Raw genomic sequence first — 58,849 nt, forward strand, 5'->3', positions numbered from 1 at the left:
AATATGAAAAACAGAGCTTAATCACCTCCCCTGAACCCCCAAGTTTGACCCTCCTAGGAGGACCCTACCTTCAGTAGCGTCTCCCACACACCCTCCCCGCCCTGGCTCAAGTCCCCCGTCTCCGGCCTGGACGCTGCCCCAGCCTCATCGCTGTCTCCCACCCCTGTTACCACCTCCAGGAAGGCCCCCGGAGTCCCGGCCGCGTGCTGGGTAGACACACACCGGGCTAGAACCCTGTGGGCTTCCTCCTGGCGGGATGATCTCTGGTTCCAACAGCCTCCCCCAGCCTGAAGTCCAACACTGTACCTGCGCGTACGACATGCTCGCTGAACTGGAACGCGCACACAGCTCAGACTCACGGTCCGCACACCTGCGATTACCTCTCCGTCCTTTCTCCGCCCCTAGCCTCTCCCCCGCACACACACCCGGCCCCGCCCAGCTTCAGCCGGGTCCAGCCCACCCCCGCCAGCGACTGGCTCCTTAATTCCCAGGCCCAGATTAAGACTCCATCCCGCCCCAGCTCCTCGAGGTCCCGCTCGGTCCCGCCTTAGGCCCCGCCCCTTTTGGCCCTGTTAGGCAAGGCCTAGCTCGGCCCCGCCTCTGTCCCGCCCCGCCTTCTGTCTTGGCCCCACCCCTGGGGTCCCGCCCCGCCCCCTCTACCCCGGCCCCACCTTCCACCCTGGCCCCGCCCTCGGCCCCCTGCATTCTGCCCGGCCCCGCCCCTAGGCCCCAACCTTCCGCCCCGCGCCCGCGCCGCCCGTTTCAGGCCCGTTTCAGGCCTGTTGGCACCGGGCTAACAGCTCCACCACGTCCGTCGCCCTGGACGCCTGCGGACCGCCCCAGGAGGCCCGGCCCCGCCTGCCCCGGCCCGCGCAGGTGAGCGGCGGCGCTCCCGCAGCTGTGCGTCCCCGGGCGCCCGCGCACCCTCTCTGGACTCCGCCCGGCCTGAGGGCGGGAGGACGCAGCCGCGGCGGCGGGGGCGCCCCCTAGAGGTTCGCGTGGGCCAAGGTTCGGACGGGCGCCGGAGCGCCTGTGTCGTGTGGGCCCGGATATCCAGGTGCATTTCCCAGGGGCCTGGGCGTCGAACCCTGAGCCGCTTCGCTGCGGGAATGCTCAGGGCTTCCCGGGGCGGGGGGGGGGGGGTAGTGGGCGTTCCGGTGAGCTGAGAATGCGAGGGAGGAGGGCGTGTCCCTGCCCCCTGATACGCTTTGATTGGATTCTGGCCCACAGCATTCGTCTAACCCCGGCCGGGTTTCCCCCGGCTCTGGCTCCGGTGGGGCCAGAGCTCATCCCGGCTGTGGCCCCACGGGATGAGCCTCACTTTTCCTCATCTGGTGAATGGGCACTGGCCTTGCTCGGGCCCCCAGGAGCATCAGAGCTGGCCCTGAGCCAGGCCCTCCCTCCCCCTGGGGGCCCCGGCACCAGTGACCCAGACGCCAGCAGTCCCTGCCCCGGGAGGTTCCAGTTTCATCAGGCAGCCCAGACAGGGGAAGAAGCAGAGGAGAGAGGGTGATCAGAAATGGGATGGGGGATCCCGCAGGCAGAGGGGAAGCCCAGAGGAGGCGGCAGAACAAGGCTGGGCAGTAGGAGAAGTAGGGGCTGAGAGCCGAAGGGTGAGAAAGCTCCGGCCATGCGAGCAGGAATGGTGCTCCCGGCAGAGGGAACAGCGGGGCCAGGGCGTGGGGAGTAGGGAGCTGCTGAGTGCTGGGGGTGGGAGTCATTTGGGGAGCTGCCAAGGGCACGGAAGGACTAGGAGTGACCATGAACTAGCTGGTGGGAAGCCTCCGGGCTCTGTGGAGGGCTGGCGGTCCCTGCCCCAACACCACACTCAGACCTCTCGCCCCTTGGTCCTCAAACACACTTTGAGACATGATGGAGAGCCCTGGGGCCCCATTTAGTCTGTCAACAAACATTGACTGAGCACCTGACCAGGCTGGGCGTGGTGTGCCGTGTGGGGATTGGGGCAGGAGGGGCAGCAGGGGGGCCCGGGAGGATGTGGGTGCGATCGGCCCCGGAGAGGTGATGGGGGACGACCATGGGGGGCCATGGGGGGCCATAGGGGTGGGGAGCAGCGGCCAGGTGACCGGCTGTAACGGGGAAGGACTCACAGCTGGTGACTGGACCTCCAGAGCCTGGGGAGGGGACAGCAGATGGACGTGGGAGGTGACATTTCAAAGAAGGTGGAGTGGTGGGCACTGTCCGGCTGCCAGTATGACCTCAGACCCCTCTCCTCGACAGCCCCACCAGCACGGGCAGCCTCGCGTACCGAGAAGACCTTGAGGAGGAGAAGAACTTGGGTGCATGTCTGGCCAAGCGCGGGCGCAGGGCTGGGGGTAGAGTGAGGGGGTGCCAGGGGGAGCCTGACAAGGGGCGTTAGAGTGCAATGACTGAAGTGGGGAGATGGGAGGCCAAGCACGCGGTTCTCAGTGGGTTACAAAGAGTTCAAAATCCTATCACTGAAAGGTGGACTCAGGATTTGTGGGCCTGTGAGCCCAGAACTATCTGGGCAGGGAGTGGAGCCTCGGACACCTCGGCACCCGTCCCTGGGCCTCAGTTTACCCCTCTGTAGAAGGAATGTGCATGAGTGGGTCTCCCAGGGCCTAGGGATTGGCTCAAGGGGAGCCGGATGCTCAGATCCACCTGGGCTCCCCGAGTGCCTACTGTTGTGCAGGGGCCGCGTGGGCCCTCTCATCTGTTTACGGGCTGGATCCCCGGGGGGCCCCTTAGCCCTCCTCCGGGGTGTCATTAGCCCGTGTTTGTCTTCTCGGGCCTCAGAGTTCACCTGGGAGGTGCAAACCAACCACTGGTCCTACAACAACCAGTTCAAGGAGAAGGTCTTCCTGTGCTGGCAGAGGAAGAAGTACAAGGTGGGCAGGCCCAACCCCCGTGGGCCTCCGGGACCTGCCACCCAAGCTCTGCATGCTGGGTCAGTCCACTTAGTCCTGAGGACTGTAGCGCCGCCCTCGCCGAGTCGTGGGGTCCAGTGCTGGCGCTTCGCGTGTCTCCTCCGCCCTAAATAAGTTACTAGGCAACCTTCACGGTACAGCGTGTCCATTGGGCTCTACCTGAAACCCCCGGCCTGCGTCTCACGCGGGGAGTCCTGGGGTCACAGCTCGGCTCACTGGGTCTGCACCCGCGCTGGTCATGGCCGGAGGGAAGGGGGAGGCGGATGGGGCTGGGTAGGAACCCGGGCCCTCCTGGGCGGCGCCCCCATGCCGGCTGCCGGCTCTTGACCCAGAGGAACGTCATCCACAGGCCAAGTACAATGTCTTCTCCTTCCTGCCCTTGAACCTGTACGATCAGTTCCACCGCATGTCCAGCCTCTACTTCCTTCTCATCATCATCCTCCAGGTGGGGCGGGTGGGGCAGCCCCAGGGGTCAGTGCCTGTGCCCACTCCACTCCTTCTGCCTGCTCGAGCCACCTCCTCCAGGAAGCCCTCCCTTCCCACCTTCCCACGTGGCTCTGTAGACCCAGGGTGGTCCTACCCCGTGTTTGTCTGTGTGGCTGGTGAGTCAGTGTCCAGCCCCCCTCACACTGGGAGCACCCTCATGGCTGGGTCCCCACTGCCCAGCCCAGGGCCTGGCACACAGGAGGCGCTCAATATATGTTGGATGCTGAGGGTGCATGGGTGGCCCCTCCAGGTCTAAGGTGGCCTCCTGACCCCTTTGGCCCCAGCAGGCTGAGCTGATCCCAGAGGGCCAGGAGGAAGGATTAGGTTCTTGGGACCCGCCGGGTCACTTCCTGGCATCAGGCTGGTCATGGATGGAGATGGGTGAGGGATGGGCAGTTTCCAGTGCCTGCAGAAGAAAGGCCTGATGGAGTGGACCACGGAAGAGGCCTTGGCCGTGAGTCCCTGTGGGAAGGGAGGGTGGAGGGGCAGGTTCAAGGGCACAGGGACAGGAGGAGAAGGGCAGGAGAGGAGAGTGTGCAGAGAAATGGCCTCAGGTACCCAAGGCGGCCATGTACAGTTGATCAGGTTGTGCACTATTCTGCCCAGCACGCGCGCGCGCACACACACACACACACACACACAGACACACACGCTGGAGAGGGAGCCAAACTCCAAGCTGCACCTGCCCAAAGGGAATACCTTTTTCTCAGTCACGCAAGGACACCCTGTGGTTAGGCTTTTGTTCTGGTTGCTACCCCCCTATCCCAGCCAGGCCTAGTTTCCAGGACGTGCTTAGCCCTCTCTGCCCCAAAACTTTTGTCTCCGTGGGTGAAGCCCAAACGCCTTGGCCCAACTTTCCAGACTGTCTTTCTGTGTTCTGCTATCCTGTCTATCCTGGTCCCTCCTTGACCTCGCGGGGTTCCCCAGAACCCCAATTTCTGGCTTGCAGTTTCCTCCACGCTCAGGTGTTGCCTCAGGACCTTTGCACACGCTATTCCCTCTGCTAGGAATGCCTTCCTCCACTCTAGCGCTCAGTCACCATCCTTTGGTCCTCAAGGTTCAGCCATAGGTCCCCACCTCCAGGGAGCTGTTCCCGCCCCGACCCTGACATGGGGCTGTCCTGCCGTGCTGGCCCAGCCCTGACCCTACAGGTCCCCAGCCTCACCCAGCACAGGGGCCAGTGGGGCTGCTTGGGGAAAGAAATGTCCTGTGTCCCTCCACACGGGGGCCTCCCAGACTGCCCTGTTCTACCTCTGCCGGGAAGTGGGTGGGGGGTGGGGCGCAGGCAGCTGGTCTGTGACCCACAACCGAGGAAGTGCAGTCAGAACCATGACCCAGAGCCCAGGAGCTCGACAGGACGGCTTGGCTTAACCGCCTATGGAGTGGATGGGGAAACTGAGGCACGAGAGGAGCACAGGCCTGTCTGGAGCTCCTGACCTGTCCAAGCTCAGCCGCTCAAGCCCACCTCCAGTCAGGAACAGAAGCAAGACCCCAGGCAACAGGCGAAGAGCCTGGGGGAGGGTTGGGGCGTAGGAGGGAAGGAAGGAGCCACGATGGGCCCCCCTGGGGCGAGCGAGCTCTGGGTCTTTCCTGGGGTCTGGAGACAGAGTCCCCAGGATCCTTACAGTTCCACCCACCCCAGAGGCCTCAGCTCCTTGAAAAATGAGGCAGAGGGAGGGGTCTGGGGCTGGGGGAGCCCTGACGGCGGAGGGCTCTGGCAGGGCTGCACCGAGTGTCTTGCGGAATAGTTAGAATTTGCCTGTGAGGTCTGGGGGCAAAACAACTGGGCATCGGCGGGCGGAGGGTGGGGGGGGCAGGGGGCGGGCTGAGACAGAGCGGGTGTGGAGCAGGGCGGCACGTGGTCCTAGCTCCCCCTGCCCGGGAAGACAGACTGTGGGTGGTGGGTAGGTTGGGTGACCCCAGGCAGAGGGAGAGGTGCCCGGGTGAGGGGGCAGGGGCTGGCGGGGGTGCCAGCGCCGCCTGCCCGCCCGGGGCCCAGTCCTTGGCCGAGCAGACCCTGCGGACACTGTGCATGGCCTGCAAGGAGGTGGACGAAGACATGTACGAAGAGTGGTGCCAGCGGCACCAGGAAGCCAGCATCCTGCTGCAGAACCGTGCCCACGCCCTGCACCCGCTGTACGAGGAGATGGAGCAGAACCTCCAGGTGGGTGGAGCTCAGGGGGAGGGGCGCCCGCACCCCAGCTCCAGCCCCTCAGCCCCACCAGGGAGCTGGCTCCCTGCTCAGGCTGTCCCCACGCCCACCCCCGGCTGCTGGGAGCCACAGCCCTCGAGGACAGGCTCCAGGACGGTGTCCTCGACACCATCAAGTGTCTCAAGCAGGGGAACATCAAAGTGTGGGTTCCCACAGGGGACAAGCAAGGTGGGTCCCAGGGCGGCCACCCCCAACGTGGGGAGAAGGGAGGCGCGGGGAGAGCTCACCCCTGCCTGGGCACCACCGTCGGCCCATCTCTCTTTTTTTCCCAAAGATTTATTTTTGTTGTGGACCATTCTTAAAGTCTTTATTGAACTTGTTACAGTATTGCTTCTGTTTTATATGTTGGTTTTTTGGCCACAAGGCATGTGGGATCTTAGCTCCCAGACCAGGGATCGAACCTGCACTCCCTGCATTGGAAGGTGAAGTGTTAACCACTGGACCGCCAGGGAAGTCCTGGCCTATCCCTCTTGTCTGAGTTCAGCATTGCCCTCCACCTTGTCCCTGCGAAGGGAGGACCGGGAACAATGGACTGGGGTCCCCTGGGCGCCTCCCTCGGGCGGGCCGGTGCCATGCTCAGCGTCTCCTTGGGGTTTGGCCCCCTGGCAGCGCCATGCAGTGGGGCCCTCATTACCCCTGCCTCATAGATGACCCAGCGGGGCTCAGAGAGCATGGGCACCTGCCGCAGTTGCTCAGCCACCCAGGAGCCAAGCTGGAATGGAACCTCAGGTCCTGTGGCCGTGGAGCCATGACTCCACTCCAGTGAGGCTTCTCCGGGGCCCCACTGGGCATGGGTGCCTGCAGGGCTGCATTAGAACTTCTGCGGACAGGAGGCACGTACACACAAAATATTTAGGATGACGTTTAACAGCTGTGCTGGAGTAAAGACAAATATCCAGGCTGCATTTTTATATTCATTTTTTTCCCTCTTCTTTATTTTTTTTAAACAAATTAATTCATTTTTGTGGGTTCCTGGAAGTGCCTTGGGGCCCTAAGCACGATATGTCTAACGATCCCTTGGCCCTGGCCCCAGACCCACCTCTCACTGGCAGCCCAGCTCCAGCCAGGCGAGTGGAATGGAGCCCCCTCTGCTCAGAGCTGCAACCAAAGTCTCAGGGCTGACTCTCATTGGCTGGCCTGGTCACGTGCCCTCCTCCAAACCAATTGCTGTGGCCAGGGGGAGGGGCATGCTGCTGTGATGGGCAGAGTGGGCATGGCCGCCAGGCAGGGGGCTGTGGAGGGGCTGATCTGGGCTGGTTTGCAGAGACAGCGGTGAACATCGGCTTTGCCTGCCAGCTGCTCTTGGAAAACATGATAATTCTGGAGGAGAAGGAGATTGTGTAAGACGTGGGGGTTGGGTGGTTGGGTGCATGAGCCTGTGTTGGGGGGGTCAGGGTTGGGGCAGGGCACCACCCATGGCCCAGGCATGGCTCTGGGGTCTGCAGAATGCCCTCAGCCTCTGCCTGGTGGGGCTCCCAGAGGGGGAAACCAAGGCACAGCTGGGGAGTGGGTGCAAGGAAGCCCGTGCGGCTGGTGTGGCTGAGCCCCTGCTGGACCCCTGCAGGCAGATCCTGGAGGTCTACTGGGAGAGCAGCAATAGCCTGCAGGGTGGCAAGAAGGGCCACCTGAACAAACAGCTCCCCCTGCAGGTCAAAATGGCCTTGGTCATTAACGGGGAGTTCCTGGTCAGTGTCAGCTCAGGGTGGGCAGCGGGGCCCTGGTACCTGGGAGGGGGCTGGGGACGGCCTCCACCAAAAGGCCCCCAGATGTGGTGTTGGACCAGCCAAGGCGAAGGGCCTGAAGCGTCACACCGAGAGATGGTTCTCAGCAGGGCGAGAGCAAGGGAAGGACGCAGTCAGGTCCAGCCCGGAGGAGGGCCCAGTCGGGGCGTTCCTGGAGGGCAGCGGTGCAGCTGAGTGACGCGCCCCCTGTCCCCCGCGGGCCAGGACCAGCTGCTGCTGTCCCTGCGCACGGAGCCCCGGGCCCTGGTCCAGAACGTGAGCTTGGAAGAGGAGGAGCCCTGGCAGGAGCCCAGAGAGGAGAGGGCGGACTTATTGCAGGCCAGACGCCTGTCCCTGGTGTGACGGTTCGTGGGTGGTGGGCAGCAGCGCGCGGGGAGGCCGGTGGCTGGCAGCAGGCGGGGGTGGTAGCTGAGGGGCCCGGGGCCGACAGGCTGCGTGTGCCCCTGCAGCTGCGGACATCGGCATGGGGCTGGCGGGTCAGGAGGGCATGCAAGCGGTGCAGAACAGCGACTATGTGCTGGCCCAGTTCTGCTTCCTGCGGCGGCGGCTGCTGGTGCATGGCCGTTGGTCCTACACGCGCGTCTGCGAGTTCCTGCGCTACTTTGTCTACAAGACGCTGGCCAGCATGATGGTCCAGATCTGGTTCGCTTTCTACAGCGGCTTCACTGCCCAGGTGCGCTGGAGGGAACTCCCCTCTTGGGGCGGGGGGGCCGGGGGGGTGAGCTCTGGGATTGCCGTGTCCTTCCCATAGCCTCCAGGAAGGCAGCAGGCAGGCTCACACTCGGGTCATCACGGGGCAGAGTTGCCTGAAGTCACAGAGCAGCACAGACTTTTGTTTGGCCGCATTCATAGAGGTAGAGATTCCAGATGAAGGGAAGGGATGGTTCCACGCCCAGCTCAGTGCCAAGCCTTTTCAGGGATATTTGGCAAATTTGAGCTTTGGAGCAAGGGCAGGACAGGTGCTCCAAATATACATCCTTCAAGGGGAGACAATGAGAGCTTGAACTTGAGAGAAGATAAGACTATGGGGGCTGGTTCCCTAACTTCAAGACTCTTGACAGTATCATGGTGAATACTGGCTGTGCTCTCCAGAGCGTTAGAGGAGTTGTAGGGCAGTGATGTCCCCTGTGTGTAAGGAAATTGTCTGAAGATAGACTACAGTGAGAGGGAATGAGCTCCCCATCACTAATGCCAAGGTATTTGAGAGAGAGCTTTACAGCAGCAGCCCTCATAAATATATATATGTATATATATATATTTATAATTATTACTTTTTTTTTTTTTTTTTTTTTTGCGGTACGCAGGCCTCTCCCTGCTGTGGCCTCTCCCGTCGCGGAGCACAGGCGCCGGACGCGCAGGCTCAGCGGCCATGGCTCACGGGCCCAGCCGCTCCACGGCATGTGGGATCCTCCCGGACCGGGGCACGACCCCGTGTCCCCTGCATCGGCAGGCGGACTCTCAACCACTGCGCCACCAGGGAAGCCCATAAATATATATTTTTGCTTTACTTTTTATTTCTAGATATTTTCTTCTTTTAGATGCTGCTCTAAATGGAATTGTTTCTTTAATTCACTTTTGAGATTGCTTATTGCTGGTATATAGAAACAGTTTTGTGTGTGTGTTGATCTGTGTGCCCTTCAGCTTTGTTGAATTTGTTTATTGGCTCTAGTAGCTTTCCTGTGAATCCTTTGGGATTTTCTGCATATAGATCCTGTCCTCTGGAAATAGAAATAGTTTTACCTCTCCCTTTCCAATTTGGATACTTTGAATTTCTTTTTCCTGCCTAATTGCTCTGGCTAGGACTTCCAGTGCAATGTTGAATTGCCATGGTGAAAGCAGGCACCTTTGTCTTGTTCCTGATCTTAGAGGGGACAGTGTCCAGTCTTTCTGTATTTGTTAATTGGCATTCTTCCATGGGAAGAACTGTTCCTTCTCCCCTATTTATTTATTCAATTATTTATTTCTATCAGTGTGGACTCATGGGTGTTTATTTTATTCTATGCTTTGTTGCTCAAGTTGTCCCCGATTTGCCCCTTTGCCACGTGCCTGCTCTCCTCTGAGTACATCCTCACTTCCTGGTGCTACAAGAGGTTCCAGGCCCATTTTGTCTTTTCCGTGCCCCAACCCTGGAATGAGCCATTCCCATATGGAGCCCTGGTTCTCTTCACCAGAGAATGGTAGTTAGACACCAAGATCCAAGTGCTTAGTGTGGTCATTTTGCTACTGGGATGCCATTATCCTCTCGGTAGACAGAGCTAGGAAATGCACACATATTAACCCATGTTTAGATGCAAATCTATATCTCTATCGACACCTATCCATCTATCTATTTTTGTGTATGTGAGTTCACACTGATACCTCTGCTTCCTGACCCACAGAACAAGGCTCAGCTTAGCCTTTTCCGTTTACTGCTTTGTGACTCTTATCTCTGATGGTGAGAAACTTGATTCTGGTAAAAAAGTTCGATCGTTACTTATTTGCTCAATCCCACAATGCACATAAAGTGGTTTTTGGAACTGAAACTGATATTCTTTTAACTAGTCTGGATTCGTGCATTCGGGAAGGGAGCTGGGCTATTTGTCTCTGAGGTCTCTTCCAACTCTTCTACCCATCAGTGATTTCCTAAATCGAAAATGATCTAAAAACACACTCTCTAGCCGTTTTCCCTCCTGTAGCTTTTTATTGAAGTCATCCACTTAGAACAGGCTCAAAGGTGCTGCTTTAAAAGAATTAGACCAGGGCTTCCCTGGTGGCGCAGTGGTTGAGAGTCCGCCTGCCGATGCAGGGGACGTGGGCTCGTGCCCCGGTCCGGGAAGATCCCACGTGCCGTGGAGCGGCTGGGCCCGTGAGCCATGGCCGCTGAGCCTGCGCGTCCGGAGCCTGTGCTCCGCAACGGGAGAGGCCACAACAGCGAGAGGCCCGCGTACCGAAAAAAAAGGACAAATACTGTCTGATCCCACTCACAGGGTATCCCTGGGGGAGTCACATCCATAGAGACAGGAAGTAGATGGTGGCGGCCAGGGACTGGGGGAGGGGGTGGGGAGTCAGTGTTTCTTGGGGACAGAGCTTCAGTTTGGGAAGATGAGAAAGTTCTGGAGATGATGGCGGGGATGGTTGCACGACAGTGTGAATGTGCTTAATGCCACTGAGCTGTGCACTTACAAATGGTTGAAATGGTACATTTTATGTTATGTGTATTTTACCACAGTGAAAAAAGGTGGGGGAGAGGACTCACTGGCTCATAAAATCAGAATCTAGAAGGATGGGTCGCAGCTGGGCTGGGCCCCAGAATTGACTGGAATGGTGGACTAGGACATGGCCACAAACCTGCCACCTTCACCCACACAGGCTGGACATTGGGCTGCCCCAGACTCTGATTGGCTGATCCAAAGTCAGGTCCTAGGGAAGGAATCTGATTGGCTGGTCCAAAGTCACGTCCCATGGGACTTCCCTGGGGGTCCAGTGGTTAGAACTCTGCACTTCCATGGCAAGGGGCACAGGTTCGATCCCTAGTTGGGGAAGTAGGATCCCACATGCTGCGCGGTGTGGCCAAAGAAAAAGAGAAAAAAGTCAGGTCCCACGGAGGACTCCATGGGTCAACTTGGGTAGGAAAGAGCCTGGCCAATCCATGGTGGCAAAGGGCTCTGATTGGCCCCCACTGGAGGGGCAGGTGACCCGAAAGCAGTCAACATGGCTCAGGAGCCTGATGACTCCTGCTTTCCCCTTTGCTCTGTAGAAGGAGGAGGAGAGCATCACCGTGGAGCCCATACCCCATGTCCTCCGGGAGGCACAGACCCGGCACTCCAGCTATGCCTTCTCCCACCGGGAGGGCTATGCGGACCTCATCACACAGGGCACAATTCTGTGGAGGTCACCAGGGGTCAACAGCGACACGCTGGTTGGTCACACGAGGCCACCTGATGAGCTGCCCTCAAGCATGGAGGAGTCCTCCTGGTACCCCAGGAGGATGTCGTTCCTGGGGAGGAACAGGTGCCAGCACCAGGGGCAGGTGTCCTCTGAGGATGTTCAGCCTGCCTCTGAGGTGAGCTCATCCTTGCCTGTGGATGGGCAGTCCTCTCCTTATCAGGAGAGCCAGCACTCTCTCACCGAAAACCGGCTGTCCGGGTCTCTCCAGGAGAAGTTGCCGAAGAGGCAGGAGAGGTCACTGTCATAGGAACCGTGGCCATATACTCCCCAAAGTCTGCCACCAACCAAGGAGACACCACTATCAGCGGAGGAGAGCCAGATGACTTCTTCTGAGAGCCAGATGCTGCCTTCAAGCCAGCTGTCTTTGAAGAGCCAGTCAGCACACTTGCAGGAGAAGACATTCCTCTGGAAGATCCGGAAACTGTCCTGGAAGAACTGGCCATACACCTGGTAAAAGGAGTCCGGGCCCTCCCAAGGAGGGGACGGTGCCAGTTTCCAACTCGAACCTCACTGCTCTGATGGAAACTCCACCACCAACTGCGAGAGGATCATCCACCAGCGAGCAGCCGATGGCGGTGGAGCCCTCCCCTGTGCAGAAGCAGCCGTCGCCCATGGAGTGGCTGCCAGGGCCCAGCGAGGGTCAAACCCCACCTGATTCGGCAGGGCTGCCGCCCTCACCTGAGGAACAGCAGTGACTGCCCAGGCTTAGTAAGTGTCACCCAGCATCGTGAGGCCTTCCCCCAAAGACAGGGGCTCCACCTGCTCCTCTTTCTCTAATAAGCCACGGTCTGTCTGACCCCAGGTCTCCTTGAGGCTCTCTCTTCCTATACTTCTTTCTGTGATGTCCCATGAAATAGTTCTTTTCTGGTTTTAAAAATCAAAACACTGACCTCTAGTGGCCTGATGGGGGATTTGCAGGGAAAGCTGGGTTTCTTTGGGTTTCTTTACCCTGGGGCAATGTGGATAAAAGCTTTATTGCTCTCAGAAGGGAGAAAGGTGCTGAGCAGACTCTGCTTACCAGCCCTGGCTTCCTGCCTGCAGCCTGCTGGCCTATCTCAGGGCAGTTTATAAGGTCCAGTCCTGACACCACCCAGCCTTTTCCTCCACTGGGCTGCCCTGGTTTCTTCTCAAACAAACCACCTTACACTTTAGGCTCCAGAAGGCAGTGGTCCGTGACACCTCAGAAGCAGAGCCCAGCAAGATCCGAGGCTCAGGTGGCCCAAAGGCCCTGTGGAGGCAGGGGCTCAGGGAGGGCTGAGTTCAGAGCAGAGAGGGGTGGGCTGGGAGAGGCCCGCTTCCACTTTCCCTCGTCCCCTTCCTCCTTCATAGAGGGTGAGCCCCATGCCTCCCACTCCTGCACCAGCCCCTCCCCGCCCCTCACCATTCAGCAAAGGCACAAGCCCAGGTGAGTGACTAGAAAATAATTTATTGGAGGGAAACAAAACAACAAATCCAGCACAGCAATGGTTCACAACGATGATGATATATATTTTTTAAACTTTTAAGCCTGTCGCCTGAGGGTAGGGTGGAGGGGGCCTCTGTTCCCTCTAGCCCTGGGGGTTCGGGGGAGGACTTTGGATGACCCAAATCGTGTGTCCCCTGAAAGCAGCCCTAGTGTCCAGTTGTGATTACACACTCAGGGCCACGTGGCCTCCTGGCCGCTCTCACCCCTGGTGGAGACAATCCTCCCAAAGACCAGCCCTTGGGGGGCCTGCCAGGGATACAGGAGGAGACCAGGGAGCTGATGGGCTGGTGTGGCTGAAACTGCTTTGGGCCAAGAATGTGAGTGTCCCCAGTTCCAGCCGGTGCAGGGGCCCCGGAACATGCCCCACCCCCACCCCCCGCCCTCATTGCAGGTGGGTTGAACCTGCGCCCCCAGGCCCAGCCCTCCAAACTTGGGCCTTCTGTCCTTCAGGGTGTGAGAGACCCCCTTTGGCCACCCAAACCCACCTTACCTGGGGCCTGTCCTGGAAAGTGGGCTCTCCCCTGGTGGGAGCGTGGGCCCCGTGGCAGAAGAGTCACAGTCCGGGAGACTGTCCCAGAGCCCCCTTTCATGATTTTTTGGGGGCCCCTTTGTTCTCTGGGTACCAGTGGGGGCTGGGAGGGAGGGCTCCACAGGTGTGCACCCCCTACCTCCCAGGCCAGACAGAAAGGTGAAGGCCAGGCCTGAGGGAGCTGGGGCGTGTGGGTGGAGCCCGGGCAGGTGCCTGCCTTGGGGGGGTTGTCTCAGGAGGGCCCTTCAGATCTGAGGAAGTAGGGGTACACCCCGCCCCCCACCAACCTAGGCGACAAGACTCGAATTGGTTGATTGTCTGTCTCCTCTGAACAAGACACTTGGGAATTCATGCTAACGTGAGACCGACCGACCGAGCGGGGCGCCCGAGGTGGCAGTGACGCCCACTGGTGCCCCAGGACCAGGAGCCGGAGGGACTCTGGTGCCAGGAGCTGGAGGCCCCGCCACCGGCCGCCTTCCTTCTGCACCTGAGGCCCGTCCTCCCACCGCCGGCTAGACACAGATCCTTGGAAAGGGGGGAAAGTAACACAGAGCAGCGCCGAGGAGCACCGAACAGCACCGACTGGGGCATGAAACACAAGATGCGACACGGAATCCCGGGGCTCCGGCCCCGCGGCCCCGCCCCACCCCCACCCTTCCACCTAGTACATTATCTTCAAGAAAAAGTACATTAGTCATGCATCAAATCAAATTCCATTGCGTCTTTTTTTTTCATTTTTCTTCCTTTTTTTTTTCTTAAATTACATTTGAACACAGAACACATAGAATAATAAATACTCTTATAAGACATGACTTCAAAAAACAAGAAACAGAACACGCCAGAGAACAGAAAGGTATCCAACGCTCTCTCCTCTCTTTCCTAAAGGACTCATTGAAATAAGAAATCTGTAAACGCCGCAGGTCCTTCCTCGTGCGCTCCCAGACTCTCTCTCTCGCTCATGCTCCCCCGGCCCTTTGCCTCTGACCACCCAGCTTCCCCTGCCCTGACATTCAACGCGTCTCCCACGGAGCTCACCAAAAGAAATGACATACCATCGTCTGCAAAATTATAATTTAACGGTATAAAGCTTCAAGTCACGTATTCCAAAAACTAGCTAAGGATTTTTTTTTAATCACATAAACTATACATTAAATATCTTGAGGTATTTCAGAGAAAATTGTCAAAGGCTCGAAGGAGCTGTGCTGGAGGTGTCATTCCCTGTGTGGAGAATGGTCTTTGGTATGTGACAACCAGCTGGGTGTTGGGGCAAGCGGGGCTGGGCGGGGCGTCAGAAGGGAGATGGTGTGTGTGCACGTGTATGCGTGCGTGTGTGCATATGTAATAGGAGGGTGTTTGAAAGGGACGCAGGGGTCAGGGACGCTTCTGTGACCCATGTCACTGGGGCTTGAGGGGTCCCGTCACCAGAAAGGTCCCATGTCCATTCCTAAGTGTCCAACACGGGACAAACCCAGGAGGCCCTGGCCTCTGACGCTTGGGTCTTGAATGCAGGACCAGCAAGTGACTTAACCAGCAGAGAATCCCCGTCCCCCAAAAGCAGGTGCTCTCTCAAGTGGGGCCCACGTGTTCGTGGCAGGCTGAGGGAGGGGCCGTGTCCACCCAGACCCCAGCTCCCAGTGTGGTGGGACCAGTGTGTGCACAGGAGTGTGTACGTGTGTCTGGGGGGAGGGGTTGTTGCTGAGCGGGAACGGGGACCCTTAGGATTCTGCCCCAACACCCAAAGGTTCTAGAAGCATCACTCAGATCCGGTTGCTTGAAAAGCGGGGAGAATAGCGAGTCGATAAGGACAAGAGAGCATCTCACACACGTCTTTGGTTCAAGAAAAAGGCACTCATCGACCTCACCACCCTCTCCCTCCCTCCCACTCTCTCTCTCTGTCTCTCTCTCTCTGTCTCTCTTTCTCTCTCTGCTCTCTCTGGTGGTGGACAGGTGGCACCTGGGGGGCAGGGCCCAAAGCAGACCCTCGCCCACACCTGGTCCCCAGGTGAGGGAATCCTAGCATCCAGCACAAGTCCTTGGGGGAAATCTTTGGTATCAGGCGTGATTTTTCCAATCACAGACATGAACATTTGAGTGAGGTAGCCTTTACCTGGGGAGGAGGAGGGGCATTTCATTAGAAATGTCTCTTGCATTCTCAAAGGGGAGGGGTGTGGCCACCTCTCTGGGAGGCGGTGGTCAGGGGGTGGGAGGTGGTGGTCAGGGGGTGGGAGGCGGTTTTGTGGGGAGAGGTTCCTTCTAGCCTCCAGCTCTTGAGCCCTGGGCGGGGGAGCAGGCTCTTGGGATCCAGCTGCCGGCCAGTCCTGGAGGTCACCTGGAGAGGGTGAGCAGGGGAGGGGGGCGTGCTCATCTTCATTTCTGACCCTTCCTTCCCCTTTGTCATTTTTTGTTTTTCTTTTGGCAAAAATTAGAGCAAGCAGATTCCACCTTGTTCATCTTCTTTCTCTCTTTGGAGAAAAAGCAGCAGCAGGACCGGTTCACCCCTGCGCCCCTGCAGGCCCAGCGCCGCACCCCCGAGCGCTGGGAGGTGGGGGAAGTTCCGGGGGGTCCCGAGCAGAGGGCGACGCCGCGACCCCAGCGAGCAGAGGCTCAGGTGTGCCCTGCTCTTCCGGGGCCCGTTTCTCCGTGGAATCTGGGTGTTTTCTTCTGTTTCCTGGGGTCTGTCTCTCCCCGCGCGTCATTCATCAAGGTGCCTAGCGGTAAAGTGAACTGGCAGAGGGATGTGGGGAGGGAGGCGTCTGGAATTACCCGCTTGTTTGAGCTGCCGTCCCCTCCGGTCTGGGACAGGGTGGGGAAGGGTGCTCGCCGGTGGGTGCTGGGCGGTCGCCACTGCAGGGCACCCCCGCCCCCAGACGTTAAGGCAGGCAATTCTTGGCACAAGGAATCCCGGCTGCCGGGAGGGGCGGCTGGGTCTTGGCTGCGGAGGCAGTTCTGCCGGCGGACCCGGGGTGGTCTTGGTGGGGTGGGGGCAGTGTGAGGCTCCAGCTCGACGTGGGCTTTGGCGACTTTGGAGGGGTTGAGATCTCGGGGAAGGGTCCGTGCCGGGGGTTTGGGGGGGTACCATTGTAGAGGAAGCCTCCCTGCCTCCTTCCGTGGGGTCGGGGGGCCGGCGAAGGAGGGATTATTCTTTAAATTCCTTTTTTAAATACCCGGTTTGTTTCTAGTATGTGCTTCTTGACCCGCTTTCGGGACGACAGGTGAGCCCTGGTTTTCCTCGAAGCCCCCTGGGCGTCCTGCCTTGAAAGGGAGCCCGGGAGCCCCTTTCTGTCACCCCCTCCCCTCTGGCGGGGGGGTGGAGGGCTTCCTTTGGCCTGAAGGAGATTGGGACGGAGGGAGGAGGGGGGCCCTTTTTGTGCACTTGGGCTGGGGGTGTGCTGCGTCCCTTCCCGGGGTGTGGGAACCCGGACGGCAGCCCCTCCAGGTGCCCCCTGGCGCGGGTCTCCGGGCCGGCAGGGTTGGGGCTGGGGGACGTGGGAGGGCAGCGCCCGGGCCGTGGAGGCTGGGAGGGCGCGGTGGGGGAGGGGGGAGGGGAGGGCGCGGTTGGGGGGGAGGGGAGGGGGCGGGGCGCCTCAGGCCTTGGAGAAGGTGGCCGCGGCGCCGACGGGGCCCCCGGGGGCCGCGCCTGGCTCCTCGGCCCAGCGGTTCATGCAGCGGCGCCGCGCGTTCATGAAGAAATTGCTGACGGTGTTGAGCTCCAGGCCGAGCTGCTGCGAGATGGTGACCTGCATCTCCTTCGACGGCCGCTTGTTCTCCTTAAAGATGGCGATCAGCGTGCGCCGCTGCAGGTCGGTGAACACCAGGCGCTGCTTCTTGGGCTGCAGCGCGCGCTCCTTCTGCTGCTCCTGCTCCTTCCGCTTGCAGGCTGCGGGCGAGCGGGCGGGCGGGCGAGCGGGACGCAGCGCCACCGTGCGGCCGCACGGAAGAAGACAGGCCACGCGTCCCGGAGCGGAGAGACACGAGGAAACACAGAAATACGCGGGAAACGCGAGAGATGGAGGGAGAGACGACCCGGGGACAGGGCCAAAAGAGACAGGGAGACACAGAAAGAGGCCAGGAGGCAGCGAGTAGAGACCGCCAGTAATGGAAGGAAGGGGGGGGGCAGACAGTCGTGGGCAGGAGACAGAGACAGAGGAGGCAGATGTGGAGGTGGGGAGAAACAGAAGGGGACACAGTGTGAGCACACCTCCACAGGCACGGGTCGCCACCCCTCCCGTCCCTCTTCTGCATGCTTGGCCCCCTCCCCAGCCTCATATCCCCAAACCCCTCCCCACCCCCCCAAGAATCCTGACCTCAAGAGCACCACTGGTGTTGGTGGCTTTCCGCCCTCCCTTCTGCAGCCCACACCTGGGGGGTGCTGGGGGAAATGACATGGAAACTCTACATGTGAGTTATTTGGCTCAGTGTAGACCTGGGTGGAAGAAGTGGTTAATTCACAGGTCCTTGGAGGTGTGTCACAAAGCCCAGTAACCTCCCCCCGGAATGACGGGGCAGGGGGGTTCTCAGAAGGGGGGTGACAGCCCACGCTTCCTTCCCTGGTGTCCTCTGGCGCCTGGCCAGCTCAGGGACCCTGAACCAGGCTCACATGGGCAACCACTGCCTGATTCTGATATCTGAGCCCCCACTCTGGCCTCCCCCCACCAGCAGACTGAGACTGAGGTTTGGCTCCCCTCGAGTCCCCAGAGGAACTTCTGGAGCTGGGAGGATCTAAGGGGGGTTGAGAGACCAACCCTCCCTCTCCCAGGGTCACCTGCACGGAGGACCGGGAAGGCTGCAGGAGGCTGCCCTGTGGTCGGTGGATGCTTGCAAAGGGGAAATGGCAACATCTCAGGGTGGTGGAGCTGGGCTGGAGCCTGTGGTCCTCCTCCTCCCTGCCCCAGCTCCAAAGCGGACCCCTCCCCTCAATGCCATGGGGGCCAGTGGGTGGAAAAGATGAGCTTCACCAGCCAGAGCAGGCTACTTCCCCCCGGGGGCTGCTGACATAAGCACAAACTCTATCAGAGTCTCAATTCCTCATCCACGTAGCAGTCAGGGGCAGTGGGTGGTGGACACCTGCCCTATCCTGCCTCCCTGCCAACCGCTTGCCCCAGCGACTCTGTCACCCCCATAGTGGCCGGTGGCACAGGCTGTACTAGCAGATCCCTGCTGCCAGGCCCAGTGGCCTGCTGGGACCACAAGCCAAGCTGGAATTTTTGGTTCCAGGACAGCCTGAACCCGATGACATGCCAGATCAATGTCCACACACGTCAGCAAAAATAAATGAACGTCCCCTGCACTGTGGCTCGTTTCTCGGGGACGACAGGTTCCCCTGTGTGACCTGACGAACCACGTCCCTCCCTGGCCCCCTCTGACCTGGAACACACACGGGGCTTCTGATTGGCTGTTTCAGGTTTCATGATTAAAGAAGAGTGATGATCAGAGGTTACTGGACATTTCAGAAAAGCCTCTAATGAAGGAGAGAGAGAAAAAGTGAGAAAAATGGCAGGAGGATTGGGGGATGACGCTCTCAGAAAAAAAAAGACAGGTCAGGCACTGTTATAAGTCAGATTCTTGGAGAGGTAAGAGAAAAATACTGTATCCATGAAACAGGACCATGAAAGGGGAAGACAATGCTTTTAGAATTTAAGTATATAATAGCTGGAATAAAGTCAATGTAAGAATTGGAACGTAGGGAATTCCTGGTGGTCCAGTGGTTAGGACTCGGCGCTTTCACTGCCAAGGGCCCGGGTTCAATCCCTGGTCGGGGAACTAAGATCCTGCAGGCCATGTGACTGGGCCAAAAAATTAAAAAAAAAAAAAGGATTGGAACATAAAGCAAATATCCCTGGAAATACAGGTGGACACAGAGATGGAAAATGAGGGAAAGGTGATAACAAAGTTAGAGGATGAATGTGCAGGTTTGTCATCGGAGCAAGAGCCCATCCAAAACTAGAGGAAGGGAAGCCCAAATAAATTATATATATATATATATTTTTTAAATCCATGGCTGGAAGACATGAGAGTTCAGTTTAAAAGAGCCCATGAAATGCTCAGCTCAATGAATGAAAAATAATACACTCCCTGAGGTTCATCCTTGTGAAATGTCAGGGACCCAGGATGAAAAAGAAGATAAAATGTCCCAGAGAGGAAAGCCACACGCCATTTGGAGACCTAAGAATCAGAGTGGCTTTGGGCTTCTTGAAAACTGGGAGCCAGTGGAACAATGCCTTCAAAATTCTGAGGGAAAACTGTATTCAGCTAGAATTGTGTGACCGGCCAAACATAAGCATGAAGGTGGACTAAAGATATAGTCAGACATTCAAGGTCTCCAGAAGTTGACTTCTTTATACCCTTTTCTCAGAAAGCTACTAGAGGGTGTGTTCCATCAAAATGAGGAAGTAAATCAAAAAAGGAAGGTGCGAGAATCAGGAAATGTGATTCAACCTAGAGGAAAGGGAAAAGCGGTCCCCCAGATGAAGACGGGAGAGCCTGAAAGACAGCAGGACAAAGGCACCAAGGGCACGGAGGGCAGTCCCATTCAGGTCAGAGCAGAAGAACCAAGGGAAATGGAAATGTCCTAACATGCGTTGGTTTCGAACTTTGATGGAGGATGTGGGAAGAGTTCGTGATTGGCAACAATTAACTCCTGGAAAAACAAACAGCCGTGCAAGAAAGGAAAAGCAATCCTGGTACTGTATGAGGCAAAACCTAGGACATGAACAGTGTACCGGGCAGCCTTTTGTATACAAAACAGGGGAGTGAGAACATTTGTTCGTATTTTGTCTGCTTAAAGAAATGTTCGAAGGAAGCACAAGCAACTGCCTTGACCTCCCATCTCCTTGGAACCTGGCAAGCCTGTGAGACTCACGAGAGGAGGCCACATCCCCCACTCTTTCAAGGGAAAGCTGGGTCTCAGGCAGCAAGGCCAGGGAAGAGTCAAAACTCAACCAGGCCTTTACGTTCCAAAAGAGGCCTTTCTTGCCCTCCTGTTGCGATCATCAATTCATTCATTCACTCATGCATTCATTCATTCTCTTAGCAATTTTCTCATGAGTTCACTATGCATTTACACTAGGGACGGATATACAAATGCTCCTTTGTATCAATGCTCTAGCTTGCAAGAGCTTTGCATGTGCAGGGCCTTATAATTCCATAGGGCAGGAAGTTTCCTTCTTACTTACTCAGAGAAGGTAAGCCCCTCGCCCAAGTTCGCCCAGCAAGTCCTGGCAGGGGCAAGACAGCAGCCAGAGTTGACTGGCAGAGGGGAGGGAGGTAAGATGTGGGTCGCCTCTTTGCCCCCGGCCTCCCCCTTCTCCAACCCAGAGTCTAATGGGGGCCCCAGAGGCAGAGGCTGGGGGAGGGGCCGGGCGAAGCAGAGCGGTGAAAAAACTTCGCGTTTTGTCGATCGCAGCAAAAAGAGGCTCCGCTCGCCCCCCCTTCCCAGCGTTCAATCTAATTACAGCTCCTCACAGCCTGGATCGATCCGGGCTCCAGTCGGAGCTGTTTACCTCGAGCAGCTTTTGTCACCGCTTCCCTCCCCCACAGACCCCGGCGGCGCCGGCCTGGAGGCCCCTGCCCCTGGCGGGGGTGTGAGTGCCAGCACGGGAGGTGCCCCAAAGCCCCCCAGCAGCGGGTCCTATCGCTGCCCTGCCCCTCATCAGTATCCCTCCCAGCGCCCAGCATCACCCGGGTCAGTCCTAATAACCAATGCACCCCTGGAGGCAGCCCCAGAAGGAGGAGAGGCCTGGGTATGGGCCCCTTTCACAGAAGTGAAAACCAAGGCTGCCAGAGGACCGGCCAGGGAGCAGGGCTGGGAAAGAGGAGCCCGGGGAGCAGCCTGGGATGTACTCATGGCACCAGCCAGCAGCCTCACACTGCCATGCCACGGCTGCGGCCACCTCTTCCACGATGATCTCCAGTGGGGACCGCCACTGTGGTGTACCTGCATCGCCTCCTCCACCTGCATCACTTCTCCCTCCATCACCTCCTCCATCACCCCCACCTCCTCCACCTCCATCACCTCTTCTGCCATCACCTCGTCTCCACCACCATCGGTGTCCATCTACCACCATCCCTTCCATCATCTGCATCAGTTCCACCACCAGCCCCTCCTCCTCCACCATTACCACCACCTGTACCACCACCACCTCTCTCCGCAGCCGAACTCCATCATCAACACCACCTCTGCTCTCATCACCTCCTCCACTTGCACCTCCACCACCGTCTCCTCCAAAATCCTCACCGACACCATCAAACCCCCTCCTAGAGTCCACCTTGTATGTGCCCAGCACAGGGGGACTCAGCCCAGGTTCCCCCACCAGGGCCACCCAGCCTGTGGTGGGGAGACAGGGAGTGGCCTCAGACACAGGCCCTCACCACCAACCATGGCTGCCGTGACAGTCAGCAGAGGAGGAGCCAGCTGGGCTGGCCTGTGGGATTGGTGTGGTGGGATGGCCTTCATACATGCTCTGGGACCCTGGGTGGGTCAGTTCCCTTGCAGGGCCTGCCTCAGTCTCCTCAGTGGCAAAATGGGACGTTCTGCCTCCTTCAAACATTTTTCAGGGCGCATCAGCTGCCCCAGCCCTCCCCATCTCGCTCGGCCCCTGGTCCCCCACTGCCTCTCTGTTCTCACCTCCTCCTGCTGCCCCTCACTCAGCTCACTCCTCCGTGGCCACACTGGTCACATCCCCCGGGCACAGTGCAACCTCAGGGCCTTTGCACTGGCTGCCAGCTCTGCCTGCATCGCTCTTTTTATTTATAAATATTTATTTATTTATTTGGCTGTGACAGCTCTTAGCTGTGGCACGTGGGATCTAGTTCCCTGACCAGGGATCGAACCTGGGCCCCATGCATTGCGAGCACAGAGTCTTAGCCACTGCACCACCAGGGAAGTCACTGCCTGCGTTGCTCTTCCCACGTTTCTTCATTGTTCCCTTGCCTCCTTCCATTCTTCGCTCAAATCTCTTCTCTGTGAGGCCCACCCTGACCCCCCCCCCCAATTTAATACTGCAACTTTCTCCCTCCTCTGCTTTTTTCTTTCTTTTTTCCACACCATTCTCCCACTCTATCCAGGGGTGCCACAGAGTGAGGGTTTTGGACCCAACTTTCTCTCCTGTCCACCCTCCCTGACCCCAGGGACTGAGAATCTGATACTTGGAGCTGCTGATTCCAAGATGCTCTGATCTTAAAGATGGTGGGGAAGGTGATGGAGATAGAAATGATTCAGGTGGAGGAGGGGATGCAGGTGCACCACAGTGGCGGCTACACCCCATCCTGTTTCCCTCATTGCTATCAGTCTTTTTGGAGTCCAGGGATGAGGAGGGTCTGGGGCTGGCTCCTGGGGGGGTCCCAGAAGCCCTGGAGGAGATCAAAGGAGATACAGAAGAGACCTTATTCCCAAATCAGCTGCCTCACGGGGAGCCCAGCAGGCGCTAACGGCAGGCTTTTCGGCTGGTCTGGCCCGCGGGACTCCAGGTAGGAGGGTGGGCCCTGTTGGTCCACGTTTTGGGTGGCGGCAATGGGAGGTGAGTTGGGGGGACCCTCAAGTTCCCTTTCATTTCAGACCCCTGGAGACTTGCTCCCATGGCACCTCTGTCCCTCCTGCCTTTCTACAAAGCTGCTTGCGTCCAGGGGCCCAAGAGGGCAGTCAGACCCGTCCCCACCGTGGATTACTGCGTGGTGACGGCCTCTGAGTCTCAGGTTCCTCAAATGGAAAATTGTCTTAATCATCTCTGCCTTACCAGGCTCTGAGAAGGGGTTTAGCCAGAAAAGTCTTGAATACGATGGTGGGGCTGGGATGAGGCTCCCAGCTCCCATATGGGGGCCCCGGGGAGGAGCTAGGCTCTGGGCCCCACTTGCAGGGCAGCCGTGAAGTTTCTCCCCCTCTCAGGGCAGGCCTCAAGCCTCAGCATCTTCCCTAGAATCTTCCTGGAGGGGGGAGGGATGGAGAAAATGAGGTCTGGAGTAGGGAGCTGGGCTGCCTCAGCCAAAGAACTCCTAGACATCCCTCAAGGCCCAGCCCCAGTTGCCCTTGCCCCAGGAAACTCTTCCCCTCACCCTCAGCAGAACCCCAATTCTCTCCCCTAGGAGCCTTCTGGTGCCCAGCACAGAGTGGATCCACGGGAGGCTGCCGGCTGGCTGTGTTGTCCAATGCCTGACACCCCTGTGTGGGTGGTAGGGGACTCAGCCCAGACTGGAAGACCCTGCGCAGGGAGACCCGGCTGGTCACTGCCCTGGAGGGTCCGGTAAAGCAGAGGGACCCCAGGGAGGGCCCTCAGCAGGGAGCACCCTGTCCCCAGTCAGCCAGGGAGAAGCTGGGGCTGTGCAGCAGGAGGGGGAGGGGTGTGTCCCTGGATTCAGTCGCCCCTCAGTGGATGGAGAGGATCAGGTCCGCAGTGGAGGGAGCTAGAGTTGCACCTGTTCACCCCCATCATCACCTGACAGACACCCATCTCCTCCCCCCCCTCCGTCTCCCCCTCCCCTCTGGCATCCTGCACCATCCTCCTCTCCTCCTCCAGAGGCCCACTGTGGTCTGGGTGGGTGACATGGCGGGATGAGTGCCCCTGCTGTGCCTGTCCTGGGCCATCCCTGGCCCCAGCCGGCTGAGCACGCGGGCGTCTGCCTGTCCCCCATCAGTTGGGTGTGCCCGCGTGGGGCTGCACAGGGCCTGGCCGGGTGGAAGGCGGCGTGTGCAGTGCGGCTTTGCTGTGTTGGAAGGGGTAGCCACGCACCGCAGACCACACGCGTGTGAGGAACGGGTAAACTGGGAGGGTAGCCAGAGCCTTCGGTGCGATAGGCAGACAGGTGGGCAGCGGGTGGGGACCTGGGGGGCGGTGGGGGCAGAGGCTCAGAGGATGTGGCCGGTCCGTGGGCAGCGGCGGAAGACCCGGGGGCCAGCAGGCCTCAGCGTGACGTTTGCTTGCAGCTGGCCTCGGGGGTTGGGGACACAGCGTGGATGTCAGACAGAGGATGCAGTGTGAAGAATCAAGGGCGGAACGTGACTTGCTGGGTGTGACAGCCAGGGTGCGTGGCGCTGAGCCCACTGGGTCTGAGTCTACAGGACGTAGGATGGGCCGTGGAGACCCCCGGGGTGGCTCCTGTCTGTCTTCCGGCCTTGGGCCTGCTAGCTGCCCCACTGCCCTGCCCTTCCCCATCAGCGGGGACGCTGGGCCTGGGCTCCGGGGGCCGAGTGGCCCTGAGCACACAGTCTGTGGACACAGTTTTCCTGGTTTATAAAGCGGGCCCAGCGACCCCTGGTCCTGATGTCCCCATCTGTCCGTGGGGTTGGGGGTCCCAAGCAAAGCTGGCTCCACATGCGGGCCAGGGCGGACCCTGCAGCTGCTCACTCCTTCCCCCTCCCGCTTCACTCACACAGTTACCAAGCACCTCCTGTGTGCACTGTGTGCAAAGTCCCACGGAGCCTCGATGTGGTGTGAAAACACCGTCACCCGAATAATCGCACAGATACAGGGAAACCGATGACTGACTGTTCCCAGACGGGGCTGCCAGCTGCCCCCGCTGTGCAGCTCGGGATGGAGGTGGGCATGGTTGGGCTATGGGTGGGGTAAGACATGAGCCCGGCTAGGGGGGAACAGATCTGGAAGAAGCCAGGTGGCATCAGGAGGGTGGCTCCCCCCACTGTGAAAGCCTGGGTCTGACAGGGGAGGACAGCAGCCAGACGGTGGCCCGAGAAGTGCTCATCCCTCTGTGTCACCCTCCGTGCAGTGTCAGAGCCACCGCGGAGCCACTCTCGCCTGCCCGCAGGGCCCCGGCCCCGTGTGCCGGTACCACCCCCTTCCCAGGATCTGTCTACCTGGGCACCGGGTGGTGGTGTGGGAGCGGGAGCCAGAGCCACTGTCCCGTTCCCTCCCCTCCGGCCACCTCCCGCGCTCAGCTCAGCTTCTCGGGGCAGACAATTCAATACGGAGCCAGGTCCCTGGCTGGGATGATGACCGGTTTCCTTGGCGATACGTCCCACCCCGGCCACCAGCTGCTCAGCCCCAGGTGTGGGCCACATTGATGCCACCACCCTAGTGGCTTGTCCCCACTGGGCTGAGCTGCCCTGAGCAGCCCCCGCTGGCCTCCCCTGGCCAGGGACAGTTTGAGTGACTTGCCCAAGGTCACACAGTGAGTCACTCGGAGGGGAGCCTGGAGCATATACAGCCTCCGACCTGCTTTATCCACACCCCGCACTCCTCAGGGCACCGGGAAGACGTTCCCATGGGTGGGGGGGAGGGGAGTCATCTCCAGGGAGACGGTGCTGAGCCAGGCCCCTGCCCTCAGATGTGGACCCCCTGGAAGCCTCAGCAGCCCCTCCTCTGTCTCCGATGCCTCACCACTCTCTGCCCCTCCACTCCTCCCCTGCCCGCCAGGTCCACCCCTCCCCCTCCCCCAGCCTCTGAACGCACCTTGGCTGTCACCCAGCCTCCCTCCCCACCCCCCTGCTTCCCCTGATGGGATTTTAATGGCCGCATTTTCAAATTAGTTCTGAGCCTTTCAAAGACTTATCAGGGAAATGAGCGTTTCCACCGGGTTCTGGGCTGCCCCTCCCAGGGGGTGGGGGGGGGGCGCTCCATCTGGTGGTTGCAACGCCTGGGGATGGGGGGACGGGGGTGTCCAGGGTCAGCTCTCACGCCTTGAGACCCGCCCCCCCATTCAGGCACTGGGGGCAAACCTCATCAGCGGGTGCACACAGAGCTTTTATTTTTAAAAAAAATGTTAAGAGTCGCAGCGGCTGACAGCTGTAAATGGATTTGAAAAAGATGACAGGAAAGGAACCTTCGGTGATAAGAAAAAGCATAGAGAAGCCAAAGCAGAAAAGGCCAGCGTGGGGTGGGGGGAGGACCCAGCATTTCAGTGACTGGGAAACTAAGCCACAGATAAACTCACAGGCAAAACTGTCGTGCTGCGCGTGCTCACTGCAGCCCTGGGGGCGACGACAAACCACCTGGAACTGTCCTAAATGTCCATTGGGCAGGGACGTGGTTGAAGACAGAAGGAAAGGGCCAAACAGAATACTATGCAGCAGGCAAAAATGCCTTCGAGGCTCTCTCTTTCCTGATGTGGATGTGCCGGCTGTCGGTGAAGCAAAAGCACAGCAGAACCGGTGTTTTTTAAAAAGAGGAAAAGGAAAAGGAAAAGGACGTGCATTATGGCTGCCGGATGAAGTGTAACCTCTCTTTCGGAGGAGCAATACGAACTGCGGTTTACAGAAAGGGGACTTGCTCCACTTAAATTTGGAACTTGGCGAATGTGTCCGCTGTGTGAAAAAAAATAATACAGCATTTTTTAAAGAACAGGGTGGGTAGACAGGAGGGAGGCGGAGGAAGCAAGCAGGGACTTTGCCGTTGCTCCGACGCGCGCAGGAGGCTTTTCTTTACGTGCTTCGTTCTCAGCCGGGCTGAGGATTCTAGTCTCCATTTGGGGAAACGGAGGTGCGCAGGGGAAGCGCCTTGTCCACAGTCCCGGGCCTGACCGCCGCCGCACGCATCCCTCCCCAAGCGCCCCGGCCCCCGCGCTGTGCTGTCTGCATTCCAGGAGCTGTGAGCTGTGACCCGACGTTCCGAGCGCACAGCCAAGCGCGCCAAGTCCGCCGCCGCCCTGGGTTGGGCCAGAGGGAGGCGAACCCAGAGGCGGCTCCCCACGGGTGGGATATGACTTCCCCCGGGGTAGGATGCGGGCACTTGTTGAGGGCGCGCCGGTGACCCTGAGGCTCGGAGGCCGCGGGTGTGCAGTGCAAGGGGCCGGGTCCTTACACTGGGCTGCGTGCGCCCATGTCCCTCCAGGCTGTGGAGGGCGGATGCACGCTAGATCCTTTTGGGTTTGTGAGATCCCACGTCCGCTGAGGACAGACGTGCGGAACGTGGCGGCCCCGGCTGCACTCCGCGGCTTTGCCGGCACTGCGGGGCGGCGTTGACCTGGTGGTGGAAACTGAAGCACCGACATCTTCCCTAGTGGACGCGGATGCGCTAGGGTGCGTAGAAAAGCATGAACCCTGCTGTGCCCGCACCAGGTCCCCCATCACCTACCACCGTCACCGCGGGCGGACGTGACCCTCTCCCAACCCCCCCAGCTCTAGGGAGTGGGGTCCGGACCGCTGCTACCCGGAAGTGGATGGGTAGGAGAGGTGGCCCAGCGGCTCAGCTGGGGGCCCGTGAAAAATTCCCAGGCGCCACCGAAGGTGTGGGGGGGGGGGGGGGGACGGAAGTGGGTTCTTCGCTGCTCCCCCAGCACCGGGATGTGCCAGACCCCGACCGGAGGGCGGTGGGGGTCCTGGGCCGGAGTCTGCGCGCGCTTGCCGTAGTGTGGATGTGGGCGTCTACACTTGTGTCCCGTCAGGATCTACACTTATATCCCCCGTTCCTTTGCATCTCCGCTTGCGTTCCCCGCGTGCAACTACACTGTGTAGACATGCTGGCACTGGCATGTCTACACTCCCGTCCCCTCTCTCCAGAGGCCCGCGCCGGCCATGGGCGCCTCTCCTTGTCCGTTTCCACCTGCTGCCAATTTGTGGCTTTACGCGTGTGACTCTAGGTCTAAGCCCCCGGCCTACCCCACATCTGTCCATAGGGCAAGACACCAGCAGCAGGAGAGTCCCCCCTTTTCCTAGCCCCACCACGTCCACACCTACTTGGCAGAGGGGAAACCGAGGCTGCAGGTGTCCCTGGACTGCCCAAGGTCAGGTGGGTCACCCAGGCTGCCCCTGGCTCCCGGCCAGCCTCTTCCCTCCCCCACGAGCACAGCCTTCCTTATTGATCAAGGGCCATATTTAATTAAACACTTGATTCAAACCAGCCTGAGCTCCCCTGGTTCAGCTGAGCTCGCTGCTACGTACAAAGACTCCAGCCGCAGGGGTCCAGCCTCCATCCTTACAGCAACTCTGGCTTCCCACCTCCCAGCCTTTGTCCTTGGTGGTTCCACCTGCATTGACGCAGGACAGAAGGTTAGGGCCGTGGAAGGAAGTTTCCTCTACTTCTGGGCTCTTGGGAGCCACGAGGCACGGTACTAAGCAGAAGAACGATGAGCTCTGACTTACTGTAAGAAGCCCCCTCCAGCTTTGGAGTGAGGACATCGGGGGAGGGAGTGGAGCCTGGAGACCAGCAAAGAGGAGGCAGCGGCCAGAGGTGGGTTGCTCAGACTAGAGTGGTGATGGTTGATAGGGAGGGAGTTTAGGGAGAATGGCTGGGTCTTGGTTAGTCCTAGGATTTTCAGGTAAGGGGACTGCAGAATAAAGGAGCCAAAGCCCAGCTCCAGCCCCTCACCCGGGAGATTCCTCTGTGTGCTTCTCTGTGACGTGGGAACGACCATCCTTGTCTTTCAGGCAGGAAGGTACTATCGGGACTGGGGTCCAAGGAGGGCTGGACCTCCAGTTCAGGGCCCAGGTTCCCCCTGAGGGCTGGCAGCCAGGAGGGGGCAGTTCACCAGGAAAAGCAGAAGCGGGTGGCTCTGAGTGCAGCAGGAGGACCCATCCCCAGGGTCTCTGGTGGTCCCTGAGGGGACTCTCATGGGTCCGTGATCCTGTCCAACTCTGAGTCGGAAGGACAAGTGCAGGCCTGCCCTCCCGGCCCAAGGGTCACCCAAGCGGTTTGTAAAGTGGACCTTGACACGACCTTGAGAGCCTCCCTCCTGTCCCTGGCCTCAGTCCACTGAGCTCCCCTCCCAGCCTTTGTCTCTGCCGGGCCACCTGCCCGGAATGGCCCCCCGTCTCTGAGGGAGGTGGGAGCCTGAGCATCTCAGGCCCCATTTACTAAAGGCTCTGAGTCACCCTGAGTGCGCAGCACTGGCAAGCACCCTTCTTTCAGCCTTGGCTTGCTGGTCTGTAAAGTGGGCTCAACACCCAAACTGTCTTAAAAGGTCCCTCCTTTGTGGTGGGTGAACCGAGGGGGAGGGGGAGGGATTCCGGGCATCCCAGCCCGCCCCCTCCCCATCTGACAACCTACCCCTCTCCTCTCCCTCCCCCTCTGCGTGGAAATGAAAGCCAGAATCAGTGAACCTGGGCAGGGTGCTGGTGCCGCCCCACTTGGGTCTTGTGGTCTAGAAGGAGGGACTGGTTTGGGGGACCCAAGACATCATGCACAGCCCCTCATGGCCCTGGCACACACAGCCCCGGACAGTATCCCCCCACTCCCTGCTTCCCTGAGGAGGCCTGCAGTGTCCCCTCCAGGTCCCAGACCCCTTCTGGCTCCCCTTCCCCACTCTCTGTGGGTCCCACAAAGCACAGGCTGCCAGGGATGACCCAGGTCCTCCCTACAGACAAGGAGATGTGGGTGTGAGTGGGTGATTAAGCAATGGGGCCTCAGGGTACAGGGTCTGTGAATACATCCTGAGGGGCTCTGGGGGGGGGGCGGGGTTGATAAGAAAAACCTCAACAAATACCTTGGAGGTGGTATCCGATTCTGTCCATTTCTCAGATGAGGAAACTGAGACTCAGACCCTCACCCAAGATCAGTCAGTGACTGAGCCCGGGTGAGGCCAGGTCTCCGAATTCTCTACTGGGGTGGCTTTCTGGAGGGGTTTGCAAGAGGTGTGGACCCTTGTGGGTGGATCAAGGTCAGGTTTTACTGAAGGTACATTGGTCTTTGCAGGGGTGGGGGGATGGGGGGAGGGGAGAGGGGGTGGAGAGTGCTTGCGGGGGGGGGGGGGGGGGGGATGGATAGTGTCCCTCCAAGTGGGACTCTGGAATTGGACCTTGTGGGCTGAGTCTCTTCTTCTCTTCCCATTCAACACCTGTCCGGGATGGTGGCTGCAGAATGGGGGGAGGGGTGGGGGAAAAACCTGTCCTAGCCTGGAGGGGGGCAGCTGGTGTGCCTTTCCCCTTTCCATCACCATCCCTTCCAGACTCCAGGCCCCTGGCCACCGCACTGCAAAGCCACCGCCAACCCTGACATCTGCCCTCACCGTGCCCACCCCCTGTCACCTCCGGAAATGGCTCCCTCTCTGCCTCAGTTTCCCCCACGGCCGGTCTCCCACAGCCTTCAGGGATTCTGGGTCTGGGGCTCATCGGCAGGCGAGAAGGAGGAGGAGAAGGCCCTTCTTTCAATCGCCACCATCTGATATTTTATATATATTTTCTGATCAGTTACAAAAAATACTTTTCCTCCGGAGTTGCAATTTAAACAATATTTGAAGACGGCCGAAGTTATCGACCCGGCGACGGTGATGAATTAGAGACGGTAATTCGAATTCATCGACCGCCCCGCCCCCGCGGAGTCCGCCAGCCCCTCCCCCAGCCCCTCTCCCGTAATTACTGTTTGAGACAGAGTCGGGGAGGGCTTCGAAGAGGCGGCGGCTCCGAAGCTGTGGGAATCTGAGGATCCTGGGGTGGAGTAGGGCTAGTCACCCCCCCCCCCACCATGGCAGTGGGGTTGGGGGGGATGCAGGATGGGCCATCCCCAGAACGTCAGAGCCAGAGCCTGGCTCCCCCAATGCACACACATTGTACAGGGGGGTAAACTGAGTCACAAAGAACAGGCAGGCCTGGCGGCAACGGAGTGGGGGACCCTCAGGTCTACCTGGCCAGATTTCTTGGGTGCTTCAGAGAAACAAAGAAACTGCTCTTCCCTCCTAAGCCCCAGAGTCGGGAAGGAGAGAGGCGGGGGAGCTGGGAGGTGACAGGGTCCAGGCTAGTGGAACCCAGCAGCCGGGCAGCCGCTGGGACCTCTCCACTCCCCTTTCCAGTCTCTCCTTTTCTGTCTCTTTGACTTTCTCGCTTCTTTTTTTTTTTTTTTTTGCCACTCTCTGTCCTTCCTTACCTATCTCTCTTTCTCTCTGTCTCTCCGTGTGTCTTTCTCCCTCCTGGTCCAGCGCAAGGACGGGACTACCTGACGGGAGGTCCGGAGCAGCTCGGCCAAGAGGCGAGGCCGGAGGCGGGCCAGCGCGAGGGGGTGGGACTGGGGCGCGGAGCTGCAGGGTCCCGGGATGGGGCGGGGAGGAGGGAGGGCGGCGGTGAGTACTCCCTGCCGGGGTTGGACTGTGCGGGTCTGGGCGCCGGGAGGTGCTTTTGGCTGTCGCTTGCGGGTCGGCGCGTTGCGGAGGGATGTGCCCCGCCTCCCCCACCAGCCGCTGCGATTTGCCGCCACTTAACCGCTTTTCATTCGCGCAGCGACCGGAACTAAAGGCCTCTCGGCCGGTCGGTGCTTAATTACCCCGGCCCGGCCACCGCTGACATCCTAAGGCCAGCCCCGCGCTGTGGACGGGGTCCTGAACGCGCTAGAGGTGTGGCGGGGGCCCAGGGCCGGGCGCGCGGACCAGGCGGACGGGGGTGGGGTGGGGTGGGGTGGGTGGGTCACGCGTAGGCAGCGGCCTGGAGGAGCCGGGGACAGGCCGGGTGTCGCGGCTCAATGTCGCCTGGACCTGAGCATGTGCCAGGTCCTGTGCTCATCCTCTCCATTCACCCCACGTACCCCTGAGACGGCCACTATTCTGACTCCCACTTCGAAAGGGGAAACCGAGGCTCAGAGAGGTGAGGCGTCTGACTGCCGCCGCAGAAGCCAGGGAGGCCCGGCTGGGATGCAAACGCAGCCTCAGTTTCCCCTGCCCTCCCCGCACTGACACCGACTCTGGGAGCTGGTGCCCTGCTGGCTGGCACTGATCCCTCACAGCAGGCACCCGCCACAGGGACTTCTCACCTGAGGCTTGTCGTTCTAAGACGCCCTGGCCAATCTGTTGGGTGGCCCCGAAGTGTGCCACTCACATACCACAAAGGGGTCCAGTTAGTTAAATGACAGTGACGGTGGAAAAAAATGGAAAGTGGTGTGTCCTCTGGGTACACACATGTCAGACACGATGTCCCCAAAATACACGCGCCGGGGAGGAGGCCGAAGGTGGCCAGTGTACAGTAAGTCAAACCTCACAAGTGACCCCATTCGCTGGGGGCTGCTTAGTACCTACAGCGTCAGAGCCATGCCCTTGACCTGCTCCCTGATCACCTGCTTCACACACGGCACGCTGTGGCTGTGTGTTGGTGTGACTGAGTGTCCCCCGTGAGCACACCTGTGTCACTGCATGTGTCATGAGCAGTGGGTACTGCCCTTACACACAAGACCCTCCAGGTTCCTGATGCCATTTCTAACATTTCACGGCCACCTTCCCACGCACTTGGTTACCTGCCACATCAAAGGAGGATTTAGTCCCCAATGTGGAGAATCTAGGAAGCCTATCCGGGGCTCAGGCAGTCACCTTGTTCTGCAGAAGGGGCAACTGAGGCCCGCGTGTGGGTGCAAGTCCCCCAGGTTGTCCAGGACGCCTAGGGGGAGGGGAGCAACGAACACCGACCCCTCTCCATCCCCCAATGGCACCCCCTCTTCCCCAGCCCCCCTGCCTGGCCCTTCACAGCCAAGTGCCTCCCTGCCTCCCCGCTTACGGGGTGCCTGGTTTGAGCCCCAGTCCACTCCATCCAGCCCCACTCGCCCCTGTGCGCAGAGAAGCGATCGATCAGGCGCCCGGGGCCGCTATTGTCCCCGCTGCTGGGGCAGCTGCAGCCCCTCCCCAGAGTGGCCAGGAAAAGACTCCCCCCCACCCAATCCAGGCCACCGTGGTGAGAGTGGGGGCTCTCTCCTGCACCCCACCACGCACACCCAGGAGAAGTGGTCCTGGCCGCCGGCTCTCTGGGGGCAGGTGTGGACCCAGCTGTTGTCAGCTGGGAGGGAGGAGGGAGCGAGGGGAGGACGAGCATCAGTGTGAGTGAGACACGGAGACAGAGGCAGAGAGAGGTAGAGAGGGAGCGGGACAGAGAGAAGGAGAAAGAATGAGACCAGGAGGAAAACGGAGACAGAGCAAAAAAAATAGATCCCAGTTCGCCCGACAGAGAGAGAAGTGGAAGCGAGAGAAACACAAAACGGAAAAGAGAGGCCAGTGGGGTGCGCGCACCCTAGCCAGGAGCAAACGCGTGGGGCGGGCGGCCGGCTGGGGTGTAAAGGCCTCCGCGCCGCGCGGGCCGAGGGTCCCCCGGGCTGCCCCTCCCCCGCCCGTTCTCGGGTGACCTTTGCTAGCGGCCGGAGAGGGGGAGGGGGCTATCGATCGCAGAGGCCCAGCTACAAAGAAGCGCGCGCTGGGGCCGGGGGCTGAGCGCGGGCCCGGCCCTGGCTGCTAAGGTTCTGGCACCCGGTGCACGGTCCCGGCGCTCTGCCCCGGGGCTGGAGGCGCAGCGAGGGATCGTTTGGGAGGAGGGGAGTGGCACCCCGAGCTGAAAGCGGCGGCGCGTCTTGGGCACCCACCCCCTAAAACACACACGCACACATCACACACACAATGAGCGACCCTGCTGGCAGCTTGGGGATCCTCCAGCAGTCTAAAAAGGGTCCAGGAACCCCCTCCCAGTTCCCGGAGGGGCTGGGCGGGAGTCTACGGGAGGGACGGCGGCACAATCCTTTTCCCCCTTTTGCTGACGGAACTGACGGGCAGGGGCGCAGATCACGCTCTAGCCTCCTGCAGGGGGGTCCAGAGTGGGGGGGCGGGGCGCAAGGCCGCCGACTGGGGAGGGAGCCGGGGCTCTCCGCTGCCGCACTGCTTGGTGCTGGGGAGCCCCGAGCCGGACCCCTAGGGTCGGGCGGTACGCGCCGCGCTCCTACCTGCGAGGCGCAGCGCCGACATGCGCTGGAACTCGGGCTCCTGCAGCCACTTCCACATCCTGCGGAAGGTCTCGCGGCCCGACTTGAGCTTGCTCCAGGGCTTGGGGTTGCGCAGCAGGTCGGAGAGCGTGCCCTGCGAGCGGCACAGGATGCGCTGCGCGAAGATGGCCTGCGGGATGCTGTAGCGCTTCAGCTCCGCCGTGATGCGCTGCGCCACCTCCTTGGTGTTGATCTCCTCGGCCGCCGCGCCCGCCCCGGGGCCGCCGCCTCCCGCGGCCGGGCCGCTGCCGCCGGAGTGAGGCCCGTGCGCTCCGGCCGCCGCCAGCCCGCCCAGCGGCGCCAGCAGCCCCCCGGTGCTCCCGGCGCCCGAACTGCTGCCGCCGCCGCCTCCGGGCAGCCCGCGGGCCAGCGCGTCCTCCGCGCGACCCAGCAGCGCGGCGTGAGGCTCGAAGGCGGCGGGCGGCAGCAGCTTGTCCCCCGCCAGGTGGCCCGGCGCGCCATAGGCTGCCAGCGGCGGCGGCGGCGGCGGCGGCGGCGGGGGCTGAGGGGCGCCGTGCAGCGCGGGCGGCAGTGCGTTGGGCAGCGGCGAGAGCGGCGACCCCATGGCGGGCAGCTCCTTGCCATAGGGCCCGTAGAGGTGGCCCACGGAGGCGAGCGCCGCGCGCTCGTCGCGCATGAGGGTGAAGCTGCCGCTCACGCTGGCCGCCAGGCGCTGCGGCGGGGGCGGCGGGGGCGGCGCGGCCGCCGGGTGCGGGTGCGAGTGGGGGTGGCCGCCGTGCGCCCCGGCTACGGCCGCGGCCGCCGCGTGCTGGTGGAACTTGTCAGCCACGGCCGCGAGCGGGGGCAGGTGCTGCAGGGGCGTGAGCGTCGTGTAGGTGCCGCCCAGGCCGGGGGCCTCGCAGGCCATGCCCATGGCCGGGTGCAGCGGGCCCGCCAGCTCCCCGCGGAAGTCGGCGCCGCCGCCCGCGCCGCTCGCGCCGCCCGCGCCCCCGGCGCCCCCGGCGGCGCTGCCGCCGCCGCCGTCCAGCAGGCTCGCCATGCCGGCCACCAGGCCGGGGCGCCCGGGCGCCACCAGGCCGCGGTGCGGCGCCGCCGCCGAGCGCGCGTGGCTCGGGCTCAGCAGCTCTCCCGCCTGCGCATGGGCCACGCCGTGCAGGCCCCCCAGGCTCTCCAGGCTCAGCTCCATGCTCGGCCGCCGCGCGCGGGCCCCTCGCCGGCTCGGCCGCCCGCCCGCCGCGCGCGCTCCTTGGCGCCGGCCCGGCGCGCTCAAGGCCGACGCATGGCCCCCGCCCGCTCCCCGGTGGCTGCGCGCGAGGCTGCCCGGCTGAGCGGCGCACGGCCCGGCCCGGCTGCGAGCGCGGCCACCAGGATGTGGCGGGGGAGCGGCCGCCGGCGCCCGGGCCCGGGTCTGACGTCAGTGCCCCCGCCCACCGGCTCCCCTCGCCGCCACCTCCCGCCGCCTTGCTCTCCGCCCGCCCCGGCCCCTTTCAGCGCCAGGCAGGCCGGAGTGGGCCAGACTCCGGGCTTCTGGGGTCCCCTGCCTCTGTCTCCGCCGTGCCCCCTGGGGACTGGTCGTACCCGGGGACAGTGGGCGCGGGTCGAGGACAGACTGCCGAGGTGAGACTGGGGACCTTGTCTCTGGGTCTCTGATTCCCTGTCTCTCCCGAGGGTCGTGAAGGTTACTTTCCTACCTGGCACCCATGAGTCCATCTTTAGGGAGTGCGCAGGAGCGTGGCTGAGTGGAGGTCTGTGATCGTGCGCCCCCCGACCCACACAGACCCCCCCAGGAGGTGGTCCCTCTGCTCGCTCACCTCCCTCTATCTCAGCACAGGTAGGGAGTCACAGCCCCCCACAAAGGTCTCTCTGGAGCGAGTGTGCTGAAAGGGGGTCCTCAGGCTGGGTCACGGCCTGTGCCTCCCAAGTGTCTGGATCTGCCCCCATGTGTGGGCACCTGGGCCTCAGTTTCCCCAGCTGTATAATGGAGCGCCTGGCCTCAGGGGTGCCCAAGGCACCTCCCACTTCCAGGTCCTTCTAGTTTCCTTCATCTCCAGCGTGGGAGCGGCTTGGGGGTGACTCTTGAAGAACCCCTCTCCCCCTCCAGATCAGGCAGGCTGAAGGCACATCCTCCCAGCTTCCCACAAAGCCCCGGTCCAGCTCCACGCTCTCCCTGGGGTTTCTCCTATTTTTTTTTTTTTTTTTGCAGTACACGGGCCTCTCACTGTTGTGGCCTCTCCCGTTGCGGAGCACAGGCTCCAGACGCGCAGGCTCAGCGGCCATGGCTCATGGGCCCAGCCGCTCTGTGGCATGTGGGATCTTCCCGGACCGGGTCACGAACCCGCGCCCCCTGCATCGGCAGGCGGACTCTCAACCACTGCGCCACCAGGGAAGCCCCGCTTTTAGGGGGGAGCGAGGGTGATCCTTTTCCTCACCACGTGGAGACAGGTGAGGCCCAGGGATCTCTGGGAACTGGGATAAATGAGGGGGCCTCCCACACTCAGAGACACCCCCCCAAGGTGATCCCTCTATTGGAATAAGATGCAGATCAGGGAGGGGAGTCTGGAGTGGCCAAGCCAGGCCCCAAGGGGTGTCCCCATCTGAAGGCCAGAGTGTGGGCTGAGGAGGGACTCGCCAAACCGGCCCCACCCCTTCTTCCTTCCCCGTACATCTGCCCCAGGGGGAAACCTTTGCCTTTTCCAGAATGGGGAGGGGAAGGGTAGAGCTAGTAAGCCCTCTGCTAGGGTACCCCGGGAACCCCCACCTCGAGGGGAGGACTAGGGCTCTAATCTGCGGGCGGAGGGAGGGGAAGACCCCATCAGCGAGCTAGCCCCCCCCCCCCCGCCGCAGACCATTGGGGCAGCCCCTCCCTCACCACCTTCAACAGGATTCCCGCCCCTGTAGACGCGGCTACGCACTGGAGGTTTGATTCTCTGAACTGCCACTGGGCTTGGACCCTGTGCCAGGGCCCTTTCTGTGTCTGTTTCCCCTTCTCTGACGGGGAGGAGGGTGCCTTCCTGCCTGCCCCAGCTGAGAGCCCGGGGCACATCTGTGTTTTCCATCATAGCGGGAGAGGGAGGTGGGGGTCTCTGAGTGTGAGGGAGCTGGGGAACCAGGATGAGCTGACCCCCAGCTTTGGAGAATCGGACAGTAGAATGGCCTGGGGTGGGATAGGGCTACAAGGGACCCCTCTTCGTGCCTTGTGCTCAGGACTTAGCATTTAGCGGCTGCCTACGCTGTACCAGGCACACACACTCTTCCCCGAGCCCCAAGGGGAAGTTGCACAGCTGCTTTGCTTCTGCCTCCGGTCCAAGGTAGACTGTGGCACTGATTGTTCCGGCATTCTTCCCAAGGGCCAACACTGCCCGCAGGTCCAGGTCCATGACGTTTTCAATTCAGGACTTATATACAATTTCAGGTTATAGATCAGTACACCCATATTCCAGGTAGGAAAACAGAGGTGGCAGAGATGGGCAGGTCTGGACAAGTGAATATCCCCCTCCCCATGGAGATTCCAAGTCTGGGAGGTTGGGTTCTGGCTGTGCAGGGCTCCAGCCCCCCGCCCCCCCATCTCACTCGCCAACAATCACAGATAATTAAAAATAATCGTGGGATCTAAAAATCAATCAGCCTTCATAAAATGATCGCATCCCAGGCCCAACAAGCGCAGATCAGGCGGGTGCGGGGGGGGGGGGTCTCTATGGGTGGGAAAGCTAAGGTGGAAGGAAGTGCTCCCAAAGTCAACCAAGGGGTGCTCTGTGGGGGTCAGGGCCATGCAGCCTTTTACCTCCATCTTTATATAAATATTTCCTCCAGCTTCTCACTTTCACTTTTATAACAAGCATGTGTGCCTTTTCTAACGGGGAAAGCGTCCATTTTGAAAGAGGGAGACCAGCAGCTTTGAGATGAAGGAGCCCCCTCCCCTCTGCTGCCTCAGGACACCCTGAGCACCTCCACTAGGCAGGGGATGCCAGGCGGGGGAACCAGGCTCATCCAGGTGTGCGCAGTCCTGCACCCCTTTTAGGCTGGACATTCAGACACCCACAGGGACAGGGATCCCGCTCCCGCAGAGGCTATGGTCCCCCTGGGAGATTGAGCAAAAATTTGCCACCCTCCAGAGAGTGAGCGGAGAGCCCCCCTGGAGCTCCGGAACCGGCTTCCCCCACCAGTGGCCTTTTAGTAATTAGTAAAATAGAATTGAGCTGACCACGGACGGGCCGGTGGCTCAGGCCCTGATCGATCTTGGGTCATTAGGCAAATTGCGGCAGGGGGAAGGGTGGGCTGGGTGGGGGCAGGGCGACACGCATCCTCGCCCCTGCCCCGACCTTGGCCACGTGGCGGAAGCTCTCTGGCCTCAGTATCCCGTCCAGGAAAATTGGAGTTTGACGCTTGGAGCCCGCGTCTGTGCCTGGAGGTGCCTCGGCCCACGCTGGGCTGCCTCTGTCAATGCCCACCCTCTCTGTGCACAGCCGGGCCTGGGAGAAGCCGGGAAGTGCAACACCGCATCCCCCTTACCCGGGGGCTTGCAGCGTCCAGCAAGCGGCAGGGAGGCTTGGCTGGAGCTCGGGCCTCCTCCCCGCTCCGGGGGGCCCAGCCGTCTCCTCCGGTTCAACACCCCCAATCCGCCCCAACTCGAATCAGTACCGTCCACCTCCTCTCTTCTTGGACAGGCAACATTCCTTGTTGTTTTGACTCCAGATCGCAGCCAAAAATATGGGTGGGGGGGTGTTATACTCAAAGTTTTCCCTTTCCGGGCCTCTGCTAGGCCCCTGCACGGTTCTCTGCTGATTCTGTGATTCGATTTGTCGCCCACGGAAATGAAACTCACCAGCCGCTGCGCACCTTCCTTTTTGTTTAGAGCGAGGTTTTAATAAATAGTGACGATTAATGTCCCCCTTCCAGTCCCGCCCAGCCCGAGATCCGTGTCAGCCCCAGGTACAGTCCCCCAAACCTGCAGACGCCCCAACTTCTGGCCGGCTCGCACTTGGCTGGGCCCACGTGCTCCGCCAGACTCCTGCGCCTTCGTTCGGGCGGGGTCGGAGGACTTTATTTAGATTGGGGGTGTGGGGGGAGGGCGCTAGACTTTTCCTGCCCGGCCGGGGGTCCCGGCCCGGCTGCCCTCGCGGCGCCCGAAGGTTCCAGTCTCGGACGTTGGGTGTGCGGACATCCCAGCGCCGAACCTGGGGCGCCACGACGTTGGGGTTTCGCAGCTGGCGGGCAGAACGTCCGAGCTTCCTGCCCGCGGTCGCGGGGCGCCGGGTCGCGCTGGCCCGCGGGGTGGATGCTCCCGCGGGCGTGTCGGCGACAGCTGCGCCCGATCGATCCCCGCGCCCGCCCTGGCTCCGTTGCCCGCGCCACGCCGCGCGGCTCCATCGAATCCTCATCGCTCCTGGGCCGAGCCTCCCGCCGCGCTCTCCGCAAACACCAAGCTTGTTTGCGCCGGGGCACCCGAACCGGGAGCCCGCGGCCGGCGGGGGGTTCCCTGGGGCCCCGCGTCCTCGTCCCTCTCCCCCAGCAGCTCGGCCTCCGCGGGCCCGGGAGTTCCAGGCACAGATAGCGGAGAGAATTCCACCCCCACCACTACGACTCCGGGTGGGTGGTCGCGGCCAAGCCCGGGCTGGAGCGCGGGGCGCCCGGATTGCGGAGCTTGGGCCCGCACCTCCTGCCAGGTCTGGAAAGTGACCCGCAGGGGCGAGGGGACCCCAGGGCTCTGGAGATCTGCTCGCTCACCTCCCGCCCGCTCCGCCTGCTTTCGCTCCCTCTGCGCGCCGGAGATCGCGTGCAGGTCCCGGAGCTGGGCTGGGGGCCTGGAGCCTAGGACGCCGACCTTGTAAATACGGAAAGGCCGAGTTGGAGGCGCAGCCAGAAGGGGCTGGGGACACGAAGACGCCCCCCTCAGGCCCGAACCCCTGGTCTCTCGGCTCCTTCGTGATCACAACCCGTCATCCCCACCCCCCCCCACCCCCCGCCGCCTGCTAAGTGAGGAAACTTCGACCTTGTTCCGCGGTGTGCAGTCGGGGAAATTGAGGCCAGGCCAGGCAGGGCGCGGGCTGCGGCCTCCCGGAGGATGGGAGAGGGGGGCGCCCCACTACCCAGCTCCGCTGACCGCGCGGCCCGGGCATCACAGGCCGCTGACTTCCCCGGCGCAACGAAACCCGCTTCTGGCGCCCGCTCCGGAGAGGCCGGGCCATCCCCGCGGCCAAGCTCCGGCCCCGACAGTGAAGCGAGTCCCCCCACCCTGGGCGGTCCTGAGCGTCCTCTGCCCTTCCCGGAAGGGACGCTCCTTTGACAAGTAAAGATGTAAATATATATATTTAATCCACTACGCTTTCGTCCTTGCAGAAAGGCGGCCCGCGGATCTGGAGCTGGGGGTGGGACGGGGCGCGGTGGATGGGTTCGGGGAGGCGCCAGGCCGGGTGATCCCGGCCGGACTGCAGCGGGGCTGACCCTGGGGTACCTCCAGGAGCTACCTTGGCCCGGGTCGCAGCGCGGGCTCTACTGAGCCCGAGCACGCCAGCTTCGACCCCCGGGAGGGTCCTACCCTGGATCCCCAGAGCCCCGGACGAGACGACAGAGGCGGAGGTGGGCAGCACAGGCCTGGGAGAGCGCCCACTTTTCCGATACGGAGACGGAGGCCCAGCGGGGACGGAGGACTCTGCCCCCCCCACTCGGGGAGGGTCCGACGCCCCGCCCCCGTGGGTTACCCTCCGCAGCATCCGGCAGGGGAGCCTCGCCCTGGCCTGGCGCCCCATTAATGCGCCATTTATCTGAACACACCCGTGCCCTTTCCGCTGGGCCAGGAAGGGGGAGGGGAGGCAGAGGAGGCTTCCCGGCCCCATCCCCAAGGCTGCCCGCCCCCTACCTCCTAGCTGCCCTCTAGGTCTGTCTCTTTTGCTTGCACCCCTGGGGGCTGAGGGGATCTAGGAGACTTGTCTGAGGGACACTGAGAAGTTGAGAATGGGACCGGGGTGCGCGCCCCGCCAGGCAGAATCTACACGTCAAGGACGGAGGAACGGAGCTGGGCTGTTCACCTGATTTAACAAACCCCTCTGCGCAGTCCCCACCCCGGAGCTGAGGCTGCAGCCCCCGCCCTCCAGGTGTAGCTCCTCTACTTGGGGAGGAGGAGACAAAGATTACAGACACTCTTGCCCCTGAGGGCAGGACTGGGGGGAGGGAGCAAACTTCCTGGAGGGGAGGACCTCGAGGCTGGGTTTTGTACGACGTGCAGGAGTCTGAGTCAGGTAGGCGAGTCCACGGATGAAAAGACCCCTTCTAACTTGGGGCAGAAGGGAATGGAGCAGGGGCAGGAGGCTGGCGTTAGCTCACAGGCCTTCGTCAAGGAAATATTTGTTAAATGAGTCAATGAGATAAAACTGGGACCTGACGGGAGGGGGTGGGTGTCAAAGCCAGGCCTTGAACGCCAGGCTAAGTGGGGCTGGGCTTTCTCTCCTGGGCTGGGATGCCAGCAGGAGGGGGTCCCAGTGGCCTCTAGAACAACTCCTTCCAGCCCCAGTCTGTACAAAGAAACATCCTCATGGATGTAGTGGGGGCTGAATGCCTCCCCCTCCCCCCAGGGCGGTGACAGTGGGGGAGGGAGAGGTGTTTGTTCCTGAGCCCAGCAGGTGAGTCACCGAGGTGTGCGGGAAGGAAACAGTTTTCTCCTTCCTTCTATCAGCTGCCGCCTTCTTCCTCCCTCCCCAGGTGTGTACATGAGGGGGTTCCCCGAACCCTGGCGGGTCACGCGCCCAGCAGAACCCGGTTCTACCTGCCTGCCCTCCCCCCACCCCAGCAATGCTTGCTGTGCGCTTGGGGAGGTGAGACTCTGGGGGAGCAACGCTAATCATCCCCATTTTTCAGATGAGGAAACTGAGGCCCTGGGAGGTTCAGGGATTTGCCCCAGACCCCCAACCGGTGAGCCGACCGACCCCAGGCCTGAGTCCCAGTGTGCGCCCAGTTTGCATGTGTTGTGGACACACCGGTGTGTCCAGCTGGGGATAGAGTTGGTCTTGGCGGCAACGCTGAAGTCCCAGCCGAATCTGTGGGGCACGGGGTCCAGCTACACAGAATATCCCTGCCTGCGGTCCCTCCCTTCAACCCAGCGCTTTGGACAGTCCCAGGGACTCGGGGGAGGGGTGATGACGAGGAGACTGAGAGGGACACTCCAGCCTGCACTTTCAGGGCGTCCCCTATTCAGGGCCTGTGAACCAGCAGCCGAGCCATGGGGGCTAAAGTTTGGAGGGGCTCCTGCCTCCTCCCCCATGACTCCCACCCAGCCAGATAATCATTAAAGGAACTGGGGAAAGGTAGGGTCAACTGGGCTCCTCCAGAAAAGGCCGCTGCAGTCCCGCTCGAACTCTCTCCAGCTTGACTTCTGGGGAGCCCCGGGAGTGGGGAGAGCAGAGCCTGGCCCAGACACCCCAACACGGAGGGACTGAGAGGGTCTGCCAGGAAGGAGAGGGGGGTCTTGATGCCTCCCTCTTCCCTCCCCATCCCTCCCCTTCCCCCCACCTTCTCCAGCTATTCCTCCCCCTCCTTCCCTCCCCCACTTCTCTCCTCCCCTTCCCCCTCCTTCCCTCTCTCCACTCCCCTCCCCTCCGCTGCTAACAGCTGTAACTGCTGGTTAACCCACTTCCTTAACAAGCACCCTAGCCCCCAGCAGTCCCTGCCGGCTCCCTGTGTAATTGCCTCTGTAATAAATCCCTTACTTTGGCTGGGTAGGGACCCAGCTTCCTCCTCTTTACTTAAGATACACACACACACACACACACACACACACACACACACACACACGCACACACGCACATGCACGCATGCACAACATAACATTTCTATTATTATCGACCTCGAACTCCCTGTGCATCGGGAGGGAAGAAGCCAGGCTCCCACTGGCTGTGTCTCCCAGGGGAACTTGGAGGGAGAGACCCTCCAGCCCCCTCCTCGCCTGCCCTCCACATAGAGGGAAGGTAGGCGGGAGGGCAAGGGCCCTGGTGGAGCGAGAAATCAGGGATGTGCTCCCATCAGGAGGGTCCCCGTGTGGGCTGCTAGACCTGGGGGGCGGGGGGTCCCCAGGACCATAGCAGTGGCAGGAGGGGGAGGGGTTGGGGAGGGCCGAGGGTCATCTGGTCGACCCCTCGCTTGTTTTCTGGGTGAGGAAACTGAGGCGGAACCCAGGCTCCTGCCTCCCAGAGTGCTGAGCAGCTCTCGGCTGCCCGGGAAAAGCCCTCTGAAGGTCCCAGAAGCATAGTGGGGGACAGGGTGCAGGGGGACGACCCATGTCAAGCCAGCTAAGTGCCGCCATGGCTGATTCGACTCCTCTGAGGGGCGGCCCATTTCACAGATAGGAAGATTGAGGCTTGTGCTGGCTGCTCCGGGGAGCCACTGACCCCCAGGGGCGCCAATCCCCTGTGGGTGCCTCTTTGGCTCAGGGTCCTTGGTACCAGGGCTTCACCCCCCCAAAGTCAAGGGTGAGTTCTGCATGTGAACCCCAGTTCTCCCTTACCCACCTCACGGACCCTCTCAGCGCCCCGACGTACTCATCTGTGGAACGGACACAACACATACACGGCGCAAACCCGAGGGCACCTGGGTGATGCCCAGGAAATGCTTGTGCGGGTGCGGCCACCGAGCTGTGTCTGAGGGAGAGCGAACCGGGTGGGGGTCAGAGGGCCCCCGAGGCAGGGCCAAGAGGACAGAGCCTGGCATTGATCTGCACATTGATCCCGGGAAGCGGCAGGAGAGAAGGGCGAGGGGCGGGCAGAGGCGAGGGAGGCTCCTCCTTTCCCCTGCAGGCCCCACAGGACCCCGGCCACACTTCACAGGAGGTTCCAGGGCGGCGGCGCCAGGCACCTGGTGGTGGATTCAGGCGCCTCTGGTTAGCCAGCCCTCGTTTTGTGTGTTGGTTCTGGAATTCCCAGTCTGCCTCTGTACGAAGCCCCTGATTTTCTGTTTCTTGTACCTTCCCAGGGCTATTTTTTCCCCCAGTTTCTCTGAATGGGGCAGAAATGACTGGGCAGGGGCAGGGCTAGGGCCCTGGTTTCAGCATCCTTGAGCACCATTGAGCTGTGGGCCTCAGCTCACCTCCTGCCCCCGATCCCAGCAGGTGGGCAAGGCCAGGGTGGTCACCCCCCTTTTATGAGTGAGGAGACTGAGGCCCCAGCTCCCCCGCTACCTTGACAATCACAGACTTGGGGTGTGAGCTCAGGCCCCCGCTGGTGGACTCTGGGTAACACACCCAATTCGTTGTGCCTTGGTTTCCCCATCTGTAAAATGGGGATCACGTTGAGTTACTGTGAATTGATTCAAGGGAAGTGCAGGGCCTTTGTTCTAATGAAGGTGGCTGGATGCATACTCAGGCCTGTGTTTGGAACCCGGGGCTGCACAAAGCTGCACGGAGGCAGCTCTGGAAGAGGGGACTGGAGGGTCTGAGGACCACACCCTGAGAGGCCCCACTGTGATCCCGTCGTGTCTCGCTCCATCTGCTCTCCACCCAGAGTGTGCGCTGCCCTGCCTCTTCCCTGCTGTCTCTCTCCCAGGCCTGGGCATCCCCTGAAGGCACAAACAGGATTTGGGGTGCCCTGGTGTCCCCATCGCCCCGCTCAGGCCAGGACCGCTCAGTAGGGACGGACACCTGCCCGGAAGGTCCGTTCAAGCGTGCTTCAGCAGTAGGCTGGGGCCTGTGCAGTCCCTGAGGACAGCTAAACACATGGTGTGAGCAAGCATCCTGCCTCAGCCCTGGGCCCCTCATCTTCCCTTTGGGGGGGCTCTGGGAGGGGCATGGGGCCGGGCCTTTCTCCGGGGGTTGGAGGGGGGTCCCCAGCAGGCTGGTGCAGGGGCTTCACGTTGCTCGCTGGATCAACTGTTTCCCTGAAGCAGCGCTTTCCGTCCTGCCCACAGATCGATGTGTGGGTGGAGGTGCGTTTGCAGAAGATTATTGATGCTGGGGCAGCCCCACCGTCCAGCTGTGGGTTCAGGAGCGGGGAGGAGGTGACGGCTGGGCAGCCTTCCTGCTGGTTCAACCCTCTCCGAGGTTGCTTTGCAGATCAGTCTCTGTACGTGTTTTCACTGAAGGTCCGTGATGGGTGCCTATAGCCCAAGATCTCAAACCCAATCTCCTGGAATTGAGCCCAGCTTCTCATCCAGATTCTCTATTCCACTTCTTAGCTGGTGTCCCTGGGCTGGTTCTCACACCCGCTCTGTGCAACATTTCCCTCATCTGCAAGAGGGGGTTTTACTGAGGATGAAATGAGAGAATTCATGTCAAGCCCTTAGAACAGTGCTCATCTGCTGAGCAGATGGGAACTGCTATCCTTATCAGCCTGTTTTGGGTCCAGAAAGTTGGGACGGAGGAGGTTGCAGAGGGATAAGGCAGCCAGAGAAAATAAATTAGAAATGAGGTCAAGAGAAGCTGTAGCTGGAAGAGAAGTTAGTCCATAAAACCCACAGCAGGTGGTTCTAAACCCAGCAGGTGGGCCACAGTATTGGCTCTGAGCTCCCCAGCAGGCAATGCGAAAAGAGAAGCACTTGCCGGTATGTTCATACTTATGGCCATGCATACTTTTGTGGCCATTGCTAAGCCTGGTCCTGGACGTGTGCATGTGAGTGTGTGCCCGAGCAGGGTGTGCTCAGCAGAATTTTAATGGCCACGGAACCTGCACCCACAGGTGTTGCATCCTGTGTAACCCCCTCCCCGTGAGTGTGGGCTTGCGTCCCACCAGTGGAATATGGCAAAGGTGATGGGTGTCCACCCATAATTACACTGTGTTATATAAGACCCTATCCCAGCAGAGATTCTCCTGCTGGCCTTGAAGAGGTGCGCTACCGTATTGTGAGGGGTCCCTGGAGGGGAGCATGTGTTGGGAAACAGCTGGCACACTCATTACTGAAAGCCAGAAAAAATAAAGCAACCCAGACTTCAGTCCTACAACCACAAGGATTGAATTCTGTCAACATCCACGTGAGCTTGGAAAAGGAACTTGAACTCTAGAAAAGAACTCAGCCTGGCTGATACCTTGACTGTGGCCTGTGGGACCAGAGCAGAGGACCCAGTGCCCTGACTCCTGACCCACAGAGCCTGACAGATCGTAGATGTGTGCTGTTCCAAGCTGGTAAATTTGCGATGCTTTGTTATGCAGCAGTAGCTAACTAATACATGGTGTGACGTGCTCTTGCTTTCTGCATTTTGATCGGGCATCAGCTCAGGGGAGGGTTCCTGTTCCTTAATCAGTCATGCACCTGATCATCATTGGCACTCACATTTATTGAGCACCTACCGTGTGCCAGGCTCTGCACTAAGTATTTGATCTGGGTCATCTTGGTTCGTCCCTTCTCCTGTCACAGGAAATTGGGATGCTCACCATGCTTGTTTTCCCTACAGGGAAGCTGACACCTGAAGGTTGAAGTGAGCCCGCCCCAGAGCATGCAGACGGTAAGCCGGGCCTTGAGGGTGTCTGGCCCCAGGGCCCCCCCTTTGCCTGTACCTGGAGGTATGGCCCTTGTCTGGATCTCACCAATCACTGGTGCTTCCCCTGGTGCGGTGGCCTTCAGAGAGAGGATCCCCTGTTGAATCAGTGCCCCAGAGGTGGGGGGCTGGCTGGCTGGGCATCAGGGAGCCTTCCATGGGACTGTGAAACCTGCTTATGTTTCAGAACCACTGAGAGTCGGTTCTGGTGCCTTGGGGTCCCACACAGGCTGCTCCCTTCGGAGGAGGTCTGAGCACCTCACTGCCCCTCTTCCCAGAGGCCGCTCCTCCTGGCTCATCGGGGCTCAGCTGGTGTCACGGCCCTAAGGAAGTCCCCGACCCCTCCCTGTTTCACAGTCTCACACACCTATGTGTCTCTCACAGCGGTCATGTCACAAGTTGTAATGATATCTTTTTTCCTGGAATTTTTGGGTTAGTACCCTTCTCTGCTACCAGACGGTGAACTCTAAAAGGGCAGGGGTCAGGGGCCGCCTGGTGGTGGCTGTGGCTCCAGTGCCCTGCGTGGTGCATGGTACGTGCCTAGTAACCGGCTGCCGTACAAGTGAGTGAGTGAACGAGGGATGGGTAGATGGATGGATGGATGAACAAATGAATGGGCCTCCCTACCTTCCTGCTTCTTGATCGTCATGAAAATAAGGCAGGCATATTGCAAACAACCCGAAGATGTATCTCAGCCTGGAGCTGCTGGAAACACCAGCTCCCCTGGCAGGGCGCATCGACCCACCTTGGGGCGGGTGGGCATCTGGCTTTGTGCAGGCAGAGGTGGGGGGCTTGAGGCGGGTAGGGAGCTGCGATCAAAACCCACCCGGCAGCAATCAAAACACCCCCACCCCACTCCCAGCCATCTCTGCAGACACCCAGGCCTCCACAGCCAAGCGCGGGTCTGCTGATGGGGGGCTGCAGCGGTGTGTGTGTATGTGTGTGTAGGGGGGATAGCAGCCTCTGCGGCAACCAGGATGGAAAAGTCCTCTCAACACACAAAAGCAGGAAAGGCACATTAAAACCATTATCAATATTTTGCCTGGAAAAAATACAAAAAGCATTTTCTTCTCTGAAAAATTAATAACCTGAAAGACGGGGAGGCTGGGTTTGATGTCTGGCTAGTGGGGATAAGGTGAGGCTTTGGTCCCCGCAGTGGGTGCCTGGGCCCCTCTGAGCAGGCCTCCTCAGCCCCCACCTTCTCCTAGTCCCGGCCGAGGCCCCAGGGGCTCCCTCAATTCACCCCCATTCTCCCCTCTGGGGCGGGGGGCGTCCTCCTCATCTGAATTCCTCCCAACCCTCCCCAAATGAGCCATGATCTCTCACCTGTGTTTCTGCTTGTCCCTCTGCTCACTCTAGGAAACTCCTATTCTACCTGCAGAGCCCAGTCCCAATGCCCCCACTCTATACAACTTCCCCACCCCTCCCAGATAGAACCTTCGCTGCCCTTCCCCAGCTGCCCGACTCCAGCACCCTCACTTCCCTGCTCCAGGGACTCCTGAACACTGGGGCTCGCACTCTGGCCCACCCAGTGCCCCCCGCCCATCTCCCCATCAGCCTGGGGGCTTCCTGAGATCCAGACCAGAGCTGGCCCTTGGGACTTTGGCATCTCCCAGCGCAGTGGATCAGTGTCTGGACAATGAACAGGGCTCGTTTTGGGAGGTGGCAGTTCCCTCAACCCTCTTCCCTCCCTGCCTCCCCCTTCCCATTCACCCTTAGGCCCGGAGAGAAGATTCTGGAATATGGCTGTGGAGGAGGGGCAGAGCCACACTCTCTTCAGGTCTCAGTTTCCCTGTTTTTGAACAAGGGGTTTGAGTCAGATTTGAAATTTTGGAATCATTTATTTACTCATTCACTCTGGCGTTGACTCTGCTGCCTCCCATCCCCCCCACCACAAGGGCGAGGCATTTTTCTCATCTTACTGGGGACACTGAGACCCAAGGAGGTCCTGGGAGGTGTCTCTCAGAGGTCCTGCGTTCTGACGAATGAGGTCCCCTCCCATCGAGAGAGGACTGGGGAGCTGTTCTTGGTGCTGAAGCTAGAACCGGAGGTCTTCAGTCTGGGGAGAGGGCTTCCCCACCCCCAACCTGGCCAGCTGAGCTCCCTCCCCTGCCACAGCGTTCAGAGGCCATGTCCCCCCTCCCCAGGCAGGCTGGACAAGCCCAGTCCAGTCACATCGGGTTGTCCGCCCTCCAGTTTGCTGCCATCGCATCCTGAGGGGGCTCCCTCTAGCCCTGCACCCTGTCTGGTCCCTCCCTGCTCTGTAGCTCCGGCGCCCCACCCCATCTTACCCAGCCCCTCATGTTAGCCCCACAGGGCTGGGAGTACCAGAGCCCAGCTCTGCCTCCCTCTCTGTTGAGCAAATGGACAATTGAAAGTGGTGGCATCTGGACACTGCTGGGTGACCCCACTCAGTCCCCGGTCCCTCTATGTACCCCAGCCTCCCACCTCCCAAAGCAAGGCTGCAGGAATCCAGAGCCTGACTCGGGTGGTCCTGGAGGACTTCCTGGGGGAGGTGACCCCACCAGAATCTGGACAGATGGGAAGTAGGAATGGTTCTCCTTCCACCACCACCCTCAACCCTTGAGCTGAGCTTGAAAGCCTGGGAGGGGGCAGCATCTCATCCTCCCAGAGGGGAGAGAACGGAGCTCATTAGGGGAGGGGATCAGACACGCAGCTTCGGCTGGGCGGGGGAGGCGCTGACAAGAGGGAATGTTTTATCGAGGTGGCTGCAATCTCTCTTCCAAGGCCAGCGGCCCCTCAGATATTGAGTATCCCTGTCGATGCCGCTAGCTGTAAGTGGAGGAAAAAAATCGCTTAATGGGCTGCTTGAGTCTCATCAGGTGGGTGGGTGCCGGGTGGCGGTGGACCCTTAAAGGGGCCTCTGTCCCCCCCTCCTCGGGCTTGCGAGGGTTCATGGGGGGGGTTCCTGATGGCTGCTAATAACCCTTCAAACAGTGATCCCATTTGCTGAGTTCCTGCTACAAGAGGCTGTGGAGTCTCCATTTATTTTAATCTTATAATCGCTCAGAGGATCTTTACCGCACCTACTGTGCGCCAGGACTGGCAGGGGGAGCAGGGGAGTTCAGTCTGTGGATGACAGACCTTAAAGCATGACCCAGACTAAGCGGGGCTGAAAGGGGGACTGGGGGCTGGACAGGCAGCCTGAGGGCTCCCCAAGAAGAGCCCATTTGCCTTGAGAGCTGTAAGGAGAGCAGGAGTTAATTAAGTGAAGTGGGAACAGCATATGCAAAGGCTTGGTGGCAGGAGGAGGGCGAGCTTGGCAGCCTCAGTGTCCTGTATCTGTACGAGCCCCACACAAAGATGTGCCCCCGTTGCTTTGCTCAAATTTGAGTATCGTTCTCACTGTTTAGTACCTAGCTTTTTTTTTTTTTAATAATAGACTCTGCTTTTTAGAATAGTTTCAGTTTCACAGGAAAAGTGAACACTGTGTAGGAAATTCCTATATACACCCCCACCACACACACACACACACACACACACACACACACACACACACACACACCGTCCTCTATTATTACCATCGGTGTGGTACACGAGCTACAATTAATGAACTGACCTTAATACATTACAAGTGATTGTTATCGGTTGAATTTTGTCCCTTGCAAAAGACACTGAAGTTCACCTGTGAATGTGACCTTATTTAGTAATCGGGTCTTTGCAGATCAAGTTGAGATAGGCATTGGGGTAGGTCATAATCCAACGTGCCTGGTGTCCTTATAAGAAGGGAACATCTGGACACAGAAGCACACACACAGGGAAAAGGCCATGTGAACATGAAGGCCGAGATCGGGGTGGTGCTTCTATAAGCCAAGGTCGCCAAGGATCACCAGCGATCCCCAGAAACAGGAGAGAGGTCTGGAACAGATGCTCCCCCAAGCCCTCAGAAGGAACCAGCCCTGCCCATGCCCTGAGCTTGGACTTCTGGCCTCCAGAGCTGGGAGGGAATCATTTCTCTTGTTTAAGCCACTCAGTCTGAGGTCCCTTGTTAGGGCACATTAAGGTCCATAACTTCCATTAAGGCTCACCCTTTGTGTTGTAAGTTCTATGGGCTCTCATGACATAATACTGTTCATCCAGCATTACAGCGTCATACAGAATGGTTTTGTAGCCCTAAAAACCCTCTGGGCCCCGCCCATCCATCCCTCTTCCCCCAATGCCCGCATCACGGATCCTACTCTCATCTCCAGAGTCCTGCCTTGTCTAGAATGTCCCAGAGTTGGAATCACAGTGTGTAGCCCTTTCAGACTGGCTTCTTCCTCTCGGTCATGTGCATTTAAGGTTCCTGCGTGTCTTTCTATGCATGGCTTGTTAGCTTTCTTCTTAGTGTGGAGTAACGTTGCATCTTCTGGACGATCCGTCCACCTAGTAGAGGACATCTCGGTTACTTCCGGGTTTGGGCAGTTAGGAATAAAGCTGCCGTCAACACCCCTGTGCAGGTTTTTGTGCGGACGTAAGTTGCTGGCCCCTTTGGGGCAACTAGCCTTTGCACTGAATACCTCTTGGGAATATTCAGTGCCGCTGCCTGGGCGGCACTCGCCTTTGGAACAGCTGTGTAGTGCTCGGAGCTGCCGGCACTCTGTAACTGATTTCAAGAGCATCTTATCCCTGGCTTTTAGGCTGTTTCCAGATTTTTGCTGGAACAATGAATGCCTCTAGGAACATACTCTTATGTAAATATTGCCCCACTGTGCATGCCTCCATGGGATGGGGTACATTTCTAGCAGTACACAGGCCAGGGGAATTCATTTACTATTTATTGAGTACCTACTGTGTGCTTGGCATGGTTTTAAGGGGCTCGGGACCCAGGGAGGAAGGGGGCAGATAGAAGTTCTTGTCTTCGCCAAGCTCGCATTTTCAGTTTGGGTTTTAATTTTTTGTTAGATGTTGACACATCATCTTCTGGAAAGGTCCACTCAAATGGACCCAATCACCACAAGTGTTTAATTGTGAGTAATTGTTTGTGTGTGTGATGGGCCTGTGAGAGGATCCTGGTGTCCCCTGTCCTCCTGGGCTGATGGAGATGGAGGTGGGGGGCTCCTAGTCAGGGTCCCTCGAGGGGCAGGAGTAGCCCGTAGGCAAACACGTCAATCACTCGATCAGTCGAATCAGGTTAATAAAGCTGCCAGATGGAGAGATGGCTGCGGAAATCCATGCGCCGGGCCAGGTCTGACAGGGAAAGTGTTCCAGGACAGCTGACACCCAGCAGGGCCGGTGCTTGGATGGGGTGGGAGGCACATCCCAGGGTGGGGGGACCTCTTGTCTAGGCCTCAGTTTCCCCATCCATCAAGGGGGTTTCCACGGCCGCCCTTGGCACAGTGTGCCGGCACCTACAGTCCAGGCCACTGTTCTTATCTACGGGTGTCGTACTCTCGTCCGGTCGTCCTGTCCTGGGCTCTGGGGACTGAGGACCGAGCCATGCTTTGGATGCGGGGCCCTGCCCTCAGACAGCTCCCAGGGGAGGTGAACATTTATGGAATGAATGCATCTCAGCATATTGTCCCGAGTGGGGCACCTGAGGCTCGTGAGAGACTGAGCAGGGCAGCAGTGAAGAGGTGCGGACCCGTGTCCCTGCGGCAGGGGCATCAGAGAGAAGGCAGGGAGGCCAGGCAGGGGCAGAGCGGTCTCGGGAAGCTGGGAGCTGAGCTTGCAGGAGCGAGGAAGGCAGGAGGGGCAGAGGCTCAGACACACAGCCTCACGCGCTCACGCATGTGCACCAACAAGGCACGTGATCCCAAGCACACGCACGCCTATCTAACCTGTAACCACTCACACACGGGCACGCACAGTTCTCACACACACGTGCAGAGGCATGCACTCACACACGATGCCTCCCACACACTCCTGCACATCATCCACATACTCACAGGCACACACACAGCTACACGCATGCATGCACCCACACCACACACACGTACCAACTCTCCCTCGCACACCCATGCACACACACTAAGAATACACGGTCAGGTGCACAGACCAGCCTCTGCCCCCTCCCTCTCCCCGCCCCTCACACAGTGCACACACATACACACACTCACACCCGTTCCGTTCACACGCTCAAATGCACCCACATTTGCACACTCACACACACGCATTCGGGACTGCCTTGGAACCACTCACACATCACACACCCAAGCAGCCATTGTCAAAATTGCTCAGCCTGTGATAAAATCCAGCTTTTTCATTTTCATCTTGCACACGAATTGGCCAGCCTCTCCCTCTCCCACCCCACTCAATAACCAGGTTAAAATAAAAATGGAATTCCAGCATCTGCTTTCAAAAATAACGCCACACACTCCACCGGTCAATGCAAGCTTCCTCAGCTGCTAAGAATTAGAAAGGCAAAGGCCAGGGAAGGAGACTGGGTGCAGTATGATGCGAAAAATAAAATAAAATAAATGCAAAACCCAGGGAGGCTGGCGGCTTTGTAAAGCGTGTCTGTACTGTGCACAGAAGCCAGGGAGGAGGCCTGAGCAGAATGACCACAGTTGATTTTAGGTGCGTGAGCCTGTGGCCAATGGTTGTGTCCTCTTCTATTCCTTTTAAAGTGGTTATAGAACTGAATTTAGAGTTTCTACCTCTGCAAAACAACGCTGATCTGTGGATGTGTGTGTGTGGGGGGGATTAATTGGTATCATTTAAATAAATCTCTCAGCACTGGACTTGGTACAGGATACATATTAAAACTGTTATGTACATTCAATTTTTTTTAACAATCACATATTTGCATCAAATAATTCATTCCTGTTTCTCACCCTCAAAGAAATATTTTTTGCCCCATGCCAGGAACCCTATCATTTTATTATAAACAGCATCTTTAGTTTTACAAAAAAGCTTCCTTTGACAAAATCCAATTGTTCTTTTTTTTTTTTTTGCGGCACACGGGCCTCTCACTGTTGTGGTCTCTCCCATTGCGGAGCACAGGCTCTGGACGCGCAGGCCCAGCGGCCATGGCTCACGGGCCCAGCCGCCCCGCGGCACGCGGGATCTTCCCGGACCAGGGCACGAACCCGTGCCCCCTGCATCGGCAGGCGGACTCTCAACCACTGCACCACCAGGGAAGCCCTAACTGTTCATTTTAATAAACCCAATTGACTGTTGGGCGCTTTGGGATTTTTTTTTTAACTGGAAGGTTTAGGGCAGCACACATACCCCCACCTCCTTCAAAATAACCAGTGTCTTTTCTGAAGTCTGTACCCTTGCGTCTGGGCCTCCCTGAACTTCTGTGAAAGGGGGGTGCCCTTTAAACAGGAAGATCCCACAGCACCCCCGAGCCCTTAATTTCAACATTATATTATAGTTTAAATCATTGTCCTTCCTTACAGGGGCAGCCAGTGTGTAGGACCCAGTAAGCACTGGATAAATGTTTCTATCTCCTTTGGGGGGGGGGTGACTAGTGGTCACACAGATGTGGCAGAAAGAATCCAAAGCCCTTGAGCCTGAGCCACACTTTCTGGGTGGCAGGCCCACCTTCATCCTATGACCTGTGAACCAGGCAAGGCACTGCGCTCTTACGAGTCTTGGTTTTCCCAGCAAGGGAATGGGGCCAGCCAGTCCAGGGAGATGGCCAGGTAGGGTTCGCAGATGCAGCCCCGTGCATGCTGGGGCCAGGGGAGAGCTGGGGAGGGGTCCTCGCCCCGCCTCCTCACCCCCTACCCTGGCTATTCAGTCGCCCCCACCTCAGGAAGCCATGCGTCCCCGAGATAAGACACGGGTCAATAAACTTTTTTCCAAGACGGGCCGGGTTGCTCCATCCTCCCCAGGCCCCCTTCCCGCCTGCATCTCCCTCCCCACGCCGGGAAAGGTCAGACGGGAGGCGACATCGACCCTCGCCCGGAGCCAGGCCCTCGGCCACGCCGCGGCCGCGCTGACCAACTGACCACGCGCAGCCGGGGAGCCCCGCGCGCTGCCGGCCAATGGGAGCGCGCCGAGCTGCTGTTGCTGGGCAACGCGGGCCGGGAGGAGGGGCGGGCCGACGCGCGATGGATCCGAGGTGGCCACGATCAATCCGGCACCCGTGCGCATGCGCGGCCCGCGGCCGGGAGGGATACTGCAGCCGGCGCCCAGTGGCCATCGATCGCAGCGGCCCGAGGCTCTTAATAAGCTCGGAAAAGGGCTTAAGGGGGGGTGGTGCCCCGCCATCCGCCACCTCCTCCCCTCCTGCTCCTTTCAATAATAATAACTACAACAACAGCAGCAGCAGCAGCAGCAGCTCACGTTCATCCAGCACTGGACCATCCACTTATAATCTCCCAACATCCCAGCCAAAGGAGCCCGTTGGTGCCCAGTTTCATCCCGGAGGTGCATGCAGGGGCCACCCCGGGGCAGCATCCTGTCTCCACTACCCACCAGCTGAGTGGCCTGGGGCAGGGGGGCTCCGGCCTCAGGGTTCCCACCTGTACCGTGAGGTAAAGTAGTACCTGCCCGGTTGGGGTCTGCGAGGTGTCCCATTAAGCTCTTTGTTTCTAAGTTGGCATCAACCATGTTTTGTTCTCAGGTGGGGACCCTGAGGCCCAGAGAGGAAAAGTCACTGGCTCGGAGACTGCTCCTGTTACAAATTCAGGGCGGTCCCCACTCCTCCCCCTCGCTTCTTTCTGCCTCAGATTCATCTTTTTCACAATATTTATTGAGCATTGACAGAGAGCTAGACTTCACTAATTGCTTTGCACGTGCAAGAGTACAGATTCTTCAAAATCCTGTGCATTTGGGTAATGTATCCCCATTTTACAGATGAGGAAACAGGAAAAATGAGGCAAGCATGTCTGGAGGATCGAGGCCCCTCCCTCCTTCTGAGATCAAGGTGTCACAGGGCCATGCTCCCTTGTAAAGCTCTAGGGGGGGATCCTTACTGCCTCTTCCAGCTGCCTGTGGTTGTCAGCAATCCTGACGTCCCTTGGCTGGTAACCACATCACTGCAGACTCTGCCTCTGTTGTCACAGGGCCATCTTCTCTCTGTCTCTGTGTGTCTCTCCTCTTTTCATAAGGACACCGGTCACTGGATTTAAGGGTCACTCTAATTCAGGATGACCTCATCTTAGCTAATTACAACGGCAAAGATTGTATTTCCAAATTTCCAAATAAGTCCACATTCTGAGGTTCCGAGTGGACATGACTTCTGGAGGACATTATTTGATTCACTGGGTGGGCATGGAGGGAGGCAGATATGGTGGTGGCCTTCTGCATGGTCTCAGGACATTTTTCCATACAACTGGCTCTGGGCTAGGATCCCAGGGAAATGCTGACAGAGGCAAGAGGCTTTACCAAAATGGGCTCATGTGACCTCCGGCTGTCATGTGGTCAGTGTCTTTCACTTTATCACATGGGTATCTTTCCATGTCATTAAAATTTCTCCTCCTCCATCACCTCTAATACCCACCCAGCATTACCCGCAAGGAGGAGACATCTCTTTATCAATCCCCTTCCCTTGGAAAGCAAGGCTAGTCCCAGCACATGTTCTTTTTTTTTAAAAAAAAAAGTAAATTTATTTATTTATTTATTATTTTTGGCTGCATTGGGTCTTCGTTGCTGCGTGCGGGCTCTCTCTAGTTGCGGCAAGAGGGGGGCTACTCTTCGTTGCGGTGCGCGGGCTTCTCATTGCGGTGGCTTTTCTTTGTTGTGGAGCACGGGCTCTAGGAGCACGGGCTTCAGTGGTTGTGGCTCGAGGGCTCTAGAGCGCAGTCTCAGCAGTTGTGGCGCGTGGGCTTAGTTGCTCCGCGGCATGTGGGATCTTCCTGGACCTGGGCTGGAACCTGTGTCCCCTACACTGGCAGGCGGATTCTTAACCACTGTGCCACCGGGGAAATCCCCCAGCACATGTTCTTTTGGCAAACAGCAAAATAGCACAGGGTAAGTGGAACAGGATGAAATCAGTTGGGAATCAGAACATGGAAAATAAAGACCCCCCCCACTGCCGCATGTCTGAAACTGGATAAAAAGCATTTAAAGTTTGTTACCCCACCTCAGGGGTGGGGGGGGGAGGCAGTATCACCAAAACATAGACAGATGCCCAGAGATGGGAATGGGCAGCCCTCATGGTATATTGTTCTTTGTAGTTGAGGTGAAATTCATATAACATAAAACTGACCCTTTTAAAGTGTACAATTCAGTGGTAATTAGTACATACACAATGTTGTGCGATCACTACTACTGTGTAGCTCTGAAACATTTTCATCACCCCAAACTAAAACCCTGTCCCCAGTAGCCATCACCCCGCCACCATCCACTCCTCCGCCACCCCTCCCCCAGCCCCTGGCAACCACTAATCCACTTTCTGTCTCTGAATTTCCCTATTGTGGACCTTTCCTATAAATGGAGTCACACACTATGTGGCCCTTTGTGTCTGGTTTCTTTCTCTGAGCTTCATGATCTCAAGGTTCATCCATGTTATAGTGTGTGTCAGTGCTTTTTTCCTTTTTTTTAAGAAAATTTAAAAATTGTGGTAAAACATACATAACAACATTTACCACTTTAACCATTTTAAGTGCATAGTTCAGTGGCATTCAGTACATTTACATTGTTGTTCAACCATCCCCACCATCTGTCTCCAGAAATCTTTTCACCTTGTAAAACTGAAACTGTCCCCGTGAAACACTGACTCCCCAGCCCCTCCCCCAGACCCTGGCCCCCACCATCTACTTCCTGTCTCTGTGGATCTGACTCTCCAGGGACCTCCTGTGAGCGGGATCAGACAGTATTTGTCTTTTTGTGTCTGGTTTATTTCATTGAGCATCATGTCCTCAAGGTTTACCCATGTTGTAGCAAGTGTCAGTGCTTCACTCTTATTACGGCTGAGTAGTACATAACAATTCCATCGTACGGATGGACCACATTTCGTTTATCTGTCATCCGTTGATGAACGCCAAAACTTTGGGTTATGGTGAATAATGCCGCTGTGAACATGGGTGTACCTTGGTGACTTTTGACCTCATTAACTTCCATGTGGCAAGTCCTGGGGCAGCAAATAGACCCCATATGCGGCCAAGCATCCTCTATCCAACCCCACATGGGCCTCAAGACCCCAGTTGAAGGGAATATACCAGAAGGGGTCCTGGACAGAGCCCCAGGTACGGCACAGGACCCACCTGAGTTCGAATCCCAGCTGTGTGACTTTGGGCAAGACAGTTTCCTGATTTGGGCCTCAGTTTCCTTGTCTGTAAAATGGGGGTAGCGAGCTCATTTCTTTCAAGCACAGTGCCTCTGTATGCAGAGCAAGTCTTCAGTGAACTTGCTGTTGCTGTTATGATGATGATTTTGAAATGATTGTTGAGTATCCTCACGGCTGCTAGACCCTCAGAAGCCCACACCCCCATCTCCTGCCTCTTCCTCCCCCCGCCCCAGGCATCCCCAGCCCTTAAGCAGCATGTGAATGCTGGACTTATTTCTGATTTATTCTGGGCCCCCAAAGAAATACATTTTCTTCAATTATTAATCATCGAGGTGTGAGAGATACACAGGAATGAAATTAACTGCCTGACCTTTGAGGAGAAGGACGCAGGGGTGGGGAGAGGGCAGCCCCTGTTCCAGCAGAGGTCAGATGGGGGTCCTGAAGTGGTGCTGAGACTCCAGGGTGGGTGAGGGGGGACTCATGGAAGAGACCAGAAAGGGGGTGGTCTGGTGAAAGGAGTGGGGGAAGGGAAGCCCCTTCACTTGTCTCTTCTCTTTTTTTCTCTTTTCTGTTTACCTCTTGGGAACCGGTCAGGTGGGGTCACACTGGTGGTGGGTTGGGGACTGGGTTCAAAGGCAAGAGGGAGCTGAGGGGGGTAGGACCCCCCCAGGTGGGCCTCAGCTTCCCTGACTGTGGGAGGAAGGTTCCGGCTTTGTGTCCCCAAAGCCCCCACCCCAGTGTCTGCTACAAATGCCCCCCAGTACCCCCTTAATCATGGCTGGGAGACACAGAATCAGACACAGCCCAAAGGAGGCCCCGGGGTGGGGCTTGGAGGATGAGGAGGGCTTTAGTAGGTGCACGGGGTGGGGACAGAACTCCTAGCAGGAGGACAAAGTCCAGGTGGGATGAGAGCACGAGTGACAGCAGCTGGGGCAGCTGGAGCATCGCTGGCTGGCTGGCGTGTGGCTAGACATGCAGTGGGGCATGTCACAGGCTGCTGTCCAGCTAAGGTGCCTGGACCAGCGTCGGGGAGCTATGGGAGGGTTAGAGCAGGGGAGGGGCCAGTTCAGAGCTGGCCTTGAAAGGTCTCTGGCGGAGCCCGTGTGAGGTTAGGGCAGGAAGTGGTGACCAATGCGCCCTGGGGGTGGGGCAGGGGAGGCCAGGCCATGCCAGGACCGAGGCATAGCTTTGGGGGGAAAGTTGCTGAGCCACTTGTTACTCCAAATCCTCCAGAGGCTCTCTTTTACCCCCGGGATTAAAAGCTAAAGCTGCCACAAACACCGTGCACCCTCCTTCCAAAGACAGGTCCCAGTCGCTTGTCCTGAGCGCCCCATGTGGCATCCAGCCTCCAAGCCTTTGCACATGCTGTTCCCTCTGCCTGAAACCCTTCCCCCCAGCTGAGAAAGGGAGGAGAATCACCCCAAAGATGGGAGGAAATGCAGAAGCCA

At 59.3% G+C, this 58,849-nt stretch overlaps 2 protein-coding genes across 2 annotated transcripts; one reads left to right on the forward strand and one right to left on the reverse strand.

Annotated features, from left to right (window-relative positions):
* The first annotated feature begins 256 nt into the window (after positions 1 to 256).
* Positions 257 to 12,155, forward strand: ATP8B3 (ATPase phospholipid transporting 8B3). Its single transcript, XM_069540501.1, is given in 18 exon segments — positions 257 to 302; positions 406 to 539; positions 727 to 876; positions 1,231 to 1,273; positions 1,368 to 1,509; positions 2,239 to 2,297; positions 2,776 to 2,867; positions 3,239 to 3,251; positions 3,254 to 3,351; positions 3,677 to 3,773; positions 5,348 to 5,560; positions 5,638 to 5,772; positions 6,869 to 6,944; positions 7,169 to 7,289; positions 7,551 to 7,682; positions 7,777 to 8,019; positions 11,083 to 11,733; positions 11,735 to 12,155. Coding segments are annotated over 18 exon segments (2,679 nt in total). The 3' UTR covers positions 11,969 to 12,155.
* A 4,696-nt stretch (positions 12,156 to 16,851) lies between these two features.
* Positions 16,852 to 35,011, reverse strand: ONECUT3 (one cut homeobox 3). Its single transcript, XM_060006526.1, has 2 exons — positions 33,826 to 35,011; positions 16,852 to 17,144 (listed from the first exon to the last, which is right to left on the reverse strand). Exons 1-2 carry the CDS (start codon positions 35,009 to 35,011, stop codon positions 16,852 to 16,854), a joined length of 1,479 nt encoding a protein of 492 aa, XP_059862509.1.
* Positions 35,012 to 58,849: the final 23,838 nt, after the last annotated feature.

This window comes from Delphinus delphis, chromosome 3 (assembly GCF_949987515.2).
Source record: "Delphinus delphis chromosome 3, mDelDel1.2, whole genome shotgun sequence".
NCBI classification, from domain to species: Eukaryota; Metazoa; Chordata; class Mammalia; order Artiodactyla; family Delphinidae; genus Delphinus; species Delphinus delphis.

Coding starts and splice junctions, on each gene's coding strand:
- ONECUT3 (XM_060006526.1), bottom strand. CDS start 35,011: ATGGAGCTGAGCCTGGAGAGCCTGGGGGGCCTGCACGGCGTGGCCCAT. Junction 17,145..33,825: donor GTCGGCGCTGCGCCTCGCAG/GTAGGAGCGCGG, acceptor GCTCGCCCGCAG/CCTGCAAGCGGAAGGAGCAG.